General features: G+C 43.2%; 4 pseudogenes; all 4 read right to left on the bottom strand.

Moving 5' to 3' along the window:
- Positions 1–8,628: 8,628 nt before the first annotated feature.
- Positions 8,629–9,153, bottom strand: LOC129535171 (ARL14 effector protein-like pseudogene; annotated as a pseudogene).
- Positions 9,154–40,918: 31,765 nt separating this feature from the next.
- Positions 40,919–41,672, bottom strand: LOC129564495 (uncharacterized; annotated as a pseudogene).
- Positions 41,673–41,695: 23 nt separating this feature from the next.
- On the bottom strand, positions 41,696–41,927 carry LOC148773223 (small integral membrane protein 10-like protein 3 pseudogene; annotated as a pseudogene).
- Positions 41,928–49,575: 7,648 nt separating this feature from the next.
- On the bottom strand, positions 49,576–56,583 carry LOC148773224 (uncharacterized; annotated as a pseudogene).
- Between the last annotated feature and the right edge of the window lie 4,365 nt (positions 56,584–60,948).

Below are 60,948 nucleotides of genomic sequence, written 5' to 3' on the forward strand. Positions count from 1 at the left end.
AGCAGGATCTTCCAAGACCCACCTCCCAGAATATTGGAAATAAAAGCAAAAATAAACAAATGGGACCTAATTAAAATCAAAAGCTTCTGCACAGCAAAGGAAACTGTAAGTAAGGTGAAAAGACAGCCTTCAGAATGGGAGAAAATAATAGCAAATGAAGCAACTGATAAAGGATTAATCTCCAAAATATACAAGCAGCTCCTGCAGCTCAATTCCAGAAAAATAAATGACCCAATCAAAAAATGGGCCAAAGAACTAAACAGACATTTCTCCAAAGAAGACATAAAGATGGCTAACAAACACATGAAAAAATGCTCAACATCCCTCATAATCAGAGAGATGCAAATCAAAACCACAATGAGATACCATTTCAAGCCAGTCAGAATGGCTGCTATCCAAAAGTCTACATGCAATAAACGCTGGAGAGGATGTGGAGAGAAAGGAACCCTCTTACACTGTTGGTGGGAATGTAAACTAGTACAGCCACTATGGAGAACAGTGTGGAGATTCCTCAAAAAACTGGAAATAGAACTGCCATATGATCCAGCAATCGCACTCCTGGGCATACACACCGAGGAAACCAGAATTGAAAGAGACACATGTACTCCAATGTTCACTGCAGCACTGTTTATAATAGCCAGGACATGGAAGCAACCTAGATGTCCATCTGCAGACGAATGGATAAGAAAGCTTTGGTACATATACACAATGGAGTATTATTCAGCCATTAAAAAGAATACATTTGAATCAGTTCTAATGAGGTGGATGAAACTGGAGTCTATTATACAGAGTGAAGTAAGCCAGAAAGAAAAACACCAATACAGTATACTAACGCATATATATGGAATTTAGAAAGATGCAAATGATAACCCTGTATACGAGACAGCAAAAGAGACAAAGATGTATAGAACAGTCTTTGGGACTCTATGGGAGAGGGTGAGGGTGGGATGATTTGGGAGAATGGCATTGAAACACGTATGTTGTCATATGTGAAACGAATCACTAGTTCAGGGTCAATGCATGTTATAGGATGCTCGGGGCTGGCATGCGGGGATGACCCAGAGGGAGGATAAAGGGAGGAGGGAGGTGGGAGGGGGGTTCAGGAGGGGGAACTTATGTAAACCCGGGGCGAATTCATGTCAATGTATGGCAAAACCAACCAATATAATATTGTAAAATAATTTGCCTCCAATAAAAAATAAATTAATTACCAAAAAAAAAAAAAATTCTACCCACAGGTGTAGTTTACCAAAGTGCTATAAATAAAAACCAACTTGAGGGAAATGGATTCCTTAATCTGAAAAAATCTCAAAACCAGCAATATTCTATACATAACTCATAAAAATTATAGCCATATTCACCAGTTCGCTTGGTAACCACACTTTTGTCAATTTTTTATGAAGCCGTCAGGTCTTCCATTAAAATTCTTTAAGTTCTTAGCCAGTTTAGAAATATTAATACAACTTGAAATTTATCAGAGGCCTGTTACTATCAAAAGGTCCTTCCTATGAATCTTCTTGAAGGTGAAGCACTTTTGCAAAAGCATCAGATAAAACAATAACTGTCTAAAGAAGACAAAAGTAAAAACCAAGAATGTTCCAGTAAAACATCTATATCTGCTTTATTGACTATGCCAAAGCCTTTGACTGTGTGGATCCCAAGAAACTGTGGAAAACTCTGAAAGAGATGGTAATCCCAGACCACCTGACCTGCCTCTTGAGAAACCTGTTTGCAGGTCAGGAAGCAACAGTTAGAACCGGACATGGTACAACCAACTGGTTTCAAATTGGGAAAGGAGTACATCAAGGCTGCATATTGTCTCCCTGCTTATTTAACTTGCATGCAGAGTACATCATGCAAAATGCCACGCCAGATGAAGCACAAGCTGGAATCCAAATTGCCGGAAGAAATATCAATGACCTCAGATATGCAGATGACACCACCCTTATGGCAGAAAGCACCCTTAGCGCAGAAATCGAAGAACTAAAGAGCTTCTTTATGAGGGTGAAAGAGGGGAGTGAAAAAGCTGGCTTAAAACTCAACATTCAAAAAATGAAGATCATGGAATCCAGTCCCATCACGTCATGGCAAAGAATTGGGTAAACAATGAAAACCGTGAGAGACTATTTTTTTTTTTTTGGTGGGGGGTTCCAAAATCACTGCAGAAGGTGATTTCAGCCGTGAAATTAAAGCTGCTTGCTCCTTGGGAGAAAAGCTTTGGCCAATCTAGACAGCATACTAAACAGAAGAAACATTACTTTGCCATCAAAGGGTCCGTCCAGTCAAAGCTATGGTTTTTCCAGTACTCATGTATGGATATGAGAGTTGTACTGTAAAGAAGGCTGAAGGCCGAAGCATTGAGGCTGTTGGCCTGTGGTCTTGGAGAAGACGTGTGAGAGTCCCTTGGACTGCAAGGAGATCCAGCCAGTCCATCGTAAAGGAAATCAGTCCTGAATATTCATTGGAAGGACTGATGCTGATGCTGAAACTCCAATATTTTGGCCAGCTGATGCAGAAAACTGACTTACTGGAAAAGACCCTGATACTAAGAAAATCTAAAGGTGGAAGGGGAAACGAAAAGACCCTGATGCTAGGAAGGCCTACACGTGGGAGGAAATAGAAGACGGCAGAAAAGGAGATGGTTGGATCGCAACATGGCCTCAAAGGTCACGAGTAGGAGTAAGGTCTGAGAATAGGTGACGAACAGTGAAACCTAAAGGACCACACTCTACGGTGTTACAAAGTAGTTGGACAAGACTAAGAGAATCAACACAGCAAACCAAAGCGTAACACATTAAGCAAACACACGAAAAGTTGTTAAGTATGAGAACCCCAGGGAAACAAAAGCCCATCTCCAAAGCCCTATTTCACAAGCTCTGTTTTTGCACACGACAATATTGGCTTTGTTTGCCTCACAAAGCCTCCAAAAATTATGAACCACACAACCAGGACAATCTCTCGGGCCTCCCCGAATACTGAACGCACGACAAAAGACCTGCCTTGAGAACGAGCACTCCTAACACAGTGAGGATGAGTCGAGTCAAGGGTAAGTCTGGCTCAAGAGTTTGCAGCAGATCTTTTCACTTCAGTGCGTGAAGGTTCATTCATCGAAATACTGCTTTTAAAAGAAATCTACGATGAATTGAAATAGTAAATTGAATCTATCGCGTGCAGGGCCTGCCGGTTATGCAAATGAACGCCGAGTCCCCGCCCCAAAGATCCACGCCTTTCCGCGCCCCAGCGCCCGGGAACCCAGCTTCCAGTCCCTTGTTCCCTGGCCCCTGACTCCATGTTTTCTCCCCCTCGACACTCTGAGTCTGATTTCTTTTCAGTAAGGATTTTGTTGAAGGCTTAAGATAACGATATATGGGTGCTGGATTTGACACAGAGAAGGTTCAGTATAACGGTGAATAAAATAGAGTGCTGCACCTCCTCAGTCGTGCCCAGACTATTGCGACCCCATGGACTACAGCCCTCCAGGCTCCTCTGTCCATGGAATTCTCCAGCAAGGATACTGTAGTGGGTAGCCATTCCCTTCTCCAGGAGAGGCTTCCCCAGGATCGAATCTGAGTCTCCCGCTTTGTAGGTGGACTTTTTACTGTTTAACCCATCAGGGTGATTCTGATCACTGTTTAAAAATATATATATATTGACGGCCAAAATAGGAGGGCCCGGTACCGTCCTTGGGTGGTGAAGGGTGTCCAGTTCATTCCCTCAGTTCTGTCTGACCGGATTTCGTTTCCGTCACTAACTCCTAGGGCATGCGCAAACTCATGGCCACCGAGTTGGTGATGCTATCCAATGGTTTTCCCCAATGTCTCCCTTTCTCCTCCCATCTTCGATCTTTCCTGGCACCAGAAAAATCTCCTGGAAAAGCTATTCACGATAATGAGAACCTTACTGACCAAAGACCAAGCAATCTGGGAAAAACTCAAGGTGGGAGGAGAAAGGAGACGACAGAAAATGAGATGGTTAGATAGCAGGGTCGATTCGAAGGCATGTGTATGAGTTAGCTCTGAGAATGGGTGATAGGAAAGCCTGGCATGCTGAAGTCCATGGGGTCACAAAGGGTCGGACACGACTGAGTGACTAAACTGAATGAAAGAATTCTCCTGGGCACAGTCCTTTAACGACTTGGTAAAATTTCAGGTGTACATAAATCTGTGGAGGGTAGAAGACCTGGGAAGTTTCTTGGTGAGTTACTTCTCCATGTGAAACTATTACATGACACCGCTATGAAGAAGCCTAGAAGGAGCTCTGTTCTGAGAAGAATCAGAGAATGTGGCTTCTTCTTCTGGGGTTCCCTGGGACACCCCTGCCCACAATTCTTCCCAATACCACCACCACCCAGGTCTAACTTCTCAGCCTCTTTCCTCCCCACTTTCCCTCAGGCCAACTCAATTCCGGAGCCCACCTCACTGGTTTCCCCAGGGTCTCATCCCACCCAATCTTGGCCATAGTCCAAAACTCACCCATTATCCAGGGGAGGTGTCACTGAGCTGTCAGGATCAGGAGAGTTGATAGCTGAAGCACTTGAGGTGTTAAGAGTTGATAATAGCTTGCTGAGTCAACTCCTCCCAAGGAATATTTACTTTTTAACAGGAACAGTCTTGAGTCAGTGTTTTTTCACCCCTTGGCTCAAAGACTGATTATCAGAACAGCAACCTAGGGTAGAAGGTTGAGGCTACTTATGGCCCCAGGCTACCAGGGCAGAAATTCTGACTGCTCCAAGAGCCCCACCCTCTGCCTTAGGTCCTCTGACTGCTCCAAGGGCTGAGAGGGTCTCTGTTTCAACTGCACCTACAATCCACACTGGCACACTGGTAGAGAAACCACTTTACAGGATTGAGGAAGGGATGATGCCAGCTTGTTGCCCACTTGGGGGTGCCAAGGCAAGATTGAGAAACAGTGCCTAAAAATAGAAAAATGTGTTTTTTTCTTTTTGGACTCACTGCATGGCCTATGGGATTTTAGCTTCCCAACCAATGATCAAACCTGAAACCTCTGCAATAGAAGCCCAAAGTCTTAATCGCTGGACTGACAGGGAAGTTCCCAAAACGTGTTTTGTTGTTGGGAAAATTTCCAAATTACCTAAAAGCAGAGACTACAAGTAACCACTTCCCACCAGGGAAGCCCCATATATATACACATACATATATATACGTACACATACATACATATATATGAACACATGTTCATGAGTCTTAACCACTGGACCACCAGGGATCGATAGTTGCTACTTTCTTTTTTTTTAGCTCTATTTTTTCCACTTTTTATAATTAAACTTTATTTTGTACTGGAGTATAGCCAGTTAACAATGTTGTGATAGTTTCAGGTGGACAGCAAAGGGTAGTTGCTATTTTCAATGAGTAATGGAAAAGACAAAAACAGAAACATATGATAAAAGAAAAAAGCTTAAAGTTGTAAGAGACATTGTTTCTAGGAAATTCTTTGTGTTTCCTCGAGTCATCTAAGGTTGCTTATCCCAGTCATTTCAAGTAGGTTTTTAATGAGCCATTGACCAACACTCCTAAAAAGCCCCTCAAAAAGCATGTCCTGCAATCAATGACTGATTCATTAAACAAACATTCACTAGGTACCTACCGTGTTCCAGGTTGTGTGTTAGATGCTGGGGATACAGAGATGTGGAGTCAAAGCCTGCTTTGAAGCATGGTGTAAGTGGGAGGTCGTCAACAGGCAAGAGTTCAAAGGTCTGTCAAGAGGATTCTTGGAAGACCTCTCAGAAGGGCCAGGAGCATGCCAGTTTGCAGCTGGGGTGTTTGAAAGTACCCAGTAGATAACTCTCACCAACCTGAATGTGAATAACTTACAAAGATAAAGAAGTTGGCAGGTAGAGAGAAAAATGTTAACTTCACCCTTGATAGAGCTGATAGTGGAGAATGTAGTGGCTCAGTTAGTAAACAATCTGCCTGCAATGCAGGAGACCTGGGTTTGATCCCCGGGTTGGGAAGATCCCTGGGAGAAGGAAATGGCAACCCACTCCAATACTCTTGCCTGGAGAATTTCATGGATAGACGAGGACAGGCTGCAGTCCAAGGAATTGCAAAGAGGACACAACTATGCGACTTTTTTTTTCACATTCATATGCCAACAAGGGAGCTTCCCAATCCACCCACCCAGCATCCAGGGACAGAGCCTGCCCCTGGAGGACTGGAAGACAGTGGTGGCTCACTGGGGCAGCTTGTACTCAGAAAGTTAGGGTTTAGACAATACATGCCCACATAGTGTCTGTATGGTATAAACAGTGTGGTGTAAAAGTGTAAACATGTATAAATGAACTTTACTCCTTAAAGCTAATCCTTAGATTAATCCTTAGAGGTGGTTAGTTAGCATTTGAACCCACATTCCAGAGAAGTTTAAGCACTACAAATGTCATTATCTAAATCTATACCCAGAGGATGTTAATAAATATGTTAGAGATAATTTTTCATTGCCGAAATGACTGGTATTTGATATGTATACATATATGGCATGCTAGAAAGATTATACTGGCCTAACTTGCCTCCCAGAAGTAAGGGAGCTCTCTTGGGTCTCTTCTATAAGAGACTCATTCATTAGGGCTTTACCCTAATGACCTAATCACCTCCCAAAGGTCCCACCTCCTACTACCATCACCTTGGGAGTTAGGTTTCAATGCACAAATTCTGAGGGGGACATAGTAGGGACAGAGGTTTGTAGTGTCATCTCTAATTTCAACAGGTGAGCACAATTCATAGACTTATGGACATGGGGAGAGGGCAGGAGAGAGTGAGATGGATGGAGAGAGTAACATGGAAACTGACATTCCCGTATGTAAAATAGACAGCCAAAGGGAATTGTGCTGTATGTCTCAGGGATCGCAAACAGGGGCTCTGTACCAACCTAGAGGGGTGGGATGGGGAGGGAGATGAGAGGGAGGTTCAAGAGGGAGGGGACATATGGATACTTATGGCTGATTCATGTTGAGGTTTGACAGAAAACAACAAAATTCTGTAAGGCAATTATCCTTCAATTAAAAAATAAATTTTAAAACTGAATAATTTTTTAAAAATCTGTGCTTCAGGATTTGATTCAATTTGTGGAAAGCATTTTCACCTCCTGCCAGTTGTGGAAGCATTTCCCCCACAAAAAGTTGTCAAGACGCTTGAAGAAGTGGTGGGTGGTTGGCAAGAGGTCAGGTGAATATGGCGGATGAGGCAAAACTTTTGCACCAAGCTAATATCACTATTACCAGGAACTTCAGATGGAAAGTGATTGGTGTTTGCCAAAGAACAAAACATGGGTTTGCTTCAGAGAAGGGGGAAAAAAGGTTTTTTTCTCTCTTGGGTCTAAAAAACACACACTTTCTCACACACAAAAAAAAATCAAAGTAAGGAAAATTAAATGCTTTTTATTAATGAATTTGCCACACAGAGATTTTGGGTGAGTTAGTCAGAGGCAAAAGTGGTCTCAGGTGAATATTTTCTAGTGGGTAAACATACATGGCCATTTGGTGGGACAGAGATAGGGGCCTTTTGTCTGTTTTTAGCCTATTACGTCTGCGGCCTCAGCCAGTGCATGCACAACTGTGTTCAGTGGAAAGTCTCTTTGTGCCGAATCCAAAGCTTCAGAAGAAGTGATTAAATGTTCATGAGCAGTAAACATGGAAAATTGTAAAAAGCAATTTTCTTCTTACAGATCATTTGAATAAAACTTGGTATCAAAGATGACTGAAGAGAAACTTTCCCGATGACGCTATGGGTGTGAACATTTTCATAGAGATTTTCCCTAAAAACAGTTTTGCACAATAGCTGCCAAACCTGGCCCAGATGTTTCACATCAGTCTTCTGAGATGGTATCTTCACTGAGGTCAGCAGAAACTCTAGCTGAATTTCCTTAAATCCTATACCTCCAAGATCAAATGCAACTTAGGCCTTAGGAATTTTGTACCACCTTGGCCAGTTCTGTGTGGCTGGTAACCTTAGCCACCAAAAAAAATGCTTTTAAATCATTTCTAGATTAGAAATGATTTTAATCATTAGATTAAAATTTGTCCTTTTAAGTCTGCTTCCAGTTGGCATTTTGGATATCACTTAAATTGAATCTCTGCTTTTGTGCTTATATGTTGGGCCATGTGGCCATGTGGCCTATTAAACTTTTTTTTTTTTAAAAAAAAACAAATTTCATTTTAATATTGTTAAAACAGTAACACTAAAAAATGAGACTATGAGTATGTAGTGCCAAGTTAATCCAAATAGCAATTCTGCTTTAGAATTGATAATGTGTAAGATCCTAATGGTAACTAGCTATTATAAACATACGTTCTATGTCAAGACAAGCTCTCAGCTACAGAATTCTAAAAATCTTAAAACTCCATCTCCTAAGGTACCAGCAAAGAGGAAAGGGATTTTTAATCTGAGAGCAGAGTAGCAATGGAGTTGCTGGTTACCAGGGGAGGAATTTGAGTCATCACAGCAGGAAGGCTAGAGAAGGACAGTGCAGTACACAGGGTTCTATGGCTTCAGAGAACACTAACTAGTCTAAACTATATTTTAAAAACTTTTTTCCCCCAGTCCTAAAATTCACCCAGGAGAAAGAGGCTGGTTTAACTGCAAAGAAGAGAAAATTGATCAGCCTGGAGGGCTGCTCCTAGTCGGAGATGTCGAACGGCATCTTGCTGAGGACCTCCCCGGTCTCATCAGCTATGGTGGTGTAGGTCCAGCGGCGGTTGCAGCGGCACGTGGGCCCGCACTTGGTGGAGTTACACTTGGGGCACGGGTAGAAGCAACCCAGGCAATCTTCATCAAGGCAGTCGCACAGGTCAGCATCATTGACGATGAGCCTGCCCTTTTTGTCATACTTCTTGCCTTCGCGTTTTACAGAAACAAACTCATACTTCTTTGGCTCTTTCTTTTGCATCTCCCTAATTTCAGGATTAAAGTTGGCTATCTGAGGCCCAGGATTTTGAAATGTCAACATTTTTAACTGCCGCTCCAGCCATTTCCTTTTCTTCTCTTCCTTCGGACTTGGTTTCTCAGGAGAACGTTGACGTGCAGGTGTCTCTTGCACGGAACTGCTTTTTTCCGCTTGTTCACTCATTTCTGCTCACCTGGGGACAGAAACAAAGTCAGCAACCATTTGTGGGAGCTCATTCAACCATGAGGACACTGGAGCTGGTAAATGTCATTTCAGAATGGGCCTATTAAGTTTTTACTTCAAACCTGAGTTAAGTGGATAGGAGCAAGTTTATCAACACCAACAAATCTTTGGACAAAAGTGCTTTTATCAGATAGCATTTCCTCCTTTATTTAACCATCTCTTTTTTCTATCAAATGTTCAAATGACCATCCATGTTTGTCTAGACTAGTACTTCTCAAACATTAATGTGCATGAATCATGAAACATCTTGTTAAAAACTAGATTATGATTCAGTTAGGACTGGGGTGGGGCCAGAAAGTCTACCTTTCTAATGTAGGCCCAGATTATACTGATATTGCTAATTCCAAACCTACTTTGAGTCTCAAGGGCCTAGAGCTAAACCAATAGTGATCAGGGGCAAAAACTGCTTTGCTTTCATAGAAACCCAGTTATTCTTCTTAGGTGAGTGGCCCTAGGATAGAAAGCCGACAGTTTTTTATGTAAAGAATCTCTTTCTCTCCGCAATGCCCCCCCTGCCTGAACACAAGGCAAACTCTTGACTTTTCCTCCAGCTAAATTGGTTTGAACAAAGAAAATACTGTTTGAACCACTTCAGATCAATAAACATATTCCTTGCTTCTAATGACTGTAGTAAGTAATGGAAATTGGATGGTCATTTTTAGCAATTGCCTTTTCTCTTTAAAACGTCAGCACATTAGCTGTGGTTTATTTATTTCGTTTGAAATGACCTCCAATTCTTCTCAGGAAACACTCTACAAGCTACTTTAAGGTAATTAATCACATTGAATTAGTGACTGGTTTTTAAAGGCTTTCTAAAGTCAGTACATTCTCTAGGACTTTCAGTGTCATCTCACCTCTCTCCACGTCTCACTGTTTCCGTGTGTGTGTCTCTTCCCTCACCACTCCCCCCATCCCTCTGTTTCTCTCCTAATTGGCCCGTGTCCTACAGACTCTACAAAGCTTCCCAAACTACTAATAGTTTAAAGTAGAGAGGCAGAGGACACCCATTTCTTTAAGGATGTTCTGCCTAGCTTCAAGAAGCAAACTGGCTAAAAGTAAGAGAGACAGAGGATGGGGCATCAGCTGTGAGAGGATCACTATACTAGAGAAAAATTCCCTTTGCTTCTCCCTGGAGAGTTTCACAATTCCAGAGGACTGGCCACACTCTGTCTGATACATACTACTAATTTCACACAACAGGTTGCCTTTTAGGTCTTCCTTCTCACTTGAACAATGTAGTGTCTACAGAGAGGGAAAAGCAAATGATTCCCTTGAATCTCTCTCTTGAATTGGATTTATTTGCCAGGATCTTGTTGAGTAAATACCCAGGACAGAAATAATACAGTTTCATAATTTCTAAGTTACTCCAATGTCTTGGCAGGTCTGGAACATTTAGTTTTTCATTACTCTTATTCTTTGAGTTGTAATTTCATGGTTGACTACTTACCTTACTTTTTTTGGGGAAAAAAAAAGGGTAGCAGCTACCTTTCTGATACATTACCCTAGGCAGAGGAGCCTCACGCATCATACTGCCAGGGATCAGACACTAGCACTGTCTTCACCACTAACCATCTGACTTTAACTTAAGATGGCTTCAGTTGCTTAACCTCAGTTTCCTCATCTGAAAATGGAGATAATAATAGTACCTTCTCTATGGGTATGCCCTAAAGTAGGTGCAGTGAGAACTTCAAAGATGATATAAGACCAGGTTTCTGCCCACAAAGGTTTGGCAATCTCCACTGGAGAGATCAAGTGTCTGCAGCTTACTGCAAGGACAGGGAAAGGTGCTCCAGTTCAGATTCAGAGAACCCTATGGGGGGTGGGGGGGGTTCGTAATAATCAACTATCAATAGAGGCATCCCTATTTAGAACTAAGCTTTATATCTTTTTTTCTGCACCCCCCCTCCCAGTTTAGTGAGGTGCTCAGTCACTCAGTTGTGTCTAACTCTTTGCAACCCCATGGACTATAGCCCTCCAGGCTCCTCTGTCCATTTTCCAGGCAAGAATATTGGAGTGGGTTGCCATTCCCTTCTCCAGAACTAAGCTTTACATCTTAAAGAATTCCGGTTCATTCCCATAATGGTAAAAAAAAAAAAGTGAGTGTGTGTGTCTGCATGTGCCAATTTGCCACTATAATCCAGTCTAAAGCCACTATTTTTTTTCATTCATTCAACAAATATTGATCAAGAGTATATCATATATGCTAGGAATTGTGCTTTATTTATTCCAGTCACAATTGCACACACAAACCCAGGGTCCTTCAAGCAGTGGCCTTTACAAAAATGAATAAATTGGGGTAAAAATCTTTCACTCTTCAATTAAGCAAAATGTCTGTGTAGGCCAATTTTAAGGCACAGTATTTGTTTTAGAAACAGGCATCAAGACTCTGGTGGAGAAACTCAAAGTTTAGTTACGATTAGCTGTGAACCAAACACAAAACTGATTCTCAGTACCTTTACAGTAAAAGCAGAGTTTGTTGCCTGTCTGAATGTTCCAATGTTGTTTCACTGATATTCCTTTTATTTTGAGAGTATTAACAGTTATTAAAAGAAAATAGAATCAGGTTACAATGAGACCTTTTACTGCAGGAGCACTGTAATAACCCAATAGGCTGGATACTGCAAGTAAAATCACCAGGCAGCTGAACAGATGTGGCCATTTTAAATGTTCAACTATCGCACACTCAACCTTTGACATGAAATATGTCTGTGAACCAGAAATGTTAGCTTAAACGTCAGGGCCTCTTAAACCCTTGACCTCTCTCAAAAATGTTGGGAGGATATATTGAGGCAGTTTAGGGAAATTCAAAATAGAAATAAATGCTTGGTGAATGCATTTGAATCCTTGACATTCCAATCCTGTTGGTCAAGAAAGATCTTGGTATTTTCACAGGGAAATATTTTTTCTGTTGAAATCACTCTGAAGGTAAGATTATTTTTTTCCTTGTCACTCAACAATTTATTTACTTGTCATAAAATAAAGTGAAAAAACTCTGAGCCCAACCATGTAAAAGTCTTAAATGCATGAGTTTTATCATTATCTTTCTTACTATAGTTCTGTTAGTCCTTAAATTTCATGGTGCTGAAAATATCCTTTTTGTGTTTCTTTTCTGGATTGTTCTCCCTCTGAGCAATGGTTACCAGAATCTTTTAGAATGACATGTATTTGCTAATTGGATTAAAGGCGAGATAATGGAAGACTTTTTTCCCAACTATCTGGGTGATATTCTTAATCTGGACAACAGATGTTTCAACATCTTTTTGTATCTCTGTGTTCATGATTACAGTAAGGTTTCAGAATATTCAAAATGACTCCAATTCACTTTCCACATAGTTGGAAGCAGGAAGCCATTAAGATGAAACCCTTTAAACTTACATGTAATAACAGGAGGTGAAAGAGGTAGAAAAGGGAGGGAGGACTCCATGAGACTTGTTCTTGGTTGATGCTTTTTATACTTCTCTCAGCTCTCAAAACTGTCTTTTTGTTTAATTTATTTATTGAAGCAGTTGATGCTTATTATCCCACACACATAGATTAAAAATATTAAAATATACTTACTAAGTGGAAGATGAAAGATAATCCTTATTTAGGTGGTTACACTCCTTTCACCGAAGACAGTCTCTTTACCTAAAACACCATAAAAAGGTGCTTTATCATCTATTCATTAGGGGGAAAATGTGTTAAATTTACCACACAAATAAAATCTCCAGTCCTTCACAATAATTGCGTCTGTTAACTTTCATCTTTCATCTAAAAATGTTTATACAACTTTTGTAGGCCATTGGTATTTCAGAAAATGGGAAGAAAATGGTTATTACTGAAATAGTCTTAATGAAAAATAGTTTCAAATGTTAAAAAAAAAGCAAAGGGGGCAAAAGAAATCTTATAACAGTAGTACCCTTTCTGAAAGTTTCCACAAACTTAGTCTTTTAAAAAAAACCTTCAGTAATAGTAATAATGAAAGAGATTCTTTTCATTTAACAGTGAGAATGATTAATTTGGCATTATAAAAACTTCACATTTTCCATAACTGATACTTGGAATCAAAGATGTATGGGAACTCTGTCTATATTTGAGGTTATACAAAAGCCTTGATGTATACAGAAGTGGAAATTCTTGGGTCCTGCACCCAGAAATTCCAATTCATTAAGTCTGGGGGGTTCCCTGTGACTCTGCATTGTTAACTAAGAGCCCTGGTGATTCTGATGTTGGTGGTCCAGGGACCACACCTGGAGAAGGGTGGTTGTGTGACTCTTCTGAGATTGGAACAGGGCCCAGCGCTGCCTGCCATCCTCTGCTCACACAGCTGTTGCTAAATATCCTTCAACAAAGATCTTTAGGGAGATGACTTTCATACAGTTTGATATCTTGAGATACATTCTGAGTGATCCTCAGTTATGACAGTTAAACACCTTTGATTAATTCACTATACTCCTCCTGAAATTAGTGAATATACAAGGGTGTATCTGGTAACTGTCTACAACCACACTACATATTTTGCCAGAACCCTCTGGTTAAATAGAGGTGGGGCTGCCTATTCACCTAGATTTGAAATACGAATGAAATATCAGAATTCAAATGAAGGACTCTTAGCCTACCACCATTATATACTGGGGTCTTCCCTGGTGGCTCAGAGGTTAAAGCGTCTGCCTGCAGTGCAGGAGACCCGGCTTTGATCCCTGGGTTGGGAAGCTCCCCTGGAGAAGGAAATGGCAACCCACTCCAGTACTCTTGCCTGGAGAATCCCATGGACGGAGGAACCTGGTGTGCTGCAGTCCACAGGGTCGCAAAGAGTCGGATACGACTGAGTGACTTCACTTTATTATATACTGGAGAAGAGATAATGTCATTTGGAGCAAATCGTAAGAGACAGTGCCCATACATTAAAAAGTTGTTGAAAGAGTAAAGAGAAGGGGTTGAATTTAGACAAAGATCTGCTTATTTTGACAACTGGTAGATAGTATAGTCTGTTTTGCTGAATTTCACCAGCTCTTGTTTCTGTTTATCTTCCTAAATAAAATTAGATGTGTTCCTGCAAGCAGAATTTAAGAAGGCTTCTGGTGAATTCTAGACTGTCTCTGAGTAGTGTGTCCCTCATCACAAATACCTGGAGTGGGGGAGGATCCAGAAAGCTGCCACGCCCACAGAACTGCTTTTCTCTGCCTGCAACGAGTGCTGGACCAGTTCTACAAAGGAGGCCAGACCAGCGCTTACAAACAAGGCACAAGGTAGAGTTCCTATGGGATCCAACTATTGATTTCTTCCCTCCTTACCCACCCTTCGTTTCTCCTCTGCTGACACCCTGCAGAAGGGAAGTGTGGAAGAATGTGTTATTTGTTCATAATTTTTCCTTCTATTCTCTGTATTGTGCCATAGTTTCACTAGGTAGATTATACTTCTCCATCCCATTGACCTTGAAATTCACCATGTGACTTGCTCGGGCTAAGGGAAAATGGGCACAAGTGTTCATTAATGAGTTCTGCGCTGAGATATTAAAGGGCATTGCAAATTTCTGCCAAGGTCTTCTTGTATTTCTGTCCTCTGCCATGAGAAGTGCATACCCCAGGAAGCTGCTGACTGCAAAATGAGACACATATGAAGAGACCTCAGTCTGATTCAGAGCCTTAAGCAGAGCCGCCATAAGTGACCCACAGACACATGAGTAAGAACATCAATGGTATGTTAGTAAGCCACTAAGATTTAGGGGTGGGGTGTTTGCTGTGCAGCAGCATCATAGCCTTAGCCGAATAACACACAAGGGTAACTGCCATTTACCTGGGACTCACTCCTTGCCAAGCACCACTAACGTTAGCTCCTTTAATCTACAAAATTTCCTTCTGAGATCTGCTAATGCTTCCATCTTTCATGAAACATCTGCTCAGAGAAGGCAAGGACTCATAGCTAACAAGTGGCTGAGCCAGAAACTCAAATTCACGTGTGCCCACGTTCAAATATTGCATTGGCCAAAAAGTTCATTTGGGCTTCTTGTGACATTTCATGGAAAAACCGGAATGAACTTTTTGGCCAACCCAATACAATGATTGTTCCATGGCTTTTTCCTATTTTTCCTGCAGTTGAAACCACAGGTGATAGCAACAACAACCACACAAAACACAATTTCATTCTTTTATGAAGGGCACGTTCCTGGGTCTTTTTTCAATCCAATTACTAATTGGGATACTTAAGTTCTGTTTAGTTCTGCTCTAGATTGAATCATAGTCCATGAGATTTGAAATGGTAAGTCTTCAGTTCGGAAAGTATTGTGCTTTAGAAACCACAGGAAGGCTTAAAATAAATTGGAATATTCTGAGGTTATAGGTAGGAGATAAAATGTACCAGATAAAAAAACAGTTGAGCCAGTGTTTTGAGCTTTTCTTGACTAAACCAGGCAGACTCCATAGAAACTACTCAGGATCCTCCCTGTGACCCCACTGCAAGAGACAATCATTCAGAAAGCACCGCCAGTATTGTTGCAGTGACACTCAGAAGGAAATATTTCCCATCTCTGGCTGCACATTAGAATCATTTGGAGACCTTGAGAAAAAAAAAAATCTGGGCCCTGCTGACAAACAAACTCAATTGACATTTCTGGGTAAGAAGCTGAACATGTTTGTTTGTTTGTTTGTCTGTTTTTTGGCAGGGGGAATGTGAATTTTTTAAAGTTTCCCAGGTAATTCTCTTTGACCACACTGAGTAGTGTGCAGGATATTAGTTCCCACATCAGGGAACAAACCCTGGTCACTCCCCCACCTCCATCTACAGTGGAAGCGTGGAGTGCCAACCACTGGACCGCCAGGGAAGTCCCCCCAGGTGACTCTAATAGGCAGCCAGAGTTGCGACCCACTAAGCTACACTGGTGGCTCAGATGGTAAAGAGTCTGCCTGTGATGCCAGAGACCTGGGTTCAATCCCTGGGCTGAGAAGATCCCCTGAAAGAGAGTGTGGTAACCCACTCCAGTATTCTTGCTTGGAGAATTCCATGGACAGAGGAGCCTGGTGGGCTACAGTCCATGGGGTTGCAAAGAGTTGGACATAACTGAGCGGCTAAACACAGTGCAAGCTGTAATAGAAGAGGGGCTTCCCTGGTGGCAATTGGTGAAGAATCCAGCTGCTAATGCAGGAGATGTGGGTTCCATCCCTGTGTGGGGAAGATCCCCTGGAGGAGGGCATGGCAACCCACTCCAGTATTCTTGCCTGGAGAATCCCATGGACAGAGGAGCCTGGTGAGCTACAGTACACGGGGTTGCAAAGAGACATGATGGAGCGACTCAGCAACAACAACAAAAGCTAGAAGATGGACACAAAAAATGTATTTGCAAATTTGCTGATATTTAACATTAAAAGCCAATTCTAGTCAATGACTCACTCATGGAGCCTGGAGTGTCAGCTTTGCTTGTCTTTGAACTTCCTACCTACTCTCCTATCATCATTCTTTACCATTTCTCTTTCCTCTGTGGAATATTTACTGAATCTATAGTTATTTACTGAAATCCACATCTATGTTAATTCCTAAAGTGGTGTTTGCCAAGGGCTAGACTGTCAAAGTTTACAGAGTTTGTAAAGAATTCCCTAAAACTGTTATCTGCTAACTTAAGGAGGAGAGATGTCAGTGACTTCATTAGCCAAATAAATAAAGCCCAGACTGTCATTTATAGTGATTGTATACATGGTTCATACTCTCCTATGAATATTTGGGAGCACTGACATTCTACTTTAATTTGCACATACAAGTTCCCAAGGATGAGCTGTGACTGGCATGGCCCGAGATTGAGACATGTATGCTATTTGCTCCTACATACAGAGACCCCTTGTGGCACTTATCTGACTGCCTCCCAGGATATGTGGGAAACTTTATATTGCTTTTACAGTAAGATACACAACTCTTTTACTGCACTGGTGGAAACTGATTTTTTTCGATGCATTTGAATGGAAATAATATCTAAGATTTATGGAGTATTGTCTATGTGCCAGGCACTATCCTCAGTGTTCTACATGCATTAACTCATTTAATCCTTAACTCTATGAGGTAGATGATCTATTGTCTTCATTTTACAGAAGAAAAAAACTGAGGCACAGAAAAATTAAGTACGGTGTCTAAGGTCGCACACCTATTAAAGGATAAAGCTGGAATTTGAACCCAGAAAGTCTAGTTCCAGAATCTGGATTTTGAGCCACTAGAAATACCACATCCCTTAGTAGGTAGGGGACTGATCTGAGTACATTTTAGGAGAGGCTGTAGAGCAACCCGGAGAAGGCAATGGCAAGCCACTCCAGTACTCTTGCCTAGAAAATCCCATGGACAGAGGAGCCTGGTGGGCTACAGTCCATGGGGTCGCTACTAGTTGGACAAGACTGAGCAACTTCACTTTCACTTTTCACTTTCACACGTTGGAGAAGGAAATGGCAACCCACTCCAGTGTTCTTGCCTGGAGAATCCCAGGGATGGCAGAGCCTAGTGGGCTGCCGTCCATGGGGTCGCACAGAGTCGGACACGACTGAAGTGACTTAGCAGCAGCAGCAGTAGAGCAACCAGTAGTCTCGTCACCGCTACTGGAAGTGCAAACTGGTGCAACCACAAAGAAAGTTTGATAACAGTTGATACCGACTAAAGCTGAACACCTGCTTATCCTATGCCCCACTAATTCCTGGGCACATATCCCAAAACAGTGCATACTTGTGTTGATGGAAGGACATGAATTTGGGTGTTTGTAACAGCACTGAACTGGAAACTACCCAAAGGTCCATCAACAGGAACTACCCAAAGCGGATAAACACATTCTAGTGAATTTATACCACTGTGCAGCAATGAGAAGGAAAAATGTATCACTACACAGTGTAATAAGGAAGACTCTCACAAACATAATGCTGACTGAGAGAAGTCAGGAAAAAGAGCACAAGCTATGTGTTTCAATTTATATAAAGTACAAAGACAGGCAAAAGGAATCTCTATTAGGGGTCAGGCTATTGGTTACCCCAAGGGGGAGAAGCTGTGTCTGGAATGAGTATTTGCGGGAGGGGGCTTCTGGGGTTGTGGGTAAAGATGTATTTACTTATTTGTGCTATGTGGCTTGTGGGATCTAGTTCCCAGACCAGGGATTGAAACCATGCCCCCTGCAGTAGAAACATGGAGTCCTAACCACTGGACTGCTAGGGAAATCCCAAGTCCTCTTTATTGATCTGGTTATTGGCCACAGCATGTTTAAGTTCTGAAAGTTCAGTGAGCTTTACATTTAGGTTACGTGCACTTTTCTGTATGTACACTATATATCAATAAAAAATTTGCAAGGGTACTATCTGTGATCAAATATTACCTAGAGATAGGAGATTTCATTAATTATTTTCAAATAAACAATGCATATTTAAGGAAAGTAGTCATTCCAGGCAATCAAAGAGTAAGTTTCTTCTATCTCTAGTTCTTCCCCCACTTTCCTGCTTTTTATCACAAATTCCAACCTGATGATTTAATAATAATAAGAGAAAATGATCAACTGGGTCAGGTATATGAAATGGGTTCAGTGTGCTTGCCTCCAGACAGGAGTTCAAAGGCAGGGTGACTAATGAGAGTTGTATGAAGGTATGGTTGGTAGGAGGTATCAAAACAAAGGGTCCCTGGCTCACTCCCTTTGCATCTCCTGGAGCACTCACAAGGGTGTGGAAATAGCTTTCTCTTGTAGAAATCTTCAAGAATGAGGAAACTGAGGTCTAGGGTAAGAAGTGACTGACTCCACGTGACACTCTGCCTAAGGGCAATCCCCTCTGAGGAGAGAGTCACTGGGAGTGGGTGGACCAGCTCACAGTAGGAATTCTCACTACTCCTGCTCACCTGTGTAAGCAACTCATCAGCCACCCCTTTATATCTGAGGGGTAGAGCCCAATCCACAATGTCCTGTTTATCCCACTTCTGCCTTGGAGAAAAAGACTTCATTAACTGTCACAAAGGCAATGCTTTACCAGTGAAAGCACTAACTTCTGTTTGCCTAAAAAGTATGCCTATGAAAACCTTTCATCACTATAGATGCTGTCAGCCAAGTTCTTTCTGGTAAGTTCTACAGGGAAGAACTTTTGATTCTAGATCAAAAATTGTAAACAAAACAGCCACAAAATTCACCTCTATTATCAGGCAAGACGTGAACCTGGCCATCTTACCAGGTTTTCTTTTTCTTCCTCTGTGCATTGCACAGAATTATGGATAATTAAATATAACATAACTTTGGCAAACACTTTTCTTAGAATTCTGCTGATTATTCTCAGGGGGGAAGTCGTATGTAAAGAAACTAGGTGACTTAATTACTAAATTTACTAATCAATCACTTAGTGAATTTGCTCCAGGTCTTATTTCCAGTTGCATTTTGAATTTCAGTCTATTTTCAGAATCAGATTTATTCCCCCCTCCCTCTCCTCATCACCTCTCGCACCACACAAGCCATGCTGGAATTACCCTTAGTCCCACTAAGCCCTTGTGGGAAAGAAAGACTTCCGGTGAGAAGTGATGAGTGAGGGAGGGTGGGGGAGAGGTGTCCGACTCTTTGTGACCCCATGGACTGTAGCCCGCCAGGCTCCTCTGCCTATGGAATTTCCCAGGCAAGAATACTGGAGTGGGTTACCATTTGCTTCTCCAGGAGATCTTTCCAAGCCAGGGATCGAACCTGTGTCTCTTGCATCTCCTGCATTTGCAGGCAGATTCTTTATCACTGAGCCACGAGGGAAGCCTGTCCTGATTGAAGGTCCCTTTCATCTGGGTGGCAAAAGAGGAAAGATCTCTGGATAGAGGGGTGACGGAAGACAAATTCTTAACCTGTTGTCTGCCCTGTGCCTGATCTGATGAGAGTTCTGGGGCCCCCTAGAGGGAGGGGTCAGTGCCTAATGACTGAAGGTGCTCCATTCACCACAGATTCTGACATGTTGGGCCCAAGAAGGGGTTATGTGATTATTGTGCAGAGGAGATAAAATATGAAAAGAAAATTACTCAAGATAAAGTAAAAAAGGGCAAGAAGGGTTATGCTCCCCAGACCTCCTCTTCCTGAGACCGCCACGTAGCGCTGGGGCTATGGGACCTTAAAGTGAGCGCTGGAGAATGGCAAGTCATAGAAGAGAAATAGAAATAGGTGCCTACCTGGCAACCACGAAGTACCAATAGGTACGTGACAACAAACACAGCTCGGAAGAACACGGGCAAGCGTTTTCTTAACTACCTGTAAGATACTTGCCCTGTGAAGGGGCATCGAGGAAGTTCTAGGGGCAGTTGGAAGATCACGTCACTCAAAATGGCTGTGTTCGTGCTCTCTGTCTCTCCCCTGTCCGACTAGTGCCTACTTCACCTACACCCTACTCGCAGGACTAACCCTCCCACCTCCTTGCCCCACGGCCCAGCTAACGATAGCTTACCAAACGGCTGATGAGGAGTCCACCCCTCAACTGGTTTCTGCGATCAGCCGTTGCCGCAATCGGCCGTTGCCGCGATCAGCCCTTGCTTGCCGCAATCGGCTGTTTCCGCGATCGGCCGTTTCCGTGTTCAGCCGTTGCTGCGCAATGGTAGACGTGGGTGCCCACGTGTATGGGTTCTTGTGTGCGTGGTGCGTGCGTGGTGCGTGCACGTGTGTGCTTGCGTGGGCATCCGCGTGCGTGTATGGGTGCCCGAGTGCTGCGTGGGTGCCTGCGTGCCTGCGTGCCTGCACACGTGCATGTTCAGCCATGTCCCAGTCTTTGACTGTAGCCTGCCAGGTATTCTCCAGACGAGCATAGCCATTTCCTTCTCCAGGGCATCGGCCTGACAGGGATCAGTTCAGTTCAGTTCAGTTCCATCGCTCAGTCGTGTCCGACTCTTTGCGAACCCATGAATCACAGCACGCCAGGCCTCCCTGTCCATCACCAACTCCCGGAGTTCACTCAAACATGTCCATCGAGTCGGTGATGCCATCCAGCCATCTCATTCTCTGTCATCCCCTTCTCCTCCTGCCCCCAATCCCTCCCAGCATCAGAGTCTTTTCCAGTGAGTCAACTCGTCGCATGAGGTGGCCAAAGTAGTGGAGTTTCAGCTTTAGCATCAGTCCTTCCAATGAACACCCAGGATTGATCTCCTTTAGAATGGACTGGTTGGATCTCCTTGCAGTCAAAGGGACTCTCAAGAGTCTTCTCCAACTCCACAGTTCAAAAGCATCGATTCTTTGGTGATCAGCTTTCTTCACAGTCCAACCCTCACATCCATACATGACTCCTGGAAAAACCATAGCCTTGACTAGACGGACCTTGGTTGGCAAAGTAATGTCTCTGCTTTTTAATATGCTATCTAGGTTGGTCATAGCTTTCCTTCCAAGGAGTAAGCGTCTTTTAATGCAGAGCAGTGATTTTGGAGCCCAAAAAAATAAAGTCTGACACTGTTTCCACTGTTTCCCCATCTATTTGCCATGAAGTGATGGGACCAGATGCCATGATCTTCGTTTTCTGAATGCTGAGCTTCAAGCCAACATTTTCACTCTCCTCTTTCACTTTCATCAAGAGGCATTTTAGTTCCTCTTCACTTTCTGCCATAAGGGTGGTGTCACCTGCATATCTGAGGTTATTGATATTTGTCCCGGCAATCTTGATTCCAGCTTGTGCTTCTTCCAGTCCAGCGTTCCTCATGATGTACTCTGCATATAAGTTAAATAAGCAGGGTGACAATATACAACCTTGACGTACTCCTTTTCCTATCTGGAAAAGACAGGGGTCACCCGAGGTCAATTCCCATACATTTGGTAATCCTGGCTTCCCCCAGCCCCCAACAGTGAAACCTGCTGACGTGTCTGTCCTGCCTGCCTGCTCCTGCGTTGCACACAATGGGATGTTGCTCCAGGACCTTGCTTGAGACAGCCAGGGTCCTCCATTGGTTAAACCATGATGTCTTCATCTCTGTTGCTGACTTAGGGCCCTTTCTTTGGTCGTGAAACTGGGTAAGTCAGGCCTTGCTGGCCTGTGGGATGCATCAGAACAGTAGTCTTGGGCTGCTGCCACTGCTGCTGCTAAGTCGCTTCAGTCGTGTCCAACTCTTAGCGACCCCATGGACTGCAACCTACCAGGCTCCTCCATCCGTGGGATTTTCCAGGCAAGAGTACTGAAGTGGGGTGTCATTGCCTTCTCCCAGTCTTGGGCTCGGAGTCCTTAATTTGGGCATAAATGTGTTTTTTTTTTTTTTAGTTAGTTTTTGGTTGTGCTGGATTTTTGTTGCTACTCAGGGGCTTTCTCTAGCTGGGGAGAGCTGGGGCTTCTCATTGTAGTGGCTTCTCTTGCAGAGCACTGGCTCTAGGGCACGTGGGCTGAGTAGTTGTGGTGCACTGGCTTAGTTGCTCCAGGGCATACGGACAGGGAGGGATTGAACCAGTGTACCTGCATTGGCAGATGGATTCTTTTCCACTGCGTCACCAGGAAAGTCCAGTTTGAGCATAAAAATGTGACATCATTCATACCTAAACTGCTAAGATCTGGGAATATTTTAATTATTCCACAGTAGGGTGTGCTGCCCAGTCTCCTTGGAGAAGATTATACAGATCGTGTATTGTCAAACAACTTCCATTATATTAAGGTGCTCTGTGGAAAGAATATTCAATAATCAAAATAGTTTGAGAATACTGGATTAAATAACATTAACTAGATGTCTTTACTGAAAAACTCATGTCATCAATGTGCTAATGGGGCAGTGAATCCTTGTGTCAATCAGGATATGCTAGGTTATGCTACAACAAAAATCGACTCTAAAATTTCAGTGGCTTATATCAACAAAGGTTTATTTCACTAGTCCTGCCACACATCATGGAGAAGGCAATGGCACCCCACTCCAGTGTAAGCTTGCCTGGAAAATCCCATGGATGGAGGAGCCTGGTGGGCTGCAGTCCATGGGGTCGCTAAGAGTCGGACACGACTGAGCAACTTCACATTCACTTTTCACTTTCATGCATTGGAGAAGGAAATGGCAACCCACTCCAGTGTTCTTGCCTGGAGAATCCCAGGGACGGCGGAGCCTGGTGGGCTGCCATCTATGGGGTCGCACGAGTCAGACACGACTGAAGTGACTTAGCTGCAGCAGCAGCAGCCACACATCATCTTCTCTTTGGGACCTAGGCTGAAGCAACAGACTATTTTTCATTTGTTAGTATTCGATAGAAATTTATCTTTATTTTTACACAGAATAAAGTGCACAGGTCTTATGATTTTCTGTGTAGAAGTGCAGGGAAGTTAATGCCCGGGGGACAAACTTTGATCAGTGTAGAGACAGGAGACAGGAGAGAGTCAGCAGCTAAGTTCCCTATGCGTTCCCTCTCTGATGGGCTATAATGGGGCACAGTTCTTTCTTTTCATCTTGGTACCAGGTGGACAGACCTGAGAGAATCAGTTGTTTCTCTCATAGAGTTTGATGGAAAGTTTGTTGGGAAGCAGTGACCAGTATCACAGGACATCATCTTATATTTGAATATGTATTTATTTGTTTATTTGGCTGCTCGGAGTCTTAGTTGTGGCATATGGGATCTTAGTTGTGGCATGTGAACTCTTATTTGTGGCATGTAGGATCTAGTTCCCAGACCAGGGATTGAACCCAGGTCACCTGCTTTGGGAGTGTGGAGTCTTAGCCAGTGGACCACCAGGGAAGTCCCTCACCTTGTATTTGAATCTCTCTCTTTTCTCCTCACTTTAGGCATCCTAGTATGCTTTCCAAACAGTCTCATTAGGCTGTTTGAAACTATTGATGTCAGAATATAGCACTCTTATCCCTTCCTTTTTCATCGTTAATTAATGGATTAAAAGTCCACTATAGCAGTGTTAAAATCTAGCCCAGGAAGATGGTGGTCCTGGACTGTTGGCTAGCTGCATCTCATTCCATCTGATGCTGCTGAGGCCTGGCCATCAGTGTGCATTTGAGGGAGACAACAGAAACCCACCGATAAGACGGCTGGAGAGCTCGCCAAGTTTAGAGGCATCCGTTAATGGACTCTCGTTTTTAGCAAAATGGAAGTTTGTTATTTAAAAATTTTGTTTTGAATTATTAATTTATGTAGAGATAAAAGAATGCTTGGATTTTTAAGCCAGATCAGCTTGAGTTCACAAAATCATTCTACCTATATTAAGATGAGGAAAGGCCATCTGTTTGTCTGGAAGAGAATTGACTAGCTTTTGAGTACCTTGTAAAGTGGCAAATGATGAACCGTTTTAAGTGGGTTGCTTTAGTTATGTCTACAGTTCGTTTAGTATTTTAACTATTTATAAGGTACGCCATAATGTTGGGAAATGAGTATAAACCCTAGTTTGGGTGGTATCTGGATGTTTGTAGCCCTTATTTAGTACCTATAATTCTAACCATAAGAGCTTCTACTTAGTGCTTATGATGATCCAGGAATCACATTCCATGCTTTCAGTATGCTGTTTTTTCTTCACAACAATCTTAGGAGCTAGATATTATTATCCCTATTTTAAAGCTCAGGAAAGTACATTTAATGGGGTTAAAAACCTGCCCAGGGTCTTACAGCCATTAAGGATCACAGGCATGGCTTTACCATTTTTGTGGTTCAGTTGCCCAGTCATATCCCACTCTTTGTGACCCCATGGACTGCAGCACGCCAGGCCTCCCTGTCCCTCACAATCTTCCGGAGTTTGCCCAAGTTCATGTTCATTGCATCAATGATGCCGTTCAGCCATCTCATCCTCTGACACCCTCTTCTCCTGCCCTCGATCTTTCCCAGCATCAGGGACTTTTCCAATGAGTTGTCTGTTTGCATCAGATGACCAAAATATTGGAGTTTCAGCTTCAGCATCAATCCTTCCAGTGAATATTCAGGCTTAATCTCCCTTAAGACTGACTGGTTCGACCCCTTGCTGTCCAAGGGACTTTCAGGAGTCTTCTCTAGCACCACAGTTCGAAGGCATTAATTCTTTGGTGTTCTGATCTCACAACCATACATGATGACTGGGAAGACCATAGCCTTGACTGTATGGACCTCTGTCGGCAGAGTAATGCCTCTGCTTTTCAACACACTGTCTAGGTTTGTCATCGCTTTCCTGCCAAGAAGCAATTGTCTCCTGAATTCATGGCTGCAGTCACTATCTGCAGTGATTTTGGAGCCCAAGAAGAGGAAATCTGTCACTACTTCCATCTTTTCCCCCTCTATTGGCCATGCAGTAATGGGGCTGGAAGGCATGATCTTAGTTTTTTGAATATTTAGTTTAAAGCCCGCTCTTTCACTCTCTCCCTCACCCTCATCAAGAGGCTCTTTAGTTCCTCTTTGCTTTCTGCCACTAGAGTGATATCCTCTGCATATCTGAGGCTGTTGATGTTTCTCCTGCCTATCTTGACTCAGATTTGTAACTCATCCAGCTTGGCATTTCTCATGATGTGTTCTGCATATAGGTTAGACGGAGTGACAGCAGACAGCCCTGTCATACTCCTTTCTCAATCTTGAACCAATCAGTTGTTCCATATAGGGTTTTAACTATTGCTTCTTGACCTGCATACAGGTTTCTCAAGAGACAGGTAAGATGGTCTGGTATTCCCATCTCTCTAAGAGCTTTCCACAGTTTGTCATGATCTATATAGCAATATTCCATATTACTTCTATGCTCCCATTTTCTCTACTCCAGAAGTTCAACAGAGTGAAGAATGAATGGTCAATTTTATTTTAATTTAGGCTCTCATTTATTAAGTATATTCTGATAACTAGGCTAAGTATTTTATATTGGGTTATTTTATTATATAAGTCTTAACATTCACATAAGAATTCACCTAGCCTTATGCCAGACACTATTATTATTCCATTTTGATATAAGAAGAAACTAAATTTGAATGTTTGAATTGTTTGTCCAAGATCAGACGGTCAATAAGTAGTTGAGCTAATGTTCCAACTCAGTAAGCTTAATTTCAGAATCTGTGGTATTATTTATTATAGAATACTAATTTCTATGAAAAAATTATGAAGAACACAGTGGACACTATAAACAGAATGGAAATATTTGCAAATTATGTATCTGTTAAAAGATTAATATCCAGAATATATAAAGAACTCCTAAAACTCAACAACAACAAAAAACCCAACAACACAATTCAAAAAAGAACTTGGATAGAACTGCATGCTCCATAGTTCCCCATTATCCTGCTTCTTTCTAATCTGGAGGTTATTTATAGTGTGAATTTTTAGAATTGTATCTTCCCCAATTTTTTATTCAGTATTACTTCTAGTGTTTGGGAGCAACTAAGGAGCTAAAGCTGAAATTCCAATACTTTGGCCACCTCATGCAACGAGTTGACTCACTGGAAAAGGCTCTGATGCTGGGAGGGATTGGGGGCAGGAGGAGAAGGGGATGACAGAGAATGAGATGGCTGGATGGCATCACCGACTTGATGGACATGAGTTTGAGTGAACTCCGGGAGTTGGTGATGGACAGGGAGGCCTGGCATGCTGTGATTCATGGGGTTGCAAAGAGTCGGACACGACTGAGTGACTGAACTTAACTGAACTAATACAGTCAAAGGCTTTAGTGTAGTCAATGAAACAGAGATAGCTGTTTTTCTGAAATTCCCTTGCATTTTCTATACTCCAGCAAATGTTGGCAATTTTATCTCTAGTTCCTCTTCTTTTTCTAAACCCAGCTTGGACATCTGGAAGTTCTTGATTCACATAATTCTGAAGCCTAGCATGCAAGGATTTAAGCATGACCTTTCTAGCATGGGAAGTGAGTGCAATTGTCTGATGGTTAGAACATTCTTTAGTACCACTTTTCTTGGGAATTGGGTTGAGGATTGACCTTTTCCAGTCCTGTGGCCACTGCTGGGTCTTCCAGATTTGTTGACATAATGAATGCAAAATTTTGATGGAATTCTCCTTTAGAGATCTGAATAGTTCTGTTGGAATTCCATCGCATCCACTAGCTTTATTAACAGCAGTGCTTCTTAAGGCCCACTTGGCTTCGCACTCCAGAATGTCTGGGTTTGGGTGACTAACCACACCATTGTAGTGATCTGGTTCATTAAGATATTTTTTATACAGTTCTTCTGTGTATGCTTTTCATCTCTTCTTGATCTCTTCAGCATCAACAAGGTCTCTACCATTTTTATCCTTTATTGTGCCCATCTTTGCGTGGACTCCATGCTTGCAGACTCCTGAATCCAAGCTCTGGGGTTTGAAGAAAAAGGGAAAAGGCTATATAAAAAGTGTTGAGTTATAAACTCTCAAGTGATAAAATTTAGATGATTCAATACTACTGACATATCTCTAACCCTGGTAGAATCCACCTTGTTCAGGAGGAACACATGCACACACACACACATACATACAAACAATCACACACAGATACACTTTTATTTATATACACATACACACACTCACACACACCAGCCCTTGGTCATTCACACCAGGGCAATCAGCAGACACTTGTATTCTGGGATCCTTCAGGCTCAGAGCCAAGTTAAAAGACATATGCATAATTGCTCTGAGCACCGAACTATAGAGGTAATACCATTTCCAATGGAAATCAGAAATATGGTACCATTTACCTCAGATCTCCATGTGTGACTACTTCTATAGCCATCAAATTACGAATCATTCTTACTTTAGTGAAGAAGACAGTAGAAATGAAAAAAATCATCCTGGTACCAGTTCTACTCCCTCAGTAAGAAACTGTTGCATTAATATTGGAAGGACACCATCAGAAGCACATATCTAATTCTTAGTTTGCCTCAGCTGCAACATATCTTGGTCCAGACCTGTTTGTGCAATGGGTGTTCTACTCTATTTCTAGTGCAAAGTAACAGAGTCTTGAGCACTGTGCCTAGTCCTCTATTCCAACATTGTCTTCTTCAGCTCTCATGTGTGGTCCACTGCATGCAGTCCTTGTCTCCAAGTGCTCATCTCTGCACTTGGACTTTCCTTCTGATCCAGTCTGGAATTTGTGGAATCGATCTTGATTGCCTCACTGGCCTTCAGGCCTCTCCCAAATTTGACTTTACATATTAGATTTCCATTTGGGCTTGGGGTAAACTACTTTTCTCTACTTGTTATTTGGCTATCAGACATGCTGCTAAATCTCTCTAGCCTTGGCCTGGTCTAGCCTAGCCTTTGGCCTTCCTGGGATCAGCAAGTAGCCTTCTCTGGCTTCCCAAGCATCCCAGGAATGCTTCCAGGATACCCCTGCTTGTTGAATGTTCAGTATCTGTCCTCTCCTCTGAATGTAAACTCTTTATTCAGCACTCTCTCTCTAGCACCTCACATGGGCCCTGCCATGTTCAGTTGAGTTCAGTAGCTCAGTCAAGTCCGACTCTTTGTGACCCCATGGACTGCAGCATGCCAGGCCTCCCTGTCCATCACCAACTCCCAGAGTTTACTCAAACTCATGTCCATTGAGCCAGTGATGCCATCCAACCATCTCATCCTCTGTTGTCCCCTTCTCCCTGCACCTTAAATCTTTCCCAGCATCAGGGTCTTTTCCAATGAGTCAGTTCTTTGCATCAGGTGGCCAAAGTATTGGAGTTTCAGCTTCAGCATCAGTCCTTCCAATGAATATTCAGGACTGATTTCCTTTAGGATGGACTGGTTGGATCTCCTTGCAGTTCAAGGGACTCTCAAGAGTCTTCTCCAACACCACAGTTGAAAAGGATCAATTCTTCGGGGCTCAGCTTTCTTTACTGTCCAACTCTCATATCCATACATGACTAGTGGAAAAACCATCAGTTCAGTTCAGTTCAGTTCAGTCGCTCAGTCGTGTCCGACTCTCCGCGACCCCATGAATCACAGCACGCCAGGCCTCTCTGTCCATCACCAACTCCCGGAGTACACTCAAACTCATGTCCACAGAGTCGGTGATGCCATCCAGCCATCTCATTCTCGGTCGTCCCCTTCTCCTCCTGCCCCCAACCTTTCCCAGCATCACAGTCTTTTCCAGTGAGTCAACTCGTCGCATGAGGTGGCCAAAGTATTGGAGTTTCAGCTTTAGCATCAGTCCCTCCAATGAACATCCAGGATTGATCTCCTTTAGAATCGACTGGTTGGATCTCCTTGCAGTATAAGGGACTCTCAAGAGTCTTCTCCAACACCACAGTTCAAAAGCATCGATTCTTCGGCGATCAGCTTTCTTCACAGTCCAACTCTCACATCCATACATGACCACGGGAAAAACCATTGCCTTGACTAGACGGACCTTGGTTGGCAAAGTAATGTCTCTGCTTTTTAATATACTATCAAGGTTGGTCATAACTTTCCTTCCAAGGAGCAAACGTCTTTTAATTTCATGGCTGTAATCAGCATCTGCAGTGATTTTGGAGCCCAAAAAAACAAAGTCTGACACTGTTTCCACTGTTTTTCCATCTATTTCCCATGAAGTGATGGGACCAGATGCCATGATCTTTGTTTTCTGAATGTTGAGCTTCAAGCCAACCTTTTCATTCTCCTCTTTCACTTTCATCAAGAGGCCTTTGAGTTCCTCTTCACTTTCTGCCATAAGGGTAGTGTCATCTGCATATCTGAGGTTATTGATATTTCTCCCGGCAATCTTGATTCCAGCTTGTGCTTCTTCCAGCCCAGCGTTCCTCATGATGTACTCTGCATATAAGTTAAATAAGCAAGGTGACAATATACAACCTTGACGTACACCTTTTTCTATTTGGAACCAGTCGGTTGTTCCATGTCCAGTTCTGACTATTGCTTAACCATAGCTTTGACTAGACGGGCCTTTGTTGGGAAAGTAATGTTTCTGTTTTTTACTACGCTGTCTAGGTTGGTCATAACTTTCTTCCAAGGATCAAGCCTCTTTAATTTCATGGCTGCAGTCACCATCTGCAGTGATTTTGGAGGCCACCCCCTGAAAAAAATGTCTGTCACTCTTCCCCAATCCATTTGTCATGAAGTGATGGGATCAGATGCCATGATCTTAGTTTTCTGAATGTTGAGCACCTCACGTGGGGCCTGCCATGTAAAAGGTGATAAATAAGTATTTGTCGAATAAATAAGTGAATGTATGTTTATTTACTTTTTTTTTTGCAGGTACATGACATTTAGGATGTGCCTGGAAATGTTGTAAGGATTTTATACACATGAAACTCATTGAAATTTTTTTAACATGCCATTTATCCCACTAGACTATTTGTTTCTTGAGGACAGAATTTGTGCTGATCTCTAGTATAGTGTCTGACAATCTATTTTGATTACATGAAGACATCTATAGTTTTAATTGTTAAAACATTTCTGAATCTATGTCTTTCTACCTTGAGCAACATGAAAACACACATCTCTTAACTTGTAAATGCTCATGTTTAAATGGGACAAAAATAAAAATAAATGGGCTGTGTCATGACCAAATTATCTTAATTTTATTTTCTTGCTTGAAAATTTCTGTTGATATAAAGTTTCATATTCTGTTATTTTCTTTTATTGAGCTATCTATTGCTGTATAACAAATTACTTCCAAATTCAGGGTAATTTTATATATACTAAAATTTCATTTTTTTCACCACTCTGTGGGTCAGACATTCAAGGAAGTTTCAGCTGAGCAGTTCTCATTGGGGTTTCTCACACAGTTGCAATCAAGTGTCCGCTGTGCCTACAGTCATCAGAATCTCAGTTGTGCTGGACATCCACGATGGCTTGCACAAGCCTGGCAGCTGATCTTGGCTGTCAGGTAGGACTGAGGTTTGGGTTGTCTACCGGAGTACCTACACCTGGCCTCTGTATGTGGCCTGGGCTTCTCAGAGCATGGTGGCTGGGTCCCAAGAGAGAGCTATCTGGAGTGCAGGTATTCAGAGAGAACTAAGCAGAAGCTGCAAGGTCTTGGAAGTCACATAGCATCACTTCTCCTAAATTCTGTTTCTTCCAAATAAGGCCAGCCCAGGTTCAAGGCAGTAGAAGGGGAGAATTAGACCCTACCGATTTATGGGAGGAGTGTCAGAGAATATGTGGCCATCTTTTAAAACTTCTACAACAAGGTTAGCCCTGAACTGATGAATGAAAAAATAATGCCTATGTAAGCATATTTGGAAGACATGCTCTCCCAAGTTCTCACTTCTGTAAAAAATTTGACTCTTCTTTTCTGTCTGCACTATGTGACTTGTGGGATTTTAGTTCCCTAAGAAGGATCAAACACAGGCCCTTGGCAGTGAGAGCTTGGAGTTCTAACTACTGAACCACCAGGGAACTCCCTGTATTTATTCTGAAGTGTTATTAGGTCCAAAATTAAGACATTGTTTTTATCACAAGAAAAGTTCTACTTATACCAACTTCTGGGCATAAGGTGAAAGGAAGGAAAAAAGAGAAATAGAATGAAAGGCAGAGCTGGCCTCTACTTACCTGGCAGGATCCACCGCTCGTTATTTCCTCCTTCATCTGTTTCCATACTTTAAATGCCTCCAGTGAAGGTTTCTACCAAATGTTAGACAGCACTCACTGCGATTTAGACAACACTTAGAGAATAATAGCATTTTAGTCTTTTGAAACTATTACCCCTTGGGTGTTAAAGTGTGAATGAAGAGGCCCTGTTGGTTGAACATAGATTTGTTCTTATAGGCTTGATCAAAATTCTGGGAAAATTTAAAATTTTGAAAGAAAAAATTATAAAGAACTCAGTTATTTAAGTGGAACATTCTTGTATTTGTCATGCTACAAAGGTTATATTTATAAACTGAACTTCTCATTCCCTTTAGTGATTTGGTAAATCCCAAAGCAGTGTCAAGATAAACAATAAATTGCATCTCAGAAGCAATGAGTAAACCCTAAATGGGAATGGATCCGTTCACAGCATCATCTGATATATGAAGACTGCTACTCTACAGTATTTATTGGTACTTATCTCTTGAGGTAACACCTTCAAATCAATAGTTCTTTTCTATTTTTAATGTCCGTTTGCCATTAACCTGTTCTTATGTCCATTTTTCTTACTGAGTGTTGAGTGTTGAGTGTTACTGAGGCTTGAGTGTTTTTCTAGGTTATTTTTTTTCTCCATAGGAACAGATTGTATTTCACTTGAAGTGTGTTAAGTTGCATCAGGCTTTAAAGATTGGCAGTGTACCTTCATTTTAGACAAAAAGGAAGCAATTCTCATGTCTGCTGTATGAAAACTAAAACTTGGGTGTTATGTATTTTTAAATTAGTGTGGTAGAAAACACATAACATTAAGTCCATCATCTTAACTATTTTTAAAGGTACAGCTTCAGTAGTGTTAAGCATGATCACATTACGTTACAACCTTTTGCATCCTTGTGTACTTTTTTTTGTGTGTACATCTTGGTCAGAGAAGCAAGTAGCCTCTCTCCCTGTGTAGACAGGCTTGATCTGTTGTCTCAGGCCTCAGACATGGTTGAACGGGGAATTTAGAATTAGGTCTTGGACCTGTAAGAAACCAGGGAAGCATTAACTCCGTTGGACCCACTATGCATTAGAGGCAGATATGCCATTTTCTGGTTGTTACGAGGTTACAGAATGGGGTATTATCTTTACTATATCACTGCTTGAGTTTCAGGACACTCTGTGCAAGGGTCAAAATGGTCACTTGTGCCCCTAATGTTACTCCTGTGAAATTCTCAGTCAGCTTGCCCCCTTTTGCTTTTAGCCATCAGTGGATTGGTAAGACTCATCTGATGGTGACAAAGCCAGAATATACACATGTAATTTTCAAAGCTCAGACCCTTCAGTTAAACCACATCTTAATACCACCTGTTCAAAAGGACCCAATAAATGTATTTTAGGCTATAGTCCATGGGGTTGCAAATAGTCTGGGCACGACTGAGGAGGTTCAGCACTCTATTTTATTCAACATTATACTGAACCTTCTCTGTGTCAAATCCAGCACTCATATATCGTTATCTAGAGCCATCAACAAAATCCTTATTGAAAAGAAATCAGACTCAGAGTGTCGAGGAAGAGAAAACATGGAGTCAGGGGCCTGGGAACAAGGGACTGGAAGCTGGGTTCCCGGGCGCTGGGGCGCGGAAAGGCGTGAATCTTTGGGGCGGGGACTCAGCGTTCATTTGCATAACCGGCAGGCACTGCATGCAATAGATTCAATTTACTATTTCAATTCATCGTAGATTTCTTTTAAAAGCAGTATTTCGATGAATGAACCTTCACGCACTTAAGTGAAAAGATCTGCTGCAAACTCTTGAGCCAGACTTACCCTTGACTCGACTCATCCTCACTGTGTTAGGAGTGCTCGTTCTAAAGGTGGGTCTTTGGTTGTTCCCTGAGTATTCGGGTAGGCTTGATAGATAATCTGTGCTGCATCGCTCACAATTTTTGGAGGCTTTGTGAGGTAAGCAAAGCCAATATGGTTGTGTGCAAAAACAGACTTTGTGAAGTAGGGTTTTTGAGACCGGTTCTTCTTTTTCTGGGGTTCTCATACTTAAGAACTTTCCATGTGTTTGTTTGTTGTGTTAGGCTTTGGTTTGCTCAGTTGATTCTCTCAGTTTTGTCCGACTATTTTGTAATCCCGTGGACTGTGGCCTTTCAGAAGTCCTTTCAGATTACCCTATCAGCTATTCTCGGAGTTTACTCATACGCATGACCTTCAAATCCATGTTGCTATCTAACCATCTCATTTTCCATCATTTCTTTTCTCTTTCCACCTTTAGTTCTTCCTAGCATCAGCGTCTTTTCTGTTTTCCTCGCACCTTTAGTTTTTCCCAGTATCAGGCCAAAGTATTGGAGTTTCAGTGTCAGCATCAGTTTTTCCAATGAATATTCAGGACTGATTTCCTTTAGAATGGACTGGCTGGATCTCCTTGCAGTCCAAGGGACTCTCACACGTCTTCTCTAAGACCACAGTCCAACAGCCTCAATGCTTCGGGCTTCAGCTTTCTGTACAGTACAACTCTCACATCCATACATGAGTACTGGAAAAACCATAGCTTTGACTGGACGGACCTTTGTCAGCAAAGTAATATCTCTCCTTTTTACTATGCTGTCTTTATTGGTCATAGCTTTCCTTCCAAGGAACAAGCGTCTTTAAATTTCATGGCTGAAGTCACCATCCTCAGGGATTTTAGAGCCTAGGAAAGTAAAGTCTGTCACTGTTTCTATCGTTTCCCCATCTATTTGCCATGAAGTGATGGGCCCGTATCCCATGATCTTCCTGTTCTGAATTTTGAGTTTTAACCCAACTTTTTCGCTCTCCTCTTTCACTTTCATCAAGAAGCTCTTTTGTATTCACTTTCTGCCATAAGGATGGTGTCATCTGCATTTCTGAGGTTATTGATGCTTCTCCAGGCAGTGTTGATTCCAGCTAGTGCTTCATCCAGCATAGCATATTGCATGATGTACTCTGCATTCAATTTAAATAAGCAGGGTGACAATATGCAGCCTTGATGTACTCCTTTCCTAATTTGGAACCAGTCTTGGTTTCAATGTCCAGTTCTAACTGTTTCTTTTATCCTGCATACAGATTTCTCAGGGTGCAGGTCAGGTGGATTGATCAGTAAAAGCTGAAGCCCGAAGCATTGAGGCTGTTGGACTGTGGTCTTGGAGAAGCGTGAGAGTCCCTTGGACTTCAAGGAGTGAGTAATGGATACAAAAGCCAGTTAGACAGAACTGAGCGAATGAACTGGACAATTTTCTCGACCAAGGGATGGAACCGGGCCCTCCTATTTTGGCACATTTTTTTTTTTTGTAAACAGTGATTAGAGTCACCCTCAGAGAAAGCAATGGCACCCCACTCCAGTACTCTTGCCTGGAAAATCCAATAGACGGAGGAGCTGGTAGGCTGCAGTCCATGGGGTCTTGAAGAGTTGGGCATGACTGAGAGACTTCACTTTCACTTTTCACTTTCAAGCATTAGAATAGGAAATGTCACTCCAGTGTACTTGCCTGAAGAATCTTAGGGATGGGGGAGCCTGGTGGGCTGCTGTCTATGGGTTCACACAGAGTCGGACACGACTGAATAGACTTAGCAGTTGCAGCAGCAGAGTCACCCTGATGGCTTATACAGTAAAGAGTCCACTTACAAAGCAGGAGATCCGGATTCAATCATGGGGAAGCGTCTCCTGGAGAAGGGAATGGCTACCCATCGCAGTATTCTTGCCTGGAGAATTCCACGGACAGAGGAGGCTGGAGGGCTACAGTCCATGGGGTCGCAAATTGTCTGGGCAGGACTGAGCACACACGGTACTCTATTTCATTTGACATTATAGCGAACCTTCTCTGTGTCAAATGCAGCACTCCTACATCATTTTCTTCAGCTGTCAACAATATCCTTTATTCGATGCAAATCAGGCTCAGAATGTCGAGAAGACATAGAGTCAGGGACCTGGCAACAAGCGACTGGAAGCAGGCTTTCCAGGAGCTGGGGCAGGAAAGGCGCAAATCTCCGTGGCGGGGATCAGCATTCATTTGCATAACCAGGGTGCAGTGCACACAATATAGTTTCTAGTTCTCATAATTTTTTTTTTTTTGAAACTTAGTATTTCGAAGAATGAGCCTTCATCCTCTTAGTTGAAAAAATCTGCTGCAAACTGTTAACCCGGACTTACCCTTGACGCGCCTCAGGCTCACTGTATTAGGAGTGTGTGTTCCCTCATCCATTTGTGCACAGGCACGGTGCAGGATTCTTATGCTCATTCTTGCTCATGCTCAAGCTGAGTCTTTTGTTTTGGCAACCCACTCCAATATTCTTGCCTGGGAAATTCCATGGTTTGAGGAGCCCGGTAGGCTACAGTCCACGGGGTCGCAAAGAGTCTGCAACGACTGAGCGACTTCGCTTCGCTTAAGATTTGGTTGCTTAGATCTCAGGAGGAATATAAGCCCAGTTACGCACAATTTTTGGAGGCCTTGTGAGATAAAGAAAGCTAACATCATTGTATGCAAAAACAGACCTTGCAAAATGAAAGTTTTGAGGCAGGGCTTTTTTTCTTGGGTTTTTATAGTTAAGAGCTTTCTGTGTGTTTATCCTGTGAAATCCTGAGGTTAGACTTTGGTCTGATCAGTTGACTCTCTCAGTCGTGTCTGACAATTTTGTAACTCCATGGACTTGCGGCACTTCAGGTTTCCCTATCACCCATTCTCGGAGCTTACTCATACTCCTGCCCTTGAAAACAACGGTACTATGTAACCATCTCATTTTCTGTCGTCTCCTTTCTCTTCCCACCTTTAGTTCTTCCTAGATTTCTTGGTCTTTAGTCAGTAAGTTTCTCATCATTGGGAAAGGGTTTTCCAGGAGATTTTTCTGGAGCTGGGAAAGATTGAAGATGGGAGGAGAAAGGGACAACATTGGCTAAATCCTTTAGATAGCATCACCGACTCGGTGGACATGAGTTTGCGCATGCCCCGGGAGTTAGTTACGGAAGGAAAGCTGGTCAGACAGAACTGAGCAAATGAACTGGACAATTATCACGACCCAAGTACAGAACCGAGCCCGCCTAATTTTGCAGTCACCATTTAAAAAAAAAAAACCACAAACAAAATAGTTTTTAGAGTCACCCTGATGGCTTAGACCGTAAAGCGTCCACTTACAAAGTGGACTGGAAGACCCAGATTCGATCCTGGGGAAGTATGTTCTGGAGAAGGGAATGGTTACCCGCTGCAGTATTCTTGCCTGGAGATCCATGGACGGAGGAGCCTGGAGGGTTACAGTCCATGTGGTCGCAATTAGTCTGTTCACGACTGAGGAGGTTTGGCACTCTATTTCATTTGGCATTATAGTGAACCTTCTCTGTGTCAAATGCAGAGCCCATATATCATTATCTTAAGCCGTCAACAAAATCCTTATTCAAAAGAAATCGCAGTCAGAGCTTTTTTGGTCATAGCTTTTCTTCCAAGGAGCAAGCGTCTTTTAATTTCATGGCTGAAGTCACCGTCCTCAGTGATTTTAGAGTCCAAGAAAGTAAAGTCTGTCACTGTTTCCATTGTTTCCCCATCTCTTTGCCATGAAGTGATGAGACCAGATGCCATGATATCGTTTTCTGAATTTTCAGTTTTAAGCCAACTTTTCACTCTCCTCTTTCACTTTCATCAAGAGGCTCTTTAGTAGTTCTTCGCTTTCTGCCGTAGGGGTAGTGTCATCTGCGTTTCTGAGGTTATTGATATTTCTCCCAGCAATTTTGATTCTAGCTTGTGCTTCATCCAGCATGGCAGTTTGCATGATGTATGCAGCACGTAAGTTAAATAAGCAGGGTGACAATATATAGCCTTGACATTCTCCTTTCCCAATTTGAAAGCATTCTGTTGTTCCATGTCTAGTTCTAACTGTTGCTTCTTGGCCTGCATACAGATTTCTGAAGAGGCAAGTCAGGTGGTCTGGTATTCCCATCTTTTGTAGAATTTTCCACAGTTTGTTGTGATCCACGCAGTCAAAGTCTTTGGTGTAGTGAGTAAAGCAGAACTATCTTGCTTTTTTTCTGAACTTACTTTTTTTTTTTTTCTGGAACTCTTTCTTTTTCAGTGATCATCGGATGTTGGCAATCTGGTCTCGGGTTCCTCTGCCTTTTCTAAATCCAGCTTGAACGTGTGGAAGTTCCCAGTTCACATAGTGTTGAAGCCTGGCTTGGAGAATTTTGAGCATTAATTTGCTAGCGTGTGAGATGACTGCAGATGTGTGGTAGTTTGAGCATTCTTTGGCATCGCCTTTCTTTGGGATTGGAATGAAAACTGACCTTTTCCAGTCCTCTGGCCAGTGTGGAGTTTTCCAAATTTGCTGGCATGTTGAGTGCAGCACTTTCACAGTATCAGCTGTTAGGATTTGAAATAGCTCAACTGGAATTCCATCACCTCCACTAGCTTTGTTCCTAGTGATGCTTCCTAAGGCCCACTTGAATTCCCATTCCAGGATGTCTGGCTGTAGGTGAGTGATCACACCATTGTGGTTATCTAGGTCTTGAAAATCTTTTTCGTATAGTTCTTCTGTGTATTGTTGCTACCTTTTCTTAATATCTTCTGCTCTGTTAGGTTCATACCATTTCTGTCCTTTATTGTGCCCGTCTTTGCAGGAAATCTTCCCTTCGTATCTCTAATTTTCTTGAAGAGATCTCTAGCCCTTCCCATTCTATTGTTTTTCTCTATTTCTTTGCATTGGTCACTGAGGAAGGCTTTCTTATCTCTCCTTGCTATTCTTTGGAACTCTGCATTCAAATGGGTGTATCTTTCCTTTTCTCCTTTGTCTTTAGCTTCTCTCCTTTCCTTAACTATTTGTAAGGCCTGCTCAGACAACCGTTTTGCCTTTTTTCATTTCTTTTTCTTGGGGAGGGGCTTGATCACTGCCTCCTGTACAATGTCACGAACCTCCATCCACAGTTCTCCAGGCATTCTATCAGATCTAATGCCTTGAATCTATTTCTCACTTCCACTGTATAATCGTAAGGGATTTGATTTAGGTCATACCTGAATGATCTAATGGTTTTTTCTACTCTCTTCAATTTAAGTCTGAATTTTGGAATAAGGAGTTCATGATATGAGCCACAGTCAGCTCCAGGTCTTGTTTTGGCTGACAGTATAGAGCTTCTCCATCTTTGACTGTAAAGAATATAATCAACCTGATTTTGGTGTTGATCATCTGGTGATGTCCATGTGTAGAGTCTTCTCTTGTGTTGTGGGAAGAGGGTGTTTGCTATGACCAATGTGTTCTCTTGGCATAACTCTGTTAGCCTTTGACATGCATCATTTTGTATTCCAGGGCCAAATTTGCCGGTTATTCCAGGTATCTCTTAACTTCCCACTTTTGCAATTCAGTCCCCTATAATGAAAAGGACATCGTTTTTGGGTGTTTGTTCTAGAAGGTCTTGTAGGTCTTCATAGAACCGTTCAACTTCACCTTCTTCAGCATTACCAGTTGGGGCATAGACTTGGATTCCTGTGGTACTGAATGGTTTGCCTTGGAAATAGACATAGAACTTCATTCTTTCTGGAGGTATTTCTCCACTCTTTTCCATTAGCATAGTGGCACCTACCGACCTGGAGGGCTCATCTTTCAGTGACCTATCTTTTTGCCTTTCCATACTGTTCATGGGGTTCTCAAGGCAAGAATACTGCAGTGGGTTGCCATGCCCTTCTCCAGGAGAATCTTCCCCAGGATCGAACCTGGGTCTCCGCATTGCAGGCTGACTCTTTACTCTCTAAGCCATCAGGGTGGCTCTAATCAATAAAATGATAATAATAATAAGCTGTCTGCTATTATAGGAGGACCCGGTTCTGCACCTGGGTCGTGTACATTGTCCAGTTCATTTGCTCAGTCTTATCTGACTGGCCTTACTTCCTGTCATTCGCCAACACCCGGGCTTGCTCAAACTAACATCCATCCAGTCGGTGATGCTATCTAATTGTTTTATTCAATATTGTCCCTTTCTCCTCCTGCCTTCAATCTTTCTTAACAGTAGAAAAACCTCAGGGAAAACCCCATGCAGGCTTATGGGAATCTTACTGACCAAAGGTACAGCAGAAATACCTCTTGGAAAACCCGTTCAGAGTTATGGGAGTCTTACTGACCAAAGATAAAACCTATGATCTCAAATGATCAACCACACAGAAAAACTCTTTACTGTAGAAGGTCTAGGAAAACTGCCCCAAGTCGCCCACTTTTTAGGATCTACTTTTTCACACAAGAATGCTGGCCTTGTTTATCTCACAAGACCTCAAAAAAAATGTGGGTAGCTCGCCTTTTTTATCCCTTGGGCCTACCTAACCAAATCTTAAGTGCAACACAAAAGACTCAGTTCAAGCAGGAGCAAGAACAAAGGTAAGAATCCCATACTATACCTGTGTACATACTCATGAGGAGAGATACACTCCTAACACAGTGAGGCTGAGGAGCATCAAGGGTCAGTCCTGGTCAAGACTTTGCAGCAGTTCTTTTCAGGTAAGTGGATGAAGGCTCATTCTTCAAAATGCTACGTTTATTTTTTTTTAATAATATACACGCAAAATAAGACATTTATTATGCTAAAGAACAGGTTTTATTTTTCATTTCCCCAGAACACTAAAATAGCACATGGCATAGTAATTTAGCACACAATATAGACTGACATACGCAATCAATAATTCCGAAAATGGGGACATCTTACTTTGGGACTCCTTAAAAACTTCTGCTCTTCAGTGCCTTTTATTTAAGTTATCAACACACAACAAAAGGAGTTAAAAAATTTTTAGTGTAGGAGATATCTCAACTCCTAGAAACTGGAGACCTTCTATAAGGGGAAATACTTGCTTTTTTTTTTTTTTCTCTATGACTGAGCTCCGGCAGACAGGCTCAAGCTCATTTTGTATTTTGGGTAACACTGCTAGGGTCCCTAGTTTGAGGAAGGGTTATCTAAAGGTAATGTTAATATTGCAACTTTCACCATAGGGCCTCCATGTAAATTACATGTCAAGGGGAAGGGAAGGGGTGTGAGAAAAGATATCAGCTTTTGCTCAAATTATTCTACAAAATGCAGCAATGACAACAGCTTACCATCAACTTGGCCTGGCTCAGACCAAGCCCAGCAGGGTTGACTTTCACAAATACCTACTCTCGTCAGATGGCCAGAGAACAGGCTGGAGAGAGCGCCTGGGATGGCAGCCCTGCCAGATGGTGCTGAAGGTAAACTCAAAACTTGCTGGCATATCTTTCGATTCTCGGCCAATAGGTGTATAAGGTAACATCAATAACCTCCTTGACACGGCTTCCCAATCCTAAATGTCTCTCCAGCACAGAGATTTCCTTCCGTATCAACCAGCTTTCTGTGGTTTTTAGTTCCACTGACTTTAAGTCTGTCTGGTCAAACGAATCAAAGCTGGAGCTTCACTGACGCGCCGTGTGTGTCCAGAGTTAACACGAAAGCATTCAAGGACAGTGCTTAGTCTCACTATTATTGTTCTGCCTGTACCTTAACCATGGCATAATAGATTTGCTCATTCAAAAGCTTGTGGAGCCAGTGACGCCACTGTTATCTGCAGATCATCCGAGGTACATTTTTCCCATGAAAGCACTTTCTTGTATTCTACTCTTGGCTCTGAAAACATGGGTTCTGAATGGCCGGGGAAAACACTTTTCGTCTCATCATTCAAGAATATTAGGGGATGTGCATGCAGCAGGATGGATCGCAGGCAAGAGGGTGCCAACGCAGAGTCCAGCTTCTCCAGGAAAGCACAGGGCGGGTCATCCTCAGAAACCCCCTTTGCGGACCCTCTCTGCCGGCCCAGCAGGCCTGACGCCCCGGGGTTCTCAGCTGTGGCTCCATCCTCCGTGGCCACCAGTGGGCCTGGGTGCTGCCCACAGCCAGTCCGTGCCTGGAACCTCCCCGACACCGTGGGCCGGCCCCGCACCGCTCCCCTGCAGGCGCCGAGGACAGACCCGTAGTGTTGGTCTGCGCGGCCGCTGAGGCTGGATTTCTTGGTACTGATTCTTGCCACCGTGGAAGTGCTTTGAGGCCCTGTTTCCAGTGATGACTCCTCCTCTCGTGGATCTCCCCGGGCATCGACCGCAGGCCCCCCTCCCCCAGGAAGCGTCATCTGCGGGGCGAGGGCTCGCCTCCTGCCTTCTCTCACTCCGCAGTCCTCTGCAGGAGGCTCTGTCCGAGGCGGCGCCCGCCCCCTGCTCCTCCGCGAGGCGGGCGCAGAGAGGCCTGTGTCCATCCCTCATGCCATGTCTCTGACACCCTGAGCCCCAGAACACGCCTGTCAGTCCGTGGAAGGCCTTCAGTGGATCTCAATATGAACCTGCAGACGGACGTTGAGCATCATGGAAGCCACGATGTAGAGGTAGGGGAAGTTGATGCGCAAGCGCCAGGCCAGGTCGAAGAAGATGAGCAGCGTGCGGGTCAGCCCCTTGCAGAAGACTCCATAAGAGCGGGCGGCGGCCGAGCGCGAGAGCCCCGCCCGACAGAGCCGCCGCCATATAGACCGGCGCCCGCCGCCGCCCTCCCGCCGCGCACCGACCGGCCGCTGGACCCGGGCCGCCGGGCGCTCCGAAGCCCGGCCGCCCGCCCTGTCGGCTCCGCGACGCCCCCGGACCTCTGCTCCGGCCGCTGGCCCGCGCTGAGGGCGCGAAGAAGGCGGCAGCGAGGCCGGAGGGCGGGCCGCGGGGAGGCGAGTTGGCGCGTCACGCTCCCGGGAAGCGCCTCAGCGAGCCGGTGCCCGGTCCCAGCCCGGCTGCGCGGCCTGACGTCCAAAATGCTACTTTTAAAAGAAGTCTATGATAAATTGAAGTATTGAATTGAAACTATATTGCGTGCGGTGCATTTTGGTCATGCAAATAAACGCTGAGTCCCCACCTCTGAGATTCATGCCTTTCCTGCCCCAGTTCCCATGAAGCCATCTTCCAATCCCTTGTTCTCTGGCCCCTGACTCCGTATCTTCTCCTCCTCAAGGTTCTGAGTCTGATTTCTTTTGAAGAAAGGATTTATCACCAGGCCAAATCTCACAATGATTTTATGGAGCAGGTTTTTTGTTTTATTTTTTTATCACCTGCTTGGCCTTCTCAGTCTGGGTGGGAAAACCTTTGACCTGTCCTTTGAATTTATCTATCATGACTAGTAGGTATTTATACCCTTTAGAAACTGGCATCTGGGTGAAGTCCATCTTCCAGTCCCCTCCTGGGTAGGTCCCATGCTGTTGGATGGACTGGGCCAGCTGGGGCCTTCAAGCTTCTTGGGGGTTGTTTAATTGGCAAGTGGGACAAGAGGAGACCACTTGCCTTATAGTCATTTGGAGGCCTGTTCCTCTGAAGGGCCTTTCTAGTAATCTTTGGAGGGCCTTCTCCCCTAAATGAGTGGTAGCATGTAAGGAGTAAACCAACTTCCACTAGAGGTTCCTAGACAGAAAAAGGAGTCCCTCCTTTTGGAACCACCCCATATGATCTTCTTGAAAGCCCTCACTCTTAGCTTTAAGAGTCTTACCTTTGGTATATGAAGGAGTTTCTAGCAAATTAGCCTGTGGAACTAGGGTGGCAGCCCCTATTAGGTCACTGTTCTGTAATGTTGTCCTCTTAGCTGCCTGATCAGCTGCTTGGTTCCCTCATGCCACTTCCATGCTCCATTTTTGGTGTCCTTTACAGTGGGAGACTGAAACCTCAGTGGGCAGATGGACTGCCTCCAAGAAACTAAGGATTTGATCACCATACTTGATTGGGGACTCTCGGGTGGTCAAGTGGCCTCTTTCTTTCCAAATAGCAGCATGTGCATGTAGTGCCAGAAAGACACACTTGGAGTCAGTGTAAATGGCTGCTCTTTTTACTTTTCCCAGCTCTAAAGCTCGAGTCAGAGCTATGAGCTCAGTCAATTGGGCTGGAGTATCTGGTGGCAAAGGTTTAGCATCTATAGTCTCAAAATTGGAGACTGCTGCATATCTAGCTCTTCTTTTTCCATCTAAGATAAAGTTGCTTCCATCAGTGTACCAGATTTCCTCAGGATTCGTCAGAGGATCTTCTGACAATCCGTCTCGGGGTTTTGTCCAATGGTCCAAAGTTTCTAGGCGAGAGTGAATGGGGAGAGAGCCCTCGGGGTAGGCAGGAGAGTAGCTGGGTTAAGAACCTCACAAGGGAATATAGTCAGACCTGGATTTTCCATTAGCACTCCTTGGTATCTGACGACCCTTTGATCAGACATCCATAAATGGCCTCTCTCATTCAGGAGTTGTTTCATTTGGTGGCTGATAAAAAATATTTAATTTGCTCTCAAGAGAGAGTTTAAAGCATCTTCTATCAGGACTACAATAGCTGCAAGATTTCGAGGGTAGGGAGGCCAACCTCAGGTGGTTGGGTCTAACGTCTTGGATACGTAAGCTACTGGCTGGGACTCGGGTCCCAACCTTTGAGTTAAGACTCCCAAGGCTATTCCTTCCTTTTTGTGGACATATAGTTGGAATGTTTTTTCCAAGTCTGGCAATCTCAAGGTGGGTGCTTGAGTTAAGGCTTGTTTTCCTGTAGCCTTTGCCTCCTTTGGAGGAGTTCCCCTGGTCAATGGGATTGAATCAACCTGTCCCTTTAAGCTGTCATATAAGGGCTGGGAGATTAGACCATAATTGGGTATCCAGATTCTACAATACCCGGTTAGCCCCAGGAAAGCTCACAATTGTTTTCAAGCCGTGGGGGAAGGCAACTGCAGGATTCCTTGTACTCAGTTGGAGGACAGCCTCCTAGACCCGTGTGTCATCTGAACTCCAGGGTAAGTGACCTTTGTCTTAGCCATCTGTGCCTTAGCACAGGAGACTTTATATCCCCTCTCTGCCAAAAAATCTAGAACCTTAATCACGTGTTATTGGACGTTTTCCTCATCTGGGAACAGACTACTAGGTCATAGACATATTGCAATATTTTCCCATTTGGTCCCAGGTCCAGATCTAGGAGAACCTGTCAGAACAGGTGGGAGCTATCTCTGAACCCCTGGGGTAATACTGTCAAAGTCACTTCAGCTGTAGGGGCTGAAAAGTTTCCCACAAGTTTATCACAAGGGTGGCTCCCAGATTAGTGAGTATATCTCTTCCCAACAAGGGAGTAGGACACCCAGGGACCACCGGAAACTGGTGGGAAAATGTTTGTCCACCCCAGAAACAAAGAATTGCTCAGGTAAATCTTGTTGTAATTGTTCTTCTTGTAGCACCCAAAATGGTACAGGTTTAGGAGGAGAAGGCTCCGGAGTTGGAGGTCAGAACAGAATAGGTAGCCCCCGTGTCAACCAAGAAATTCTCGGGCCTACCTGCCATATCCAGTTGAACCCTTGGCTCCATCCCCATGATGGTTATCTGTGACAGGTGGGCTGGCTGGAGTGGGCTGCTTCAGTCCTGTTGAACTATCATAAGGAAAGACTTGGCACTTGACCTTGAGGCTCTTGGGTCTTAAGGGCAGAGTGCTACCCAGTGTCCCAATTGATAGCATTTGTAGCAAGCCATTTTAGGAGACTTCCACGGGTTGGACACTCTTTGGCCCAATGTCCCGCCTGTCTACAGATTAGGCATTTGTCTCGTGCCTTGTCCTTCAAGGACTTGGGGTTTGCCATAGGGCTTCCCTGGAGGGCGGCCAGCATGTGGGCATGCCTTATCTCTTTCCTTTTCTCTCTTTCCAGGGCCTTAGACTACCTTTCCTATTCTCTGTGATAAAAGATATTGGTGGCTATCTGGACCATCTCATCTAAAGAGGCAGCAGGGTCCTGCAGCTACAGCTGTTGTATGTTTATCCTTATGTCTGATGCACACTGGGACAGGAATTTGTTCTTTAAAATCACCTGTCCCTCGTAAGAGTCTAAGTCCGGATTGGTAAACTTTGGGAGGGCTTCTTTTAGACTTTCCAGAAAGGCAATGGGGTTCTTGTTGGACTCCTGATTGTTGAGACTGGGCACAGTCACACAACTAATAGCCTTCCTTCTATTTCCATGGGTAGACTTACTTAGGGGTGAGTCTTTCTGAAGCTTATCCTACCCAGTACTGTTGCAACCTGAGAGCTGGGCATCCCAGGGTCAGGGTGCAGATCCTCAGGCAGGTTGAGGCGTGTCAACCTTCTGGAGATCGAATCCCCAGGCAGGTCGAAGCATGTCAACCTCTTGGGACCCCTGGACTGGCAGATCTCCAAGCAGGCTGAGGTGTGACAACCTCCAGGGGACCAGATCCCTAGGCAGGTTGAGGCAGATCAACCTTCTGGGATCCCCAGGTTGGAGCTGGGCGTCCCCAAGGTCTCCAGTGTGACTAGTGCTGGGTAGGATTAAGGGGCTGTAATCTTAACTCACTGCCAGTTTGTCCACCCCGCATGGGAAGATACCATGATGTAAAGCAATCCAAGCCTGTGCCTTGAGACTGGGAACCTGGCAAAATAGCTCCAAGCCTAATCCTCTTAATGTGATATAAGTAACTGATTTCTTCCTCTAGTCCTCCATAAGAACAGTTTAAGGTGTCTCCAGTGGTAAACATTTTATTGTCATAGACCCATTCTAGTTAATATCAGAAGTAATGACAAAGCAGTGGGTTAAATGGTCCTGTTAGGGGCCTTCAGTTCAGTTCAGTTCAATCGCTCAGTCGTGTCCGACTCTTTGCGACCCCATGAATCACAGCACTCCAGGCCTCCCTGTCCATCACCAACTCCCAGAGTTCATTCAAACTCGTGTCCATCGAGTCGGTGATGCCATCCAGCCATCTCATTCTCTGTCGTCCCCTTCTCCTCCCGCCCCTAATCCCTCCCAGCATCAGAGTCTTTTCCAGTGAGTCAACTCGTTGCATGAGGTGGCCAAAGTATTGGAGTTTCAGCTTTAGCATAAGTCCTTCCAATGAACACCCAGGATCGATCTCCTTTAGAATGGACTGGTTGGATCTCTTTTCAGTCCAAGGGAATCTCAAGAGTCTTCTCCAGCACCACAGTTCAAAAGCATCAATTCTTTGGCAATCAGCTTCCTTCACAGTTCAACTCTCACATCCATACATGACCACTGGAAAAACCATAGCCTTGAATAGATGGACCTTTGTTGGCAAAGTAGTGTCTCTGTTTTTTAATATACTATCTAGGTTGGTCATAACTTTCCTTCCAAGGACTAAGCGTCTTTTAATTTCATGGCTGCAATCAGCATCCGCAATGATTTTGGAGCCAAAAAAAATAAAGTCTGACACTGTTTCCATTGTTTCCCCATTTCCCATGAAGTGATGGGACCAGATGTCGTGATCTTTGTTTTCTGAATGTTGAGCTTCAAGCCAACCTTTTCACTCTCCTCTTTCACTTTCATCAAGAGGCTTTTGAGTTCCTCTTCACTTTCTGCCATAAGGGTGGTGTCATCTGCATATCTGAGGTTATTGATATTTCTCCTGGCAATCTTGATTCCAGCTTGTGCTTCTTTCAGCCCAGTGTTCCTCATAATGTACTCTGCATATAAGTTAAATAAGCAGGGTGACAATAGACAACCTTGACGTACTCCTTTTCCTATTTGGAACCACTCTGTTGTTCCATGTCCAGTTCTAATTCTTGCTTCCTGACCTGCATACAGGTTTCTCAAGAGGCATGTCAGGTGGTCTGGGATTCCCATCTCTTTCAGAATGTTCCACAGTTCATTGTGATCCACACAGTCAAAGGCTTTGGCATAGTCAATGAAACAGAAATAGATGTTTTTCTGGAACTCTCTTGCTTTCTCCATGATCCAACGGATGTTGGCAATTTGATCTCTGGTGCCTCTACCTTTTCTAAAACCTGCTTGAACATCTGGGAGTTCACGGTTCACATATTGCTGAAGCCTTGCTTGGAGAATTTTGAGCATGACTTTACTAGCGTGTGAGAAGAGTGCAATTGTGCGGTAGTTTGAGCATTCTTTGGCATTGCCTTTCTTTGGGATTGCAATGAAGACTGACCTTTTCCAGTCCTGTGGCCACTGCTGAGTTTTCCAAATTTGCTGGCATATTGAGTGTAGCACTTTCACAGCATCATCTTTCAAGATTTGAAGTAGCTCAACTGGCATTCCATCACCTCCACTAGCTTTGTTCGTAGTGATGCTTTCTAAGGCCCACTTGACTTCACATTCCAAGATGTCTGGCTCTAGGTCAGTGATCACGTTATCGTGACTATCTCGGTCATGAAGATCTTTTTTGTACAGTTCTTCTGTGTATTCTTGCCACCTCTTCTTAATATCTTCTGCTTCTGTTAGGTCCATACCATTTCTGTCCTTTATTGAGCCCATCTTTGCATGAAATGTTCCCTTGGAATCTCTAATTTTCATGAAGAGATCTCTTGTTTTCCTATTCTGTTGTTTTCCTCTATTTCTTTGCATTGATCAGTGAGGAAGGCTTTCTTATCTCTCCTTGCTATTCTTTGGAACTCTACATTCAGATGCTTATATCTTTCCTTTTCTCCCTTGCTTTTCGCTTCTCTTCTTTAAGAGTGCTTTAATAACAGACTGGGTGGAGCTGGATGTTGCCTGCAGAGGGGGGCAGGGTGGTGGTTGTAGGAGTTAGTAAGTGACTTAAGGGCAAAATGATAAGAGGCAATAGACCAGCTGTTCCATAAAAGTGGAGAGGAGATTTGATCTGGGGGTATGTTTGCAGATTTAGGAGAAGGGTGATAAAGGTTTGGGCACAAATGGCCTGCAGGGCTAACCTCAAATTGGCAAACATTGTCCCTGGAAGCCCAATTGCCCTTGAAGGGATGCCACCAACAGATGGACTTCTAGCAGGCATTTGTGTGCCTGTTTCCTGCCCTAGCAGGTTCACTGAGAGGTGCTGTTGTCACATATGTTGTAGGAAACATGGAAGATGAAGGCCTGAATCTCTAGAGGGATTGGATATTATACAGTATTTTCTTCCCAAGGGCCAGCTATTTTCTGGTTTGTCCCACCAGAAGATTGTAGCTGCAACATTGCAGGCCCAGATGGGGCTCATGAAAAGAGCATGAAACAGGAGGGATGGGGGCAGGGCACAACTTTTGAAAGAATGGCATAGGCCAAGGACATAACATAAACCAATTAAAATCAAAAGGATCCAAAGTGGCAGTCAAGTTGACTTCAATTAAACCTTGATCCTCAATCTGTAAGCTATGACACACCCAGAGGCGCCATGACAGTTCCAAGGCACTAGCAAAAGACCAAGGACTGGGTGGTTTCCCAGTGGTTGGAATGATCCTCCCACTCACTGCTGCTGCTGCTGCTAAGTCACTTCAGTCGTGTCTGACTCTGTGCGACCCCATAGATGGAAGCCCACCAGGCTTCCCCCGTCCCTGGGATTCTCCAGGCAAGAACACTGGAGTGGGTTGCCATTTCCTTCTCCAGTGTGTGAAAGTGAAAAGTGAAAGTGAAGTCACTCAGTCGTGTCCGACCCTTAGCGACCCCACGGACTGCAGCCTACCAGGCTCCTCCATCCATGGGATTTTCTAGGCAAGATTACTGGAGTGGCTTGCCATTGCCTTCTCCGCCTCCCACTCACTAGCATATGAAATTACCCAGCCCATAAAAACTAACCACACCACATTTCATGGCCGCCTCACTCACCCCCTGTTGATGGCCCACACTCTGTGGAGTGTGCTTCTCTCTGAATCTGAACACATCAATTTCTTACCTATCGCTTTGTCTCTCACTGAATTCTTTCTGCAATGAGATATCAAGAACCTGAGCTTCATTAGGTCCTGAAACCAGGCACCATGGGTGTTGGCTGGGTTAGAGTCCTTGCCACAGGGTTCGAGTCCCAATCTCAGGTAAACAGTTTCAAGCACAATTTTGGAATACTTTGTAAACAGTGGCATAGATGGGGAGAGGAGCTGAAGGACGGGAGGAAAAAGCAATGGAAAGAACGTGCTGAGGAACCCCCTCAATAACCTGCCAGAAAAACTGATAAGTGCCTGACCTGTGCCCACAATCTTCATTGGCCTGATCCTTGGCACAAAGAATATTAAGGACAAAAGAACCCTCACCCGCTTAGGCAACAGCTACTAGGGCACAGAATTTAGTGGAGCCTTTAGGACACACTGAAGAGTGGCTCCTGCCAGAGTCCCTCAGTTGCACCCACTGCTGCTTGCCTGTTCATAGGGGGTTTGAGGAAACAAGAAACCAGAGATTGGAAAGCAATTAAGATTTTGTTAGTCATAAGTCCTTCTAACCATAGGGGCGAGGACTTCCTCCCTTAGCCAGAGGTCTTCTGGAATCTTAGACTGAGCTGTGTGAGCTTTCTGCCGAGCTGAGTTTTGCTGTACTGGTTTCCAGCATGTTAGGCTTCTTGTTACTTCCACAGTGCTGTGTTTCCTTCGAGTTCAGCTTCCACAGCATGAGCTTTCTCTGGGTTGGACTTCTGCTGTGCTTGGTCTCCACCTCACTGGTGCCTAGCTGAGGTTGTTTCAGCCAGGTTACTTCCAGGTCAGGGCAACCAGTTATGTCCGCAGAGTGTGTAATTTCCTCTGTTCTGTCTTGCCACAGCAAAGATTTGAAAAGGCCGAGAAGTGGTGGGTTTTGTTTGTTTGTTTTTTATGGTGATGGGATTAATTTCCAGGTTGTCTTTGGTCAATCGTTCTGACTCAGGGTCCTTCCTAGTGGCGCAGGCATTGCTCAGCCAAGATGGATGCCAGCAAGGAGGATTCTGGGAGGTGGAAGGACACCTGGCGTCTCCTTTTGACCTTTCCTGAATTCTTCCAGTTAGTGGCGGCTTGTTAGTTCAGTGTTCCTGACCAGGACCTCCTGTCTAAAATAACTCACGCAAATGGTTACTGTGGTGCCTGGCCAGGGTGGGCGGTTTCAGTGTACTTCCCTAACAGAAGGATTTCATAATAAGCAAAGATAAAGAGTTCCCTGGTGGTCTAGTGGTTAGGATTTGGTGTTGTCCCTGCCATGGTCCAGGGTTCAACCCTTGATCGAGGTCTGGCCAACAAAACATAAAAGGAAAGAATAAATAAGCATAGCAGAAATACAAGACAAAGAATCCGGGAAGCCAAAATGAGATTTTTAAAGTTGACCAAAGAAAAGAAGAAGGCACAAATAATAGCAGGAATGAGATATGGGATATAACCAAAGATATAGAAGTGTGGCTGGCCAGGCTGCTTCCCTCTCCAGTATCATTTCTCTCCATCCTCCCTACTAACAGTGTCTGCATTAGAAGGGGCAGCAATGTGATGTTATAGGTCAAAACGTCATTAGAAGTAGTATTAGAAGATACAGTTGAGACTGTCTTCGAGAAAACAGAGCAAAACAAGAGGTAGAAAAATGGGAGAGAAAAGACAAAAATTAGGGGCTCTTTCCAGAATGTACTATATCTAGCTACAAGAAGTCCAGAAAGAGAACACAAAATGAAAAGGAGAAAATTAAGAAAGAACTAAGGAAACTTTTCCAGCACACATACACACACGCACGCGCGCGCACACACAGGCCTTTCCCCATCAGCATCTTCCAGATATAGTTGTTTTTGTTAATCTAATCTCGTTTTCTACATTATTTCATGTGAGTATTATTCACAAGCAAGCCATCAAGTGGCCTATGAATACATTTCTTTTTTTTTTTTTAACAAAAAAAAACCCTGTTTATTTATTTATTTTTTTTTACGAGGGGCGAAGTCACGTTTATTTATTTTTTTTTAAATTTTATTTATTTATTTATTTTTTTGCATTACAATAGTTTAATATGAACAATCAGAACTAATTAACAGTATAACAATATTTTACAATTGAAATAATTAAAATAAACTATAAAATTACTACATAAAACAGGTCTGATCTAGCTTATTTACTTTCTATAATCTCTTCAGTGCTGCAAAACCATTTATTTCTTTTTTTTTTCATGTTTTAATAAACACTTCGTCTTTTTGTATTGCTTTTTTTTTTATCACAATAATAGAAATATAACATCATATATCACTGTAAAACACATTTCCACATAAATGCTGATAAGCACAAAATATTTTTCATCATTTACATTTTAACTGTAATAATATATGGCAGAATTAAATCTGCATCCATCATGTGTCTAACTCACCTTGCTGTAATGAATTTTTAAATGTAATGGTTTCTGTCGCAAAGTAAAATCGTACATAATGTCTAGTGACACAGTACGCTGGTGGATGGGTGGATTTGGAAAATGGAAATGCAACTTCATTTTTAATTAGATTTATAAACTTCACCACCTCCACCTCCAGCCAGCTTCCCAACCCTCCCTCCCACCACCATTATTTATTTATTTATTTATTTTTTTAAAATGAGGCGTTTAATTAATGTTTGACAGAGCTGATTCAGGTTGAATAGACTAAATTTCTTTAAACAAACTTACTTATACTCCAGAGTCCTTTAAAAACTTAATAGCATTTATACATTGAAGGTATTTGATTTTCTTGTAACTAGCACTTCAAATGCAACAAGCATTTGAAGCAACAAGCATTTGACCCAACAAGTAAAACTTTCTACAGTTCATAACTTTTATAAATAAAATAAATTAAATGTACAGTGAATAAGTTCTCTGAAATATTTCAATATTTCTGCAGGTTTAGTAACATCGTAAAATACATTTCAACTAAAATTCACAAATCTAAAAATCTGTTAGGCATTTTTAGGCGTTTGAAGTTGGAAATGAAGACCAATGTTACATCGTAATATGCCAATTACAAATAGTACTTCAAATAGCAAATACTACAGTTTGTCCCAAACTTTAAAAACTATTCATGAACTCAACACTGAACTATTGATGGCTATGAGAATTGTTTCGTAGCCTTTTTGAAAATTTCAACCCATTTACGTTTAAGGTAATTATTGATAAGTACGATCCCGTAGCCATTTTCTTTATTACTTTGGGTTCAAGTTTATACACTCTTTCTGTGTTTCCTGTCTAGAGAAGATCCTTTAGCATTTGTTGGAGAGCTGGTTTGGTGATGCTGAATTCCCTCAGCTTTTGCTTGTCTGTAAAGCTTTTGATTTCTCCTTCATATTTGAATGAGATCCTTGCTGGGTATAATAATCTGGGCTGTAGGGTATTTTCTTTCATCACTTTAAGTATGTCTTGCCACTCCCTTCTGGCCTGAAGAGTTTCTGTTGAAAGATCAGCTGTTATCCTTATGGGAATCCCCTTATGTGTTATTTGCTGCTTTTCCCTTGCTGCTTTTAATATTTGTTCTTTGTGTTTGATCTTTGTTAATTTGATTAATATATGTCTTGGAGTATTTCGCCTTGGGTTTATCCTGTTGGGGACTCTCTGGGTTTCTTGGACTTGGGTGATTATTTCTTTCCCTATTTTAGGGAAGTTTTCAACTATTATCTCCTCAAGTATTCTCTCATGGTCTTTCTTTTTGTCTTCTTCTTCTGGGACTCCTATGATTCGAATGTTGGAGCGTTTAACATTGTCCCAGAGGTCTCTAATATTGTCCTCATTTCTTTTAATTCGTTTTTCTTTTTTCCTCTCTGTTTCATTTATTTCTACAATTTTATCTTCTAGTTCGCTAATCCTGCCTTCTGCCTCTGTTATTCTATTGTTTGTTCCCTCCAGAGTGTTTCTGATCTCATCTATTGCATTATTCATTGTATATTGACTCTTTTTTATTTCTTCTAAGTCCTTATTAAATCTTTCTTCCATCTTCTCAATCCTTTTCTCCAGGTTATTTATCTGTAACTCCATTTTGCTTTCAAGATTTTGAATAATTTTCACTATTAATAATCGAAATTCTTTATCAGGTAGATTCCCTATATCTTCTTCTTTTGTTTGTGTTGGTGGGCAATTATCTTGTTCCTTTACTTGCTGGGTATTTCTCTGCCTCTTCATCTTGCTTATATTGCTTTGCTTGGGGTGGCCTCTCCCTCTTCTTGCAGTTTGTGGAGTTCTCTTTATTATGTAGTTTCTTCGCTGTGTGTGGGGTTGGACGGGTGACTTGTCCGGGTTCCCTGGTTAGGGAAGCATGTGTCAGTGTTCTGGTGGGTGGAACTTGACTTCTTCTCTTTCCTTTAGAAGACAATGGCTGCTTTTCTGGGAGCCTGATGTCCTCTGCCAGTATTCAGAAGTTGTTTTGTGGACTTTACTCCGCATTCAAATGTTCTTTTGATGAATTTGTGGGGAAGAAAGTGGTCTCGCCGTCTTATCCCTCCGCCATCTTGTTCCTTCCTCCCCAGAACACTGGATTCTTATATTCCACTTGATCGTGGAGTACCTCTTCCCAGCTGCTCCAGCAAGACGCAGCCGCTGTACCTTACCTTGGACGAGGGGTATCTCCTCAAGGCCGCCCCTCCTGCTTTGAATGTGGATCAGCTCCTCTCGGCCCTCCGGTGCCCAAGCAGCCACCGCCTCCTGGAGGTGGTACAGCTCCTCTCGGCCACCGCCCTAACCCTGGGTGCCGGGCAGCTCCTCTCAGCCACGATTCTGCACGTGGTCGGTTGCGCCGGGAGCCGGGCGTCTCTCGCATCTGCGCCGCCGGGAGCCGGGCGTCTCTCGCGTCTGCGCCGCCGGGAGCCGGGCATCTCTCGCGTCTGCCCGAAGTCACGTTTAGAATCAAACCCTGTTCCTGTGAGTGTCTGGGAGTTTCCAGCAGAGGCGTGGGTCAGCGGTGGCCTGCTACAGGGTTGGGGCCACTGGGTGTGGAAGTGTGTGCATGGGATCTTTTGAGGGAGGTCACCACTGTCTTCATTCAAAAACCCCTGTTTAAAGAGAGCTCTGTGCTTCTTTTCTGAGACTCCCTGTGCTCTCTCTGGAATCCATTTCTTTTCTTTTGTAAAAAATAATTATTTATTTGGCTGCATCCGGTCTTAGTTGTGGATCCTTTGCTGAGGTGGCGCTTGGGCTTAGTTGCTCCACGGCATGCGGGATCCTAGTTCTCTGACAAGGAATCGAACCTGTGTCGCCTACATTGCAAGGCAGATTCTAGGGGGACCCGGGAAGTCCCCCTACATTACTTTTCTTCTTCAACTTTTCTTTTGGTCTTTGACTTAACAGTTGTCTTAGTTTTTATTTGCTTGATTTTCTATACACCTATTACTCACTCTTTTCCAGAGCCTCTGCTAGAAATGTTAGTCTACTTTCAATATATCCCAACACTACAGGTAATTTAGTCATTTCAATTACTTCAGGAAACATCCCTCCAGAAATCTTATGCCTTTCTCTACTCCAATCTGGACCATTTATTCTCTTGAGCAGGGATCTTCCTTCCTTTTCCTCTGTCGGGTTCCTGTTGTTCTATAACTTAAAACTGTCAATCAGCCTTGAGCAGAGTGTACTTCCGTTTGCATTCCCCTTCCTGATCGGTGGTGGGTGTGTGCGTGCTAAGTTGCTTCAGTTGTGTCTGACTCTTTATGACCCTATGGACTATAGCCTGCCAGGCTCCTCTGGCCATGGGATTCTCCAGGCAAGAATACTGGAGTGGGTTGCCATGCCCTCCTCCAGGAGATCTTCCCAACCCAGGGATCGAACCCCTACCTCCTGTGTCTCCTGCATTCTTTACCGCTGAGCCACTGGGGAAACCCGTCAATGAACATAGGGGTACATATCTCTTTTCAAATTAGTGTTTTTGTATTCTTCAGAGAAATAGCCAGAAGTGGACTAGCTGGATCGTATTGTAGTTCTGTTCTTAAATTTGGAAAGAGTCTCCATGCTGTTTTCTATAGTGGCTGCACAAATGTACGGTCCCACAATCAGTGTATGGGAGTTCTCTTTTCTCCACATTCTCAACCACGCTTGTTATTTTTTGCCGTTTTGATAATAACCATTCTAACTAGCCTGAGGTAATATCTCATTGTAGTTTTGATTTGTATTTCCTTATTAAAAATTAGTGATGCTGAGCATATTTTCACGTGTGTGTTGGCCTAGAGGGGAATCCCTGGTGGCTCAAACGGTAAAGAATCTGCCTGTAATACGGGAGACCCACGTTCGATCCCTGGGTTGGGAGGATCCCCTGGAGGAGGAAATGGCAAACCACTCCAGTATTCTTGCCTGGAGAATCCCATGGACAGAGGAACCTAGTGGGCTACAGTCCATGGGGTCGCAAAGAGTCAGACACGACTGATGCTGGCCTAGAAGGGTTATTTACTTGCCTTCCCAGCATCTGGATGGAGGAAAGGGAGGAGAGGCAAATGGCGCCATCTGCTGTCCTGTAAGAAGAAACCAGCCGCGCTATGTTTCCACTTGCAGATACTTTGCCAGCTCAACTCCAAAGGAAGCTGGGAAATATGGTCTTACTCTTGATGTCCATGTGTCCAACTAGTACTTTGGGGTTATTCATATTATTAAGGAAGAGGGAAGAATTGATTTGAAAATGGGCAGGTAGAAGTCTCTACCATGATCTAAAACTGAAAATCATAAGACAGCTTAAAAAAAATAAAATTCCAAGCATATTAGTCCAAACTATCATTGCAAGTAAAACAGACTGCTTAGAGATGAGAATGGTGGCTTCCACGTCGTGGGAGTTGAGAGATGGGGATGTGTGGAGAGGGAACGTGGGATCTTAGTTCCCTAGGTCCTGTCAGTGAACCTAGGTCCTGTCAAGTGAACGCTCAAAGTTCTGACCACTGGACTGACAGGGAATTCCTGGAAACTGCTGATTATTTTTAACCTTTTTTTGGGGGGGAAAGAAAAGTAGAACACACAAACAAATGTGTAGCTTAATAAAGTATTTGCAAGCAAACACCCTGGTAACCATAGTGCAGATCAGGAAATAGAGCTTTGCCGCCCCCTCATCCCCATCCCCTCTGAGGATCCTGGCTGAGTCACCGCCCCCTCCCTCCCCAGAAGACTTCTGTGGTCATCAGGTTTCTTGGTGGTTCACCCATACGTGCACCCCTAGACAGTATCGTTTAGTCTTGTCCGCTTTTTTATGTGTCCTTTAAGTCGGTTTTATCTGCAGTTTCCCCTCCATTGCTTTCTTTTCTTTACAATTTATCCATAGAGGAATCCTAGCCTTTAACTCCGCTGCTTTCTGCAGCCTGCGTGTCTCTGATTGCGAACTCAAAGTGCAGCTCCAAGAGTAACTAACCCCGCCCCTTGGTATTTCCGGCCAACTGGCAGTTGGATGCCCAGGCTTGATCCCACTCACTTTTGATCAGTTTGACGCAAACTTACCCGGTGGCTGTTTTGCGTCAGGAGGCATATAAATGACGGCTGGTTTCTCCCAGTGGACCTTGAGACCCGTTGGTATTCCGTTCCCTGTTCACCCATTTACGAGGGATGCAAAATCGCCGTATTCTATTACTAAATGGTTAAAAATGGTCAATTTTACATTATGTATATTTTACCGGTAAAAAAAAATGTTGAAAAAAATGCATGTGTGTCCTACCACTGGTGTATCTAGAAAACACTGGAAGGCTGTCCAATACGGTGTTAATAATGGCTCTGTCTTGGTAGTAAGATTGTAGGTGATCATTTTTTACTCTGTATTAATCTGAAAGGTTTTCACTTGCTACATACTCGTTTTTATTGGAATATAGTCGATTTACAATGCTGCGTTAGCTTTAGCTGTACAGCAAAATGAACCACTTATACGTATACATATATATACATCCACACAGCCACTCTTTTCTTTAGATTCTTTGCCATATAGGCCGTTACAGAGGATTGAATAGAATTCCCTGTGGTAGGTACGCAGTAGGTCCTTATTAGTTATCTATCTTATATATAATAGTGTGGGGCTTCCTCTGTGGTCCAGTGGTTAAGACGCTACACTTCCACTGCAGGGGGTATGGGTTCAATCCCCAGTTGAGGGAAGTTCCACATGCTGTGTGGTGTGGGCAAAAACAAGATCTATATATATAATAGTATGTATATATCTAGCCCATTCTCTCAGTTGACCGCCCCCCATCCCCTGGTAACCAAACGTTTGTTTTCTATATCTATGACTCTACCTCTGTTTTGTAAATAAGTTCATTTGTACCCTTTTTTTAGATTCCACATATAAGAAATATTATATGATATTTGTCTTTCTGTGTCTGACTCACTTCACTTAGTATGACAATCTCTAGATCCATCCATATTGCTGCAAATGGCGTTATTTTCCTCTTTTTTTTAATGGCTGAGTAATATTTCATTGTATATATGTACCACATCTGCTTTATCTGTTCCTCTGTTAATGGACATTTAGGTTGCTTCCCTGTCCTGGCTATTGTAAATAGTGCTGCAATGAACATTGGGGTGCATGTATGCTTTTCAATTATGTTTTTCTTTTCTGGATATATGCCAAGGACTAGGGTTGCTGGGTTATATGGTAGTTGCATTTTTAGTTTTTTAAGGAACCTCCATACTATTCTCCATAGTGGCTGTTTCAATTTACATTTCCACCAACAGTGTAGATGGGTTCCCTTTTCTCCACACCCTCTCCAGCATTTATTGTTTGTAGATTTTTTGATGATGGCCATTCTGACCAGGGTGAGGCAGTCAGTACCTCACTGTAGTTTTGATTTGTATTTCTCTAATAATTAGTGTTGTGAATCATCTTTGCATGTGCATTTTGGCCATCTATAATATATATATTGCTTTCAGAATATGAGACATCAATAAGGCAATTTCATTACAGATCAAAAAAACTAGAAAGAATAAAAAAGATAGTAGAAATGAATATGTAAATATAAACCAAAATTAGACTCAATGAAACATGGATCAAAAAATAAAAGAAAGAGAAAACTTAATAATATTAGGAATGATAAAGTGTTACAGTCACTGCCAGCTGCCTTACCAACATGAATGGTACTTTAAAAATTGTGTGTGTGTGTGTGTGTGTGTGTGTGTGTGTACCTATAAAAATTTGTATACAGTGTGCTGAGTGAAAGAAGCCTGAGAAAAGGTCACATATTACATGATTGAATTTATATCCAATATTCAGACAGAAGGAAGATTGGTAGTTGGGGGAGGAGAGGAATGGGGAGAAATTGCTTACTGGGTAAAGGGTTTTATTTTGGAGGGATGGAAATGTTTCCGAACTAGATAGAGGTGGTTCAGTTCAGTTCAGTCGCTCAGTCGTGTCCAACTCTTTGCGACCCCATGAATCACAGCACGCCAGGCCTCCCTGTCCATCACCAACTCCCAGAGTTCACTCAAACTCATGTGCATCAAGTCGGTGATGCCATGCAGCCATCTCATTCTCTGTCGTCCTCTTCTCCTCCCACCCCAAATCCCTCCCAGCATCAGAGTCTTTTCCAGTGAGTCAACTCATCGCATGAGGTGGCCAAAGTATTGGAGTTTCAGCTTTAGCATCAGTCCTTCCAATGAACACCCAGGATTGATCTCCTTTAGAATGGACTGGTTGGATCTCCTTGCAGTCCAAGGGACTCTCAAGAGTCTTCTCTAGCACCACAGTTCAAAAGCATCAACTCTTCGGCGATTAGCTTTCTTCACAGTCCAACTCTCAAATCCACACATGACCACTGGATACACTATAGCCTTGACTAGACGGACCTTGGTTGGCAAAGTAATGTCTCTGCTTTTTAATATGCTGTCTAGGTTGGTCTTAGCAGCAGCAGCAGCAGGTTGGTCATAGCTTTCCTTCCAAGGAGTAGCGTCTTTTAATTTCATGGCTGCAATCAGCACCTGCAGTGATTTTGGAGCCCCCAAAAATAAAGTCTGACACTGTTACCCCATCTATTTCCCATGAAGTGATGGGACCAGATGCCATGATATTTGTTTTCTGAATGTTGAGCTTCAAGCCAACTTTTTCACTCTCCTCTTTCACTTTCATCAAGAGTCTTTTTAGTTGCTCTTCACTTTCTGCCATAAGCGTGGTGTCATCTGCATATCTGAGGTTATTGATATTTCTCCCAGCAATCTTGATTCCAGCTTCTGCTTCTTCCAGCCCAGCATTCCTCATGATGTACTCTGCATATAAGTTAAATAAGCAGGGTGACAGTTGCACAATATTGTGCAACATACCCAATACTACTGAAATGCTCACTTTAAAGTAGCTAACTTTATATGATGTGACTTTCACTTCAATAAATTAGAAAATATAGTATGTGATGTTAGATATATAGACTCTATACACCCTTGAGACAATAGGGTAAACTTGAAAATGAACTGGATAGCCGATGATACTAAGAAATTATTTTTAGAAATTTAGCATGGATAATGACACTGTAAGTATGTCCCTCTGTCATTCAGGCCACTGACACCACAAAAGCCCATCCAGAGCTGAAGTTGGGCAACTGCGCTGGTTGTGAAGCTTTCCTCTGGAGCTGCCATGCCCTGCCCTTCACCTTGGCCCACTTTTCCCTGTCAGGTCCTGCCACTGGGAAATGCTAGAGGGCAGGCGGAAGCAGAAAAGGGACTTGTTTCTCGGTTTTGTAAGCATAAACTCAGCAGTGGTCTTCTTCTGGTTGTAACACCTTCAGTGGTTGCCATTGATTCCCTCTTACAGCTTTTCTCTTGAACCAACCTCACCACGGTGTCCTCAAAGACCCTGGCATCGGCAGCACCCACTCTTTAGAGATCTGGGTTCCTCCTCTAAGGTTTGTCAGTCTTTTGGTCTGTTTGTTTCTTTTTATTTTCTTGTGTTGAGGTAGAGTTGATTTACAATATTGTGTTAGTTTCAGGTGTAGAGCAAAGTGATTCAGTTATGTATGTTGGTGTTCAGTCGCTAAGTCATGTCCGGCTCTGCAACTCCATTGACTGCAGCACACCAGGTCTCCCTGTCCTTCACTATCTCCCAGAGTTTGCTCAAATTCATATCCATTGTGTCAGGGATGCTGTCCAACCATCTCATCCTCTGTCATCCGTTTCTCCTCCTGCCTTCAATATTTCCCAGCATCAGGGTCTTTTCCAATGAGTTGGCTCTTTGCATCAGGTGGCCAAAGTATTGGAAGTTCAGCTTTAACATCAGCCCAGTCCTTCCAATGAACTCCCAGGACTGATCTCCTTTAGGATTGACTGGTTGGATCTCCTTGCAGTCCAAGAGACTCTCAAGAGTCTTCTCCAACACCACAGTTCAAGAGCATCAATTCTCTGGTGCTCAGTTTTCTTTATAGTCCAACTCTCATATCCATACATGACCACTGGAAAAGCCATAACTTTGACAAGACGGACTTTGTCGGCAAAGTAATGTCTCTGCTTTTTAGTATGCTGTCTAGGTTTGTCATAGCTTTTCTTCCAAGGAGCAAGCATCTTTTAATTACCTGGCTGCAGTCACAATCCGCAGTGATTTTGGAGCCCAAGAAAGTAAAGTCTGTCACTGTTTCCATTGTTTCCCCATCTATTTGCCATAAAGTGATGGGACCGGATGCCATGATCTTGGTTTTTTGAATGTTGAGTTTTAAGCCAGCGTTTTCACTCTCTGCTTTCACTTTCATTAAGAGGCTCTTCAGTTCCTCTTTACTTTCTGTCATTAGAGTGGTGTCACCTGAATATCATATCTAAGGTTGTTGATATTTCTGCCAGCAATATTGATTCCAGCTTGTGCTTCATCCAGCCCAGCATTTTGCACGGTGTGTTCTGCATATGAGTTCAATAAGCAGGGTGACAAGATACAGCCTTGTCATATTCCTTTCCCAATTTTGAACCAGTCCATTGTTCCATGTCCAGTTCTAACTGTTGCTTCTTGAC

This window comes from Moschus berezovskii, chromosome X (genome assembly GCF_049115385.1).
Source record: "Moschus berezovskii isolate FMDL1 chromosome X, NW_MosBer_1.0, whole genome shotgun sequence".
NCBI lineage: Eukaryota > Metazoa > Chordata > Mammalia > Artiodactyla > Moschidae > Moschus > Moschus berezovskii.